Consider the following 72,089-nt stretch of genomic DNA (forward strand, 5'->3'; position numbering starts at 1 on the left):
AATCCCAAGATTCTCTTCTGCACCAACAATCACAGAATCACAGAATAGGTAAGACTGGAAGGGACCATAGTGGGTCACCTGGTCCAACCTCCCTGCTCAGGGTCATCCCAGAACACAGGGCACAGGAATATGTCCACGCATTTCTTGAATATCTCCACTGAGGGAGACTCCACAACATCTCTGGGCAATCTGTTTCAGTGCTCAGTCACCTCTGCAGTAAAGATGTACATGTTCAGGTGTACCTTCCTGTTCAGCAGTCTTTGCCCATTGCCTCTTGTCCTATTGCTTGGCACCACTGAGAAGAGCTCAGAAACATCCTCTTGACACTCTCCCTTCAGATACTGATAGACAGTGATGAGTTTCCCACTCAGTCATCTCTTCTCTAGACTGAACAGTCCCACCTCCTTCAGCCTCTCCTTGTAAGGGAGATGCTCTGGTCCCTTAATCATATTTTTCACCCTCCACTGGGCCTGTTCCAGGAGCTCCATGTTTATCCTGTACTGAGGAGCCCATGAGTGCCACGTTTGAGTATGTGTGGGAATTGGCAATGAGGTGAATCAGAAAACTTCTTGACAAGACTTATCATGATGGGTTTCACCCTAGTCCATGGACCTCCCAGGACATCTCTGGAAAGGCCTTGTGGGGAGCTCAAGTCTCTGATAGGTTTAAAAGGGGATCTTCAGCACAAAAACTCTGAAAGCACAGCAAGGGGAAAAGGATGTAAATATATATCAGCAAGGAATAAAAGAGTGTGTTGTTTTTCTGTTGACTAATGAGATTTGTCCACCATGCACCAGTTAGTTTCACTGGACTGGAACCTGGAATTGGGAATCTGGAAGTCAGACAAAGCCCATTTTATTCGTAATGTTAAATGTCAATATAAATAAATAATGTTGGTAGCTTTTCTCTATTAAAAATGCTTGTGTGATTTCATAACTGCAAACATATTTTTTTGTAATTATTGATTTTCCTGAGAAGAATACAGTTCTCTCCAGAATTGTAGGTAGGTTTAGATTCTATTACATTCTAAATTAGGAATCTGCCTGCTTTCTGTTAAGTCTGCAGAAAAGGAACAGTACAAAAGACAGGTTTGTTCACTTCCTTTTTTAAATTTTTGTATATTTTTGTGCAGCAGTCTATGATTATCCATTATTTTTTAAAATCTAGACTTTGTGGTGATTAATGGAACATATTGCATGAAAAGGCAGCTACTTGTTATCATTATTAAAGGAGATTGGCGTCAGAAAAAACCACCCTGTTAGCATACTTAACTGTAGAGATTTAATCTAAACACTTATCAATGTTTCAAATAAAGTATATAAAAGCCACATTTATTTATAGAAAATGAGACAGAGCTGTGCAGCTGGGCTTGTAAGACCATTTGTTTATAATGCATGACATTTCAGGACAGAAGAAAACCAAAGACTTTCATCAAATAATGAAAACGTATCTGTGTTGTATGTGATGTAAATAGCACTAAGGGAACTGGAAAATGGTGGACTATCCTAAGAGGAAATAAAAAACATGAATACTTTGCCATGCATGTCATATGGAAGCCAGTAATAGAAAACAGCTAGAAGCTTTCTCTTTACTCATTATGTGAGACAGAAGACCAGAAAGTATTGAATATCTAATTAAAATCACTGTTTATAAAGGGCAAGAAGAGGAGAAAGATCAAATCAATCTGTATTGATAGCGTGGAAAATTTTTATGTCAAGGTTTAAAAAGGAGTGGTTTTTATGCCTCCTAAGCTATTCAGTCAGCTGAGGCATTTTCAAGGAGCTTTGGTGTCTGAAAAAAACTAATTTGTCGAAGTATGTGCTTCTGACAAAACAGAGCATCAACAAATTCCTTAATTAAAACCAAAAATGTTTTAAATACATATCAATGTTTTGATTGAACTTTTGACAAATGATGTTCTTTCTGTCATTTGAGCTGGCATTTTCTGAAACCAAGGTAACTCTAGTAACAGATTAAATGAACAAAATAGTAAATAAAATTTTGATTGCCTAAGTTGTTGTTTTGGTTTTTTTTTTTGTGGTGAAGGTTGATTGAGATTTTTATCTTATACAATGCACTGAAATTCTATTGACAGCAAACAAGAATCTACAGTTTTTGACATATTGGACCATAATTTCTCATTTAAAATATGCCTGTTATTTATATTTCAGAATAAATTTCTTAATAGTCAAAGATATGCATTTTCATTTTTATTCTGTTTTCTAGGAAAAAAAAGTTTATATATCTCAAATTACTCCATTCTCATCATCTTGGGGAAAAAAATGGTTTTGTACAGTGGCCCCAGGGGATGTAGAGAATTATATAACCATTTAGGTGGGAAAAACCTTTAAAATCATCGAGTCCGACTGCCAAGTCCATCGCTAAACCCCATCCCTAAGTATTGCAGTGCAGTAGGCCTTCTGCTGAGAGAATGAACCAACAGGCTAAATATTGACACTTATTTTGACCTTTGCAGTTGGAACAATCAGAGGGATGCATGAGAAGAAATATGGTGTCATTAATGTAATCACAGAATGCCTTATGATTGGAAAAGATCTTAAGGATTGTCTAGTTCCAGCCCCTCACCCAGTGCCATGGGCAGGGATGCCACCCACTCCTACAGGTTATAGAGCCAGGTTACAGTAGAGAGGCACATGTCATGTCATCACTTTGGAGATCAAAGGTTTTTAGGTACCAGTGGTAACATAATTCTTTAGCATGCCATCCCAGATAAACTAGTTAACACATGGAGCCAGTAAAGGTAAGGTTGACTGGCTAGTAGTTCTCTGGGCATTCCTTCTTGTCCTTTTGAAGATGAGGGTCTTCAAAAGGACCCTCAGGTTCTTGCCAACCTTCAGGCACCCCTCCTGATCTCCACGACCTTTCAATGATGATTGTGAGTGGCTTCTCTGTGGTGTCCACCAGCTCTCTCAAGACTGGTGGATGCCCATGGGCTCAAGAGGGGCCCATGGACTTGTGGATGCCAAGTTTGCCCCCATATCCTCTAAACTAATTCTTCTTGACTCAGAGGAACTCTTCCTTCCTACACTCCTTTACCTTGGTCTCCTGGGTCAGATATTCCCAAGGGCTGGTCTTGTCGGTGAAGACCAGTGCAAAGAGAGCATTCAATAACTCTGCCTTCTCTGCATCCTCTGTTGCCAGGGTCCCCTCTTCACAAAGTAACAGGCCCACATTATCCTTAGTTTTCTTTTTCCTTTTGATGTATTTGAAAAAGCCTTTCTTGTTGTCCTTGACATCCTTGACCAGTTTTAATTCCAGGTGAGCCTTGGCCTTCCTTGTTTTATTTCTCCTTACTCTGACAATCTCTCTATATTCATTCCAAGTGGCCTGACCCTGGTTCCATCTCTTGTGTATTTCCTGCTTACACTTTAGTAATTACAGGAGTTCTTTATGCACCAACAAAGGTCTCTTTCTCCCTTTTCTTAATTAGTTGCTCCTCTGGATGTATCTTTCTTGAGTCTGGAGGAAGGGGTCTGTGAATATCAACCAGCTCTCTAGGACGTCTCTTCCCTGCAGGGCCTGTTTCCATGGGATTCTTCCAAGGAGACCCCTGAAGAGGCAAAAGTGATCTTTCTGAAGTCCATGGTTGTCATCTTACTTGTTGCCTGCTCCCTCCTCACCCAGTACTGAACTCCACAATCTCACTGTCACTGCAGCCAAGGCTGTGCTCAACATTCACATCTCCAATGAGGCCTTCCCTGTTAGTACAGTAACAGCACACAATTCCTTGTAGGATCCTTTACTGCCCATGCAGGAAGTTGTCTCCAATGTTTTCCAGAAACCTCCCAGACTGATTGTGCTTTGCTGTGTTGAATCACCAGCAGGATGTGAGGTCGTATTTTGGGCTGTTTGGACTTGCTCAAAGTATTTCCTCTTAAGCTCTTTACAGGCAGTTCAGGAGGTACCAAAATACTTGCTAAAACCTGAAGTATTAAACCAGGCTCAGACGATTGCTAAATCAGCAGAAAAGCACACCATTCTGTGCAAAACTAATCTAGTGCCATGACCTGGTTTCACCCAGAAGTGTGGTACTTGATGATGGATATGTCATTGCACAAAACTGTGCTTTTTTCTACTGATATAAAAGATGAATGCCACTGAGCAGTCATTCCAAGTTCCACAGAATTTTTATGCCTAAGTGAAATTGGCACCGAATGCCAAGACTAGCTGAGCTAAGAATATCAAAAAGCTACGAAGTTATACTGCCAACTTTCAGCTTTTTGCTCACCTCTGAGATGTTACTCTTACCTAGAGGTGGAAAAGTAACAAAGAGCTGGAGAGCATTCTATCTCATTACATCAAGATTTGGGACAGGCTTTCCATTCTTGCTTTCTTTCACCCTCAGGCAATATACTATTCAGTTATTCAAGCCTCAATGTAAATTTTCTATATTTTCCTGACACTGCTTGAAGCAATCTCACTTATATTACAGGTGAACCAAAAAGAACTGGTCCATTTAATATTCTGCTCTCATTTGCATTATGTTACTTATAATGTTTTATTTCCCATATTAATGTCACCAAAATTCCACATTTTCCCTCTTCATGTGCTTGGGAAAGGCTATAGGAAATTCTAATTCTTTTGTGTTAATGGACTTGCATTACAGTTCTGCAGGCCAAGTTGGAATGAATCACTGACTCTCGAAAATGCAATTTATTTTCTTTAATATTTTGACCTTTGCAAGTTTCTCTTTGGCTATTCCTTCCAATGTTTAGAAACAGGCAGGGAAGAGAATATCTAAAATGAAAAGCAGTAGCTAGCTTTAAAAAAGCAAAAGAAATATTTTAGCATTTTCAGTTAATGCATTGTTTTTTATAATTGGCTTGTTTAAGAGGAAGAGTAGAAGCATCGAAATAGGAAAAGAAATCAAATCCAGGGTGAAGTCCGCTGCTTGGATGGAGACTGAATGAACAGACCTTGTAAGTAGTCTGTAGAATTTGTAATTTAAAGTTGCAAATTTGCACTGAATTTCATGTGTGAAAAGGAAATTGCTTTATGACTGCTTCATTTTTTTGAGAAGAGACTAAAAAGTGGTCTTGCCTTGCCACTTGGCACATAACAGCATGCAAATTGCAAGACTTTCCTATGCCAGTTATTGCCAACTTTTCTGCTCCTTAGGCCTACTTTGCCCTCATCTTTCCAAGGAAGGGTGGGACAGAGGTGGGGACTATTAGAGACAGTTTATCTTCCCATTGCATTGATTCAAATGAAAACTGATTTTTTTTCAATTCTCCTTTTTTTTTTTTTTTGCTTTTGTTCAGAAAATTCACAAAGACTATCTCATAAAGAACATCCAACAGCATCATTATTTGAAATTATGACCTCTCAGCTTCTGCATGTCCAGTAAATCTAGAAAACTGTTGCCTTTAAGTATTCAGGTGTAAACAATGTAGGGTGTTCTTGGGAAAAAACACAGCTCCTTCACTGTGCCTCCCCCACACTCCAATATGAGAATCCTTTAGTGCTCTGTTGGTAGGTACAGCTTCACTTACATTAGCTTCAACCCTAAAATTTGAATAATTAAGCACATGCTCCTTCATGAACTGATATAGAACCAAACTTAATGAAGCTGGTTCCCTGTCTAAAAATGAATTATCTACCATCAATGGGTAAAATGAGGAAGGAATACAACCCAGTGAAGGCATATCCTGAAACAGTAGGAATTCTGTTAAATTTTTATCCAGAATATTTCATTGAAACAACATTAAGTGACCATCTATGTCAATCTCTTCAAACACTTGCTGAAACTTTGCTAATTCCAAGTATATGATTGTGGTGCTCTTGTGTCTTCAATGGAAAAAAATCAGTCCCTTAACATTGTTTTAATTTTTTCTATCCATTACCTTTCTAGTTATGGGGGAGAAGAAGGAGGGAAAGAAAGTAAGGGAGCTAGAGAAAATTGGAGAAAGAAGGCAAGATACAAAGAAAAGCTTAGATATTTAGTGCTGTACAAAATTTAGTGCTCTGCAAATTAAAACATTTGTGTTTTAAAGTCTTTCTCCTAACAGAAAGTTTATCATTTTTCAAAACAACATTGCAAATAAATCTCAAATTTTTCGCTCTTTAAAATGAACTGTTAATGAATTCAGATGTCTGTGGCTTCTCAGATACTTATGCAATTTGACAATGTTATCCCTCAGCCAGTATTTATGAGCTGCTTCCTGGACTTTAACTCCACACACTGCCACCAGCTGTCTTAAAATGAGGAGTAGTTTGTCCCTGAGTTCCAAGAGGAGGGCATGGAGAATACTCCCAGCTCAACTATAGCACATATCCTTCTCCTCCTTTTTTCCTGTCCTCTGTCAACCTTCACTGACCTTGAAGATTGTGTGGCCTTTGGGCTTTCTGATCCCACAAACAGAATAAATTGCATACATGCTGCATAAACACTACCAAGAATTGTCCCACAGAAGTTAGACTATCTGTCACATTTCTTCAGTGACAGAGAGAGCTTGCAATGCATGATGTGGATTAGAGCCTGCCAGCAAAAGCAAAAGTAGCAAAAGAACAGCTTCAGCCTCACACTACAGCAACTGCAGATTGGTGTGGCAATGGAGGAGTCATATCTTGATTCACATGCATCAAGTTGATATTTCAGTGCTGCCTTGTGAAATGTCTGTTAGGTGGAAGAAGTCAGGAGGAGATAGTAGAATTTGTCTGCATGCGGAGGAGGCATATTTTGTTCTGGCACTAGAAAATTTCCTTATTTATGGTTTTGGCATATGTGAATATGCCAGTCAGGGTGGCATATGGGTGCCAGTCAGGCATGTTTTATGTGATATTCAGACAAAACCCCAGCTTAGGTGTTTGAATATATTTCCATGCAAAAATACCCAGTGACAGTGATGCAGAAAGTTAATCTGAAAATAAGCAGTAAGAATATCCATAAAACTAACACGGAAGTTTATATTTAAAGATTCCTTCACTGAGAAAGTTGAATTATTTTGTGATAAGGCATTAGCACATCTAACAGACCGCAGATGACATTGCTCTTCAAAATGGAAGAAAAAACTTTCCTTATAGCAACTGGCATAGTTAGAACAAAGTGGACAGAAATCTCTGCTGGCATTTTAGAATACTTACTTTTAAAAACAAAGTATCAGCAATTTTGTGATTCTCATTTATTCAAGGGAAACAGAAGAGTTGACTTGGCCTGTATCGTTTGATTTGTTTGCCGTGGGAGAATAACTCATTTATTCCTAAAAGTCTTTTGACCATGCCTTAAAACTTCAAGACAATGGGCCTAAAAAGAAGTTATCAAAGGTTTTTGGGGTCCTTTCCTCTGAAAAATCTTGTTCCAAAGGTGGCACTATGTGGCTGAAAAATGTAACAAAATTCTTCAGTAAGAAAACATAAGTATCATTACAAATGGTACAAATTTACCAGAGAAATTTACTTCTTTCAAATTTTCTCTTCTGAGTCCCTTTTCTGCATCTATTAATATAAATGACTGCTTCTTATACTGTATAGAGATTCCTTCAAGCAACTGAAAATACGAAAATGAAGCATTTTCAAAGCAATTATCTCAAATAAAAGATAATGGACACTCATATATATGGTTAAAATCTCTATGTTTCTGTGCCAACGAAAAACTTTATTAAATTCTTGGAGATATTTGTAAAATGAACTTTTTCTTCCACCAGACATCTTTTAAGAGTGTAAGATTTCCTCAAAGGATGTTTTTTCATTTTTACAGGTTTTTTTTGCATTCCTCAGGAAGCTTTTCCCTACCGAAAAATAAAAAACAAAGGGGAAAGAGAATATTACAGAAGAGAAGCTGAATAATGGCTGAATGCAGAAAGAATATAATTAAGGATTAGTAGGGCAATAGATACTGCTTAGAAAAAAAAGAACCTGGGTTTTAATACTATTACTGCTGTTGCTCCTATCACTGTTTTCGGAGTGCCATTCATTATTTCTGGTAATTTCTGCCATCTGTAAATAGAAGCTGATGGCGACCTATGAAACATTAGTGGAAAATAGAATATGGGGATGATTTTGACACCTTCACGTCTGTACTATGCCTTTATCTACATATTTAACAGAGGTTTAAATCAAATGTTTCAACAGTTAGGGATGGGTGAGCACATAAGCTAAAGTAACAATGGAATATATTTCTTTAAACTTGAATTGGACCTTTGACACTTTGCTTAGCTTACTTGAGGTGATTTTTCATTCGAATGTGCTCTAAACTTCCTGGTTTCAGCGGGCTATAAAAACAGATGTGCTGAAATACAAATACCACGAAAAACTTGCTTTTGTGGTATTTCCATCTTGAAGGGAAGCCAAAGATGTTAGAAATCCCTTGAGAAACCCTATTTCCAGCCTACTTTTGCAGACAGATTTGTCTATAATTTCTTTTATGGCTGTAACCCAAGATGGACAGTAAATAGCAGAATTTGCACACGCTCTATCTGTTACTTTGTCACATTTCTACAGGGTGGTGAGCACTAATGCATGAAGAAAGGTAATTGTTTCCCCTGAAGGGTGTTCCATAATTTTAAGTTTGGTTTCAGTTTATTTTTTTTATGAAAGCAAAAGATATCAATACTCTTGTGAGAAGGAGAGGCTCTTCACCTTGTGCTGTGAGAGTGCATGATGGATCCTTGAAGTGGAGCCTGATGACAGAAAATCAAGAAGAATTAAATGTTTGATCTGATTCTAGTCAGAATTTAATTGAAATCAAATAAACTTTGTGAATCATTGTTTCCTGAACTTAAAAATTCTGCAGGAAGCACAGAATTCTGGAATTTCTTTCATTCTTTTGTGGTTCAGGTACTCTAAGAAGATACAGATTTTGTATTAGTTGGGATTCAAGGATCAGCTGATTTGGATCAGCTTAAAAGAAACTTCTGTATCTGGTTCAGCTACCAAAAACCCAAAGCCTTGCTCTGTTTATGTTGTCCATCTGATGTTGGTAGATAAGATAGAGAAGCCATAACACAACTGAGTCTGTCCAGCCTGCCAGCCAGAACCCATGTGAGATGTGCATATCTGATATGTCCACAATGCCAGATGCAAATCTTTGAGTGATATGCAGCAAACAGATATAAGTCAGTAAACTCAACATCCTGGAAATTTCTAGAGTGCTGGAACATTACTACCATGTAGACACCTACATGTAGAAGATATGGATCTCAGACTCATGTCTTTAAGGTGAATCACAGAAATGAAGCTATCTTTGAATATTCTCTGGTTCAGAGATAGGTTTGGGATTTCATTTATGTCTTGAGATGGAACATAGCTTATATCACCTTAAAAGTAAGGGCACTTAAACAATTATTTAGTTATGCATTTTTACTGCTGTCAATTTGGTTATAAAAAGCTGCACGTTTTTAGATATAAACCTCTGATACAAAATAAAATGGCTTTGGAAGCTTCATATTCCTTTTGGTTTTATTGTGCAGACTAAGCAAATCAGAAAAGTGGAACATGACTTTTGTTATTACATTAAGAACATGTTATTTCCTTTCTGTTTTCTTTCCATCTTGGGTTACCATCATAAAGGAAATGATAGACAAATCTGTCTGCAAAAATAGGCTGCAAATAGTCTTTCTCAAAAAAATGTGGTTTGGCATTGTAACTTGTGGTTTCTATTTTGAATTCCTTTTAAAATAAGTAGAAATACTTATTGTTGTTTTCCTGATAGGTAATAGTGTCTACATGAAGGGTTTTTTTAGCTTATCACACACTAATCAATAAATAAATACAATCCTAAAAGCATGTGTTTTGCTGGTGTTCATGTCTGCTTCTGGCTCATGAACAAAGCATAGAGAAGCCACAGAGGTGTTCTTTGGCTCTGGATTGTAGAGTTACAGATAAGTAAAGCTTAGATTTTCATATTTTCTTCTTAATGTTTATATTAGATACTTTTGAGACATTAGTTGTAGGAAGATTGAATCTAAGATGCCATTTCCAGAATGCCAGAAGGGATCACTTTGATAATTTAACTTGACCTCCAACATGACTTAAGCCATAGGTCTTCTCTACTTTGAACTAGAACAAGGCTCTCAGAGATATGTCATATCTTCTTCACAAAGGTTCTTATAATGGTTAGAAAATTTTTACTCAGATAAATTAGTTTCAAAGGAAAATGTTCAATCAGGCAAGCCTTCAATTCTTCCCTAAGCTGAATTTGTCCATCTTTACCATCCAAGGACTGTTCTGGTGCTGCAGATTTTTGACCAATAACTCTGTATTGAAAATGTTGTTCCATATCAATAATTTATGGCTTTAGCTGGGATGATAACTTTCTCTTGAAATATTTATATTGGTCTCTTCAAAATTTCAATTGTAAAATATTGTTTCCACTCCTCCAGGCAGTCTTCTAGCTTTTCTCTGAATACTTTTACATATCAACATCTTTCCATGAATGTGTGAACTGATTTGGGCTGAGATAATTTTCTGCGTAATAGGTGGTACTGGGCTGTGTTGAAGATATGTGCTGAAAACAATGTTGATAATACAGAGATGTTTTTATTATCGGTGAGCAGGGCTTACATAGACCTGAGGACTTTTCTGCTTCCCACCACATCCCACCAGTTGGTGAGCTGGGGTGAGGAAACAGTTGGGATAGGGGCCACACCAGCTGACCAAGGGGATATTCCATACCATGTGATGTCATGTTCAACAATAAAAGCTCAGGAAGAGGGTTAGGAGGAAAGGGAATATTTGGAGTTTTGGCATTTGTCTTCCCAAGTATCTGTCACAAGTGGTGAGGCCCTGCTCTCCTGGAGATGAACACCTGCCTGCCGATGGGAAGAAGTGAATTAAATCCTTATTTTGCTTTGCCTTCTTGTGCTACTTTTGCTTTATTAAACTGTCTTTATCTCAAACCACAAGTTTTCATGCTTTTATTTACCTTTCTATTCTCTCCTCTACCCCACTGAAGGGGGAGTAAGTGAGCAGCTATGTGTGGTTTAGCTGTCTATAGGGGTTAAACAACAAAAAAGTGTATATCCAACTGCCCATAATATTCCAACTGCACAAATACCTGTGCCAGATTTGGATGCAAGGTAGCCATTCTGCTGAAACACCACTGAGACCTGAAATAACAATTCCAATGTAGCAATTTTGTGAAGTACAAAAGATATTGTGTACCTGTTCTGGTTCTTCAGGTACTTGCCTTTACCTTTCTAATAAACTCTGCTTCCTTCTTATTGAATAAAAGATCTTTTTTAGAAAATATTCTGTTACAGTTCTGTAGGATATGATTGACATTTGTCAATGTGGAAACGTGAAGCATGATGTCGTGTTTTGAGTTTATGGCCTGCCCACCAAAAACCTTGTGATTTATATTAGCCTACAGAAAAGGAGATGTGAAGAAAAATGTTATATCCAGTTGAAACTGAGCCAAGAAAACAGAAATTACTTGTTTGAATCTCTTTCCTTCAGATATTACCAACTCGGCATGATGGCAAATTTCACACTGATAGAGCTTGTGTCACTGTAGAGTCAAAGGGAAAGGAATCATTGTCTGACTTGTCAGCATCGCTTCAAGCTGTATGCATGATATTCCTTTGAGATTTCTGATTCTGTTGCTAGCCAGACTCAACCCTTCTGAATCTATGTGATCTGACAGAAATGTAGTTTGAGTGAAATATCTGTAAGTTATTACCATAAATTTCAGGAATTTTATGTGTTTAGTTTCCACTTATTTCACTATGTTAACTACTCCATACAGTTTCCAGTAAGTCATATGGATGTTTTGCTTCTAAATCTGAAATAAGAACTGTTTCATTAGTCCTCACCAAAGTACATTCAGATCATGGTGCCATTTTCTACCTACCACTGGGGTTTTGAGCTGGATCACCATCAATATTCAGTGTTATGACGCTAATTAATTACTCATTTGTGACAGGATGTTGAATTATTGTCTGAATTCTCATGGAGGTGAAGACTCTTATGACTTCCTTTCCATAAAATTTATAAAATTCATAAAATTCAGCTTGGCTTAGCTGGTTCACTGAGCCATGCAACTAGGATAACTTCACTGCTGCTGATTCACAAAGAATGCCTAGATCTCAAATTCACATGGTTCTACCGTCGGTCATTTCATCAGCTCTGGTATTATCAGTGTGAGGCTTGGATATTTCCTCTATAACCTGAATATTAAAAAACATTCTTTAAAAAGACTGGGGCAGCTTTGCTTTGAAATGAGAACGATGTTGAAAACAGGCAGATGTCTATTTTGTCAAATCGTGTATTGTTCTTTCAGTGAGGACATATTTCAACACCTTAGAAAAGGAATTGGGTTTTCTACTATAGTATTCCAGTTGCTAGTGTTAGACTGCAATTAATGTGTTGTGGCAGAATTACAGAAATAACTTTGTCCTTATTGCTTATTTTTTTTCTCTTAAATGTGTTAAGAAGTATTTTCAAGTTGTCTTTGTTGGTCTACAGCACTGTGCATTATATTTTAATAGTGTTTTTACAAGTTAGGAAGAAAATCCTTGGTAAGAAGTCCAAAATTAATTTTAGAAGGTGATATAAATTCAATGGAAATAATCTGATCCCAAAGTAATAATATGGTTGAATTCATCTTGTCTCGCTTTTGTGAGTTAGTAGAACTATCTAGATAAATAAACATTTAATTGTCATCTTCAAGCACTGGGTAGAAATCAACATCACCAGAGAGTGATTTAGCATATGCAGAATTGGAAAGATAGATAGGAGGAATACGAGTCTCACTTGCAAGTACATGGATATGGGTAAAGCTATTTCAAATAATACTGCACATTAAGCTGTACAAATTATCGTGTAGACAAGACGTCTGGTAGCTTCAAATATAAGTCAAATTTTTAAGAAGAAGTGATTATATATTTAAAATACTGGACAGCTCTGGCTATCAAAATAAAATGGCAGGCATTGAATGAAATAAGAATAAAGATATTTCAGTTAGTATATTAATGATAAAAAGGGAGAAGGTCCTGCTCTGCACCTCTGCAATAGGAAGAGATTTTGCATTCATCATCACTGGAATACACTAACTTGAGAGAACAGGTTAGAGCCTTTTTTCTTCCTTGAATGCTGCATTTGGAGCAGAAGTATGGATGTGATGGAAACAGGCTGGTGAAGATGCAACCAGTGAAATTAAAGCAACCAGAAAGCTTGAGAAAATATAAGAAAAAACCTCAAGCAATTCCAATATGAAGAGTAAATGACAGATCTGGTACATGGAACTTTTTCTTTGAAAATGTTGGTGCCATCCCTTTTCCTCACTAATTGTCTCACTATCTCCTGTGAAACATTTGTCTATATTTTTGGCAACTTGGTGTTGTCATGGTAGTCCACATAACCTCTAAAATTTGAAGGAAAAAGTGAGATATAGAGGCAGGAAGACAGACAGGGATCATGTATACAAATGCTCAGTGACTCTGAATGATTATTTGTGAACCTTTCTTAATAGATACATTATAGGAAAGATGACAAAACTGCAACATATACGATCTTATAATGGACATAAAATCTTTTATATTGAGAGTGTTCACGTGTGATGTTCGGTTGTTTCATATCTATTCATACAATAAAGAATGGATCACTTTCTCTTTGGTTGTTTGCACAACTTTCATGCAACCAGATGAAATAGTTTTAAAACTTCTGTTTTTATCAAGGAGAAAAAATCACAAATGCTGTGATTTGGCATATATGTCTCTCATTCATTACAGCTGGAAAAGATTATCAAGCTTATTTTACCTGGTTTATTATGGTGTTTGATATGATATATGACTGATATCACCAGTCCTGACTGGTGATTAATTACAAGTCAAAAATATGTGCTTAAGTGGCATTCAAACAAAAAAGTCCCAAAAAGAGAAATTTATGACAGATCGCAGTAGGTGACCAGTAGTCAGTTACTCTGCCATTGAATGTAATGATATGTCCTATGAAAATGGTTAAAAAGATCTGTTTGCTGCACTTAATGGACCTCATCTTGTCAAAAGGTCTGCTGAGTATGAAATTCTGCTGTATGAGGGAAAAATATGAAAGAGCAATGTACTGTGAGTAATTTCACTTTAATGTTTTCCATAGAGAAAATTCAACACATCAAATGTCAAACTATTTGAAGGGTAAATAAACAAGTACATTTAGAGCAATGAAACACAGTTTTGATGGTCCAAAGCATACATGAACATTAAAAGCTGTACAACTATGCTATAAACAGAAAAAAAATGCTTTAAATAAAAATTTGTAGCATTTTATACTTGTCTGCTTTCCTTGGTGAGCAAAAGGAAAATGGATATGTCCAATTCAGAAGCTGATTTAAGGCAAAAGATTCTTATAAAATTAAAGCTTATAAAGCTAGGTATAAACATTTGTAAAAGGAAATGGAACCAAATTGTTTTAAGTCCAAAAATTATTTTTAAATTGAGAAAATTGGATTAGAAAAATCAGAAAACATTGTTTTGCACAATGTCTGTCTTCCTCATTGCTTTTCATGCTTCTTGATCAAGGAATGTGAGTCCTTCAGGTTCATCAGATAGGAATATAACAAACAACTACAGTTGTTTGCATTCACTAAATTAATTTTATTTCTAGACTGCAATATCACTATCTGCTAAATAAGTAGTGTTTTGTGATCAGGTTAAGATTTATGTTATAAGCAAAACAATGGTATCCCAGTTTGAAGTGCAACTATGCATGGAAGGAATTAAATCACTGTGTTTTGTAATTAACTTCCCCAGTTTCCATAATCCTCTTTCTTCCATATTAAGCTAGCTCAGTTTATAAGGCCAAAGATCAATATTATGTAATATCACAATTGCTAACTGTATTTACAGCCCCAAAAGTTAACATCTCTTCTCTCTCTTGTACCCTCTCCTAAATGTTATGCTGTTGGGGCATAGCTAGCAAACTGCGTGTTGTAGGAGCAGGTTTTTTCCTACAAACAAGATCATCAGTGATACTGGAAACTTTGCTTGTTACAGAAAGGTGAATGTAGAAAATGAATGGACACATGTGGTCTTGTAGATAGGAAGTAGTACTTTATTATGGGTTAGCCCACAAAGGCGTTGCCTGGAGTTCATCAAGCTGTCGCCTGGAAAATCAGCTTGGTTAAGAGTGTCAGAAATTAAAGACAGCTAAATAACAGAATGAGAATTAGTTCTGGCAGAAGATGTCCTTATCTGCGTGATAATATTATTCGAAAAAGAAACAGGAATACTGAATTAACAAATAGTTTTCTGAAAAGAAACTTAACAGATACAGCCTTCTCGGCAAGAATGCTAATATGCCTTGTTTCAAACAGTGCAACTTGTCTGAATATTTCTTTATTAGTGATTTTAGCATGTATGAAAGATGCCAGACTGGGAGCTTTGGAAACTGAGTTTATTTATCCAAAGGTAGCCTACAGCCCTAGCAACAGCAGTAAGAACCAGTGTTCACTTCCTCACACTGAGAAGCCTGTTCTGAAGAATTACTAATAAAGTCATAAAATGGGTCAGCTTCCATGTACATTAGCCTTTGCCCTCTTTGCAGAGGCTGCCAGCAGGAATGCCGATTAATGACAGCTGTGTTGGACGTTTGTTGACTGGGAACTAAACCGAGCTTGCAGATCCCTTTCACACAGCCTACAAAACACCCAGCAAATGGCAGTCTCTTCTTGACCTTGGACAGCATTAGAAGTATTTTCCAATGAGAAAAACTTCTCAGAAGCAGTAGATTGCTCAGCAGAGAGAGAAATATAGGGGTTTTACTTACTCTATTTCTTATTCTGTAATCTTATTCTAGACATAGCAATTATCTTTGCAAAGTTTAACAAAATCTGGAAAATTTATGGGGGTATGTCAGACAAACCCTTTTTGTGTGACAGCGAAGATAATTTCACGAGATCATTTCATTCATGAAAACATACTAAAAATAAGGCCAGTTTAGAAAGTAGACATATTTTGTGAAACATTTGTTTTTTCTTGGATTTAAATTTTTTCTTTGAAAATATGAAAATTTTGTTATATCAGAATGCACCAGAACCCTTATGGAGACCTTAAAAGATCCTTTGCTGAAATTAAGAACCCTTCAAAAAGTGTAATAGAGTACTATCCAGGGTAAGTTTTAGAAATATTTGCTTTAAGTTTAAAGGTATGTGTGATTAAATAAATCATAAAGATACCCTGCTGCCTTAAGGCAGTGTCTGGCATGATCAGTGGCCATTCACACCCTCAACAAAGCTGTATCTCTGATCCTGTAGGAGTCCTTAAAACTTGAATTCCCCCCGGTGCTCAGCAAAAGAGTGGTTATTCCTGTGATTTTGAATCAAGTTTATTTTATTTTTGGTTAGAGCTTGCATGTGCCATTTTAGATGACACTTCAGTAAAATGTGACCTAACAGTATGATGTTTCCAAAGTCTGAGAAGCAGAAAGATTTGAGTTCACAAATGAGCATGCTCCAAAGAAGGCTTTCTGGGGAGAAAAAGCAAATGGTAAATAAAGAAGCTGATTTTTTGGATGTGCACTTCTGACTACTTGGCATCTTTTCAATACAGCTCCATCTTTAAGAATGTAGGTTGTATTCAGTGACTTGTTGGAGAGCCAAACCCTTATGCCTTAAATCAGGGACACAATAAACACCCTTCCCTGGGGAGAAAGCACAGGCAACGCCAAGAGAAAGGAGGTCCTCACAGGCTTGCATCAGAAGTTTCCTCATTCATTTCCCCTCTGGGCCAATGAACAGTTCTCAGAATATTTCCTGAGACCCTGCAGATTCATGAGGTCTCCCCAGTTTCTGGAGTAGCCACAAGCTCATAAAATCACTTTAGTCAGCACCACCTGACTGAAGAAAGGCACAAGTATCAAGAGACTCCCTTATTCTTAAAAATGCAGGTATTAATTATAGATGCCTTTCTTTTCTAAATCAGTTACTCTGATCTGCTGGGCAACTCGGGCACTAACAAATGGTTGCATGGCAAGGATTCTAGGTTAAAGGGCTATATAAATTGCCATTAATATAGAAGAATTCTTGCATTCAAATGGGGAAGAAGTATTAAGTCCATCATTATTATGCCACTTGCACGCACTCAATAACATCAGTGTATCTCAGGTTTCAAAAAGGTCCTAAGAATTCACAATGTTATACACTGTGTTATAGACCAAAAATATGCAAGTCTAGTACAGGAAAGTTGTTTCTGCCTCCTGGTTAACATGAATTAGCAGAAACCTTTAATTTTTAGCAAATTTACATTTCTGTGAAGATGGGAGAAAAGCAATATGCCTGGAAAATGGAGGAAGTTCTCAGGAAGTTAGCTCCAAGAAGATGAGTCATGCCTCTTGAATCTGCTCACTGGAACATTTGGTAAATTTGTGCAAAAACTTTTTTTGGCTTGCAAATTGATTTTGCATCTACATGACAATGTCCTTTGCTAACATCATGACTTTACAATAATTAGATCTCAGTTTCTTTTCCTGAACTTGTGCTAGATTTGTCTGAATGCTTTTCCCTGTATCAAAAAGTTATTATATATATTGCAACAGTTAATTCTTCATTTGTCTACAGTTTCATCAATAGCGAGAGAGAAAGAAATGTAAGCATATGCTGTGTTATGATAGGAATGAAATAATAACTAGCTGGCAGATACCATAAAGTCTTTTTTGATTACTTTGGTTCGTGTGATGCTTTAAACAGTATCAGATCTTATTTGACAACTGAAAAAAAATTACATGACATGGTATCCTCAGCTAGAAGGAGGAAAGACATTTGTTTGTGCATCACTCTGAAATGTTGTGCTAGATTAAAACTGAGTTCGTGTTACCTTCAAAATGAAAATTTGAAGGCAACAGCTGTTCAATTGGTTTTAAACTGATCAAAAATTCTTTGTTGCCCTACTATCTTAAAAGATACCTCTCTCTTGATATTTAATGCTGGATTTACTGAATTTATTAGATAGATTTACTGTCTAAAAATGAACTTACTGGTTTCTTCTGGATTTTCAAGGAATACGTCTGTCCTCTTTTAAAGTTTATCTCATTAATGACAATTTCAAATTTTAGCAGTATATAAAACATAAATGGGAAAGAAATAATAAAAATATTTAGTGGGTTTCACAAACAACATTGACTGTTATGGCTTAGTTGGCAACTATTCTCATAATGATATTCAAGACTGGAAAAAAATTAATAGTAAAATTATACATGTATTTAGTTACATAAATAACAAACAAAACCAGTTAAATTCAGAAGGCAATGTTTTAAATATTTTTATTGTCTTGAGACAAAGAGAATTTTGATATTGCCATGAAACACTGGATTCAATTTAGAGAGATGGTGAATTTGGAGGATCTGTGTTAAAGTAATGTCTCTGACCACCGTAATGTCTCTGTCCACCTGTATTTCTTACAATCTGCTTCCAGCTTATACTTGGATTCTTTTCAGTACCTTGCCTGATGAAGCACCCTTGGACTTCTGCCTGTTGATCAAGTGAATGAGAGACTTTAAATTTTAAATTCCTGTTATTCATTCCTTCAGATGGTGGTATGTTAAACTGTACTATGTTGAGAGTATCTTTAAGGGTTTATTTAATTTTTAGAGCACGTCTGCACGTATGCTTCCAAAACATTCTTGGAGTTCTCATCAGGAACTAGTTAGCTCTGCACACTTCTTCTCATCCTATGTCTCTTCTTCCTTCTCATACAGAAAATCCCACAAATTCTTTGGGAACTACAACATATTGTTAACTTTTTGTACACATATTGGAAGCTGAAGGTGCTGTAGAACATACAGAGGCTGTGTATTTATATATTTCTTCAGAGTAAAAGGTGCCAGCATAATTTCTGAAACTTCTCGTGACATGTCAAGTTTCCTGAAATTCTTGCAACCCTTTGCTATGTAAAGGCAAATGTGTTTAGCTGACAGTTTGGATAGAGCTAATAGAATCTAATGAGAATTCTGCTAAGAATTCAAATTAACATTTAACACATGCATGTTTCTATATGTTGCATATTTATTGAAAGTTGGATCTTAGACTGAGATTCCAAGGCAATATTTTTTTGCTGAAGAAATTGCTATTATATATCAGATTTCCTAACTCTTTTTTCCTCTCCTCTTATTTAGGATTTTTTCAGCAGTTATCAGATGAAGTAGCAGAAAGATGAGGACAGTTTGAGGGACTTTTGTCGTTTTAGTTCACTTTAAGGCAATCGTTTTCTAGGTCAAAGTCTCCTTTAGTGTATATGACTCTATATCAAGCCAAAAATATTTTATGAGATTTTGGCAGAGAAGTGATGTCAACAATTTGGCATTTGGAGTAATTTTCAGTGGATTCAAGCCGTTGGTGGATATGGGAAACTTATTTGGAAAGAGAAATCATTTTTCCATAGACTTCATCCAACTTTTCAAAATTTCTAGTAGTCAATTCAGCACAGCTCATCAGATGGAATTTGTGACTGAGCTGATCAATCCTTCCTAGTCTGTGCAGAGGAGCCCTCGTCAGCTGTGAGACTCAGCTGAGAGATTTTTTTACATCAATTCGGTACAGAGGATTTCTCAGGTGCCCTTAATCCTTAACTTCAATAATAAAACTTGGCACAAGTATTAAAAAAAGGAATTCTATGCACAATACTGCAGTGGCAACTGAAGCTGTTATCTGTGGCTTCCCTTGGAGCCAACAAAAGTTGAATACTTTTATTTCCAAGTAGTATGTAGCATACAGAAAAAAGCCTTGGAAAGTGTTTTAATATTTTTCCTATTTTTAAAAAATGGTGTAAAAGTAAGTGCATTATAGTACATTCTGGCTCCTAATTGCTGATGTTAAATATGTGGCTCAATCTTTACAAAGTTTGGGCCTGCAGAAGAAAAAATTACGAGACTGCATGTTTAAAGTGTATCTTTCTTTGTAAATGCATGAATTGTTTATAAAGACGGACATTCTAAGGTGCACCTACTTATGTTAATTTCCAGAACAATACCAATATTCATATGCCTTTTAATAATAATCTCTAAAATAAAAAGCATCACACTACATACATGAGGCACAGTCCAGAAAATGCTTAAGAGAGTATGCCCTGTAGCCATAGAATTATTGTAGAACCACAGAGTGGCTTGAGTTGAAAGGGACCTTAAAGATCACTGTCATGGCAGGACACCTTCCACTAGACCAGGTTGCTCAAAGCCCCATCTGAAACCTGACTTTCAACATTTCCAGGAATAGGACATCCATAGCTTCTCTGGATAAGTCATGATGAACCAACTTCCAGCAACTTTTTGATGCAGTTCAGAATGTTGAAATAAGAAATAAAAGTTTTATTCTTAGATATGTATGCTAAGCTTTGAGAGGAAGATGCCAGTAGAAGTGGAAACTGCAGTGCCTCTGGAAATACTTTGTTGCCCAGTGACTGACAGCAAATTTGAATGAAGCCTGTCCTAATTTGTAAGAGAAGAAAAGGTTTAGGATATGCTGATGTATGTAGTACATTTTATTTAAAAAGCTTTCTCTGATTGTGGAAATCTTTTAAATAAGACAAGAAGGCATTAGTTTCAGATAAACTGTTTTTCTTTTTAGTCCCTGGCCAGACATGGAAGGGGTGTAGGACCTGCTGTGTTAGCTTGTGAGAGGGAAGACAGAGTACAAGCCAGGGATTACACTGAAGAGACATGTCTTCTGAGAAATATCTTCTACATTGAAGGAAAATAAAATAGTCAGTAGCACGACCTGTTCTTAACTCCCAGAAAGCCAAAACCTTGAGAAATGAACGGAATAAGAAGAAGTGGCACAGCTGATGGTACTTCATAGTTTAAAAACAGAAGTTTGAATTAGGAGAATAAACTCAATATTTACCTGTTTCTGAGGCTGAATATTTGTGGAAACAGTTCTATATCTTATTACATTTAATTTCCAATTCAAGCTAACTTAGATCTGATTGAAAACAGTCTGAGGAAAAGTATTTGGGGCAGTTGTAAAACCAAACAAAAGCATATTGAGTTGGAATGAGGTGTTTAATGTATTTTTCCTGTACCTGTATATTTTTCTCATTTTGTTTATGTAGAATGGGGAATAAATAACAATTTCTCTGTGCAAATCCCTAATTTCTGCATATGCTTTTGCATCAGTCTTCTATCATTCTGTCATGCAACCTCTTCACTCTAATTTCACATTCACTTTCAGCCTGCTGAAAGTGAATGTGAAATTTATTTCTATCTTATGCTACAGATAGACAACATTATCTTTCTACTCAAGATGTTAATTTTGATTCAGCATATTTTGTCTCACAAGTCTTACTTTCCTTAGACGGTAACAGTTGTCATCATTATGTTAATATATCAGACACTTTAAAATTCTCATCTTTATTAATTTTATCAGTAGTCACCACTGTATTGGATTTAGACTTTTCTATAAGATTGCTTTATTACCAATAAATACCAGATTTTTTTTTCACTCATTTAATGAATGGTTTAAGCAACTCTTCATGTGATGCTGTGATACCTCCATGAAGTTCAGTGAAGTCATGATAAAAATGACCAACCAGATCTGCCCCTCTCATTCAGTGGCTGTTCCTAGGCCATAACTTCTTTGCATTTTCATTTCTTGTAGTTTTCTGTGAGAAAATTTAGAAAGTTTGCTGTCATTTTATTCATTGTTTTCACTAGAAGACTAAAAAAGCCATCTATAAACAATAAAATGCAGAATTACTCAACCAGTTGACTACTCAACATAATTTCTCACCTTTGATGATACAGTACCTCATTATAAGGATTCCTACTTTAATTTTAATCTTATTGGCTTATTCTGGGCAAAATACAATGTGGTCTGCAATTTCTTCTTATCCAGCCTGGCAGATTTGTAGAAGTGCATCACAGGCCCCTTGCAATGAGCCCGTTTCTTTCTAGCAGACTCTGGCATGTACAGGGTGGATGTTCTACGCCCACATTGCTCCCTGACATGCACCCACCCAGGGCACTGCTCAAGTGCTCACCCACGCCTGGCAGTCAGGCAACATTCTCATTTGATGAGTTTAGACTTCTCCAGGAGAATTATGGTCTGGGGACTAAAAGAACAATGAAGTTTCAGTATGGGGAGAAGAGAGAAAGGTCATATTGAAAGCAAGTTTATTATCATTTTGATCAAGGAGATTATTTGCAAGGATCTTAATTTGTACTTTCTCATCAGTTTATTTCTGTCTCCACAACTTTTAACCCATCTTCTTCATCCTCTTGCAGCAGATTTAAATGGTTTTGGTACAAGTGGAGGGAGTGCATCATCTGAGCAAGCAGAAAGGAAAAAAAACAAACACTGAGGAGTTTATTTCCCGTCTGAATTGCAGGTAAAATGTGTGAATCAGCATCTGCAGGAAAACAAGTTTTCTTCTCCATTTTTTGCAGGTCTTGTTCTCATTGTTTGATAAGAATAGTCAATATTCAGACTTGTATATTTAGAGGGAAATAACTGTGAACAAACAAGGATGGCAGCTGGAAGATCTGCTACTTGGTGCCCCTTGCTGATACTCATTGATCTTAGGTGGTATGCCTTATAGACCGTCTCAAAACAAGCAATATGGCCCCATATCATGTAATCTTTCTATGGAAGGATACATTTTAAGTAGTAGAAATCTTTTGAAGCAGTGTTTTCATGGCTGTGGTATTAGAAAACCTTTTTAAGAATAAACATAAGAAATATGAGGCATAAGAAACAAACCAGCTAAGCAACATGTAAACCCTTGCTGTGCCTGTACAAAAGGAACATTTTATTTTGTGGTTAATAGGCTTGATTGAAAGTTCACTTTCAAGTCAAGGGGAATCATTCCGTTGATTTTTCATTCTTATCTGGAATCTTGGCCCAGTCCAACATTCTTTAGACTTGAGCTGCAATTGTAGTCAGTAAATTGGTAACAGTGTGCAGGCAGCTTCACCCAGCCATTGATCTTCTGATTTGTTGCAGTCTCTTCCTAAGGTATTTGATGAAAGCTGCAGATGCCAATGGAGAATTAACACAATGGCCAGTGACACATGGTGAAAAATACATTTGTATGTCCAAAGCATGTGAGTGTCAGCCTGACCTTGTGTGGGATCATGTGCAAGGTAACAAGAAGGAACATGGCTATGGTGTAATTGAATGCTTGATAGAAGATTTCACTGAATCAAAATAATGGATGCAGCTTTATTTCTAAGTTCCTAGGTGTGGCCAAGAATTTTAACTGCATGAAGGTTGATAGCCAAATGGCCAGCAGTGCAATGCTTCTTGCACAGGGCTTTGGCTGATGGAGTCTTTTCTTGTCTTAAATCCATGAGGTGAAAATATTCCCATCTTGCAAGTATCATCTTCAAAGAGGTGGTCAAATGTTTCTCCTATGTACACTGACTCAGCAGAACAATATGTTGGGTAATCACTGGTGATGTACTAAGAGATATTTATGGTATGAAATCCAGAGTTCTGATACACATCCCAAGTGTTTATTGAAGTGTGGGAATGCAGTGACAGGAAACACTAAATTTGATCCATCAAGGTGCAATATTGAAATCAGACTGGGAGGTTAAGAAGAACTGTGAGTTGAGTAGGTCAGGCCAGCAGCATCACCCTGAGAAAAGCTCTTTTCATTTTATTGGAAACTTTCCAAGCTTTAGCTTGAGCCTTTGTAAGATCTGCCAAATATGGTACACTTACCTAAAACAGAGCAAAACCAGAGCAGCTGCCCTTAAATCCAGGCATAAGTAAAGGGTCATTTTAGTTGATACAAAGTCCATTCTGCTCTTCATTTTCCATCCAGAGGACTCATACTCTTCTGCAAAAGAACCAAGGAAGGAGCAAGCCCATTACAATGCACGTTTATCATAGGCATCTCTGTGTCTCCATATGGGCTGAGCAAGTTTTACTGCCTCTTAATATACTTCCTCCTTTATTTATGAGCCATGCAGGAGATTCTAAGAAACTTCATCAAAGTGACATGAATGGCTGTGACATTTTTATATCTCTAAAAATCTTGATCCATCACAATCAAAATTATTGTAGTGCAATAATGTTAACTTCAATCAGTTAAACTTGCTCAGAGAATTTTTTATCGGTGAAAAAAAGTCAGATATTGAGAAGAGAAAGGATGAGATACAAATTTTGGATCTGAGCTAGTGGTGGATTTTGCTCTGAATCAAATTCTTTGATTGTGGTAAGTCCAGTGCTCATTGGCCATGCAGAAACATGTGGATTAGAAGATAGTGGGGGTAGCCTGGAGTGCTTTTACATATCTGTCATCTTCTCTAAGACAAAAGACACTTTCAGAGCGAGGAAAGTGTGTCTAGGAAACATCCATATTTTTTCAAAAGCTTATGATCACAATAATTTCCAATAAATATGCTTCTCCATGCAATTTTATATTTGCAGTGTGAACAAAGATATCCTTTGCTTTCTAAGTGACATCAGTAGAGTGAGAAATGATAAAATTATTCTGATTTAAGGAAAATAACTCAAAAGCTGTCTGCAGTGTATGTTGTGAAGAGAAAGTGTTCAAATGTACCTGAAGGGTGAGGGTGCCGATTTCCATTAAAATTCATAGGAACTTGGCATCCTGATGCTCTAGGTGGCTTCTGAATATCCCACACTTCCCTTCCTCTATGATTGTGAAGTAGGAAGAATTTTCTAGTGTGAAACATTGTTTGAAAAATATCATACATTAAATAAAACAGCAGTTTGAATTTCTGACTCATATAAAAATAGCTGCTTCCCACAGAATACAGCTCAGTCGAGTATAATGATCTGACTGGGTTGTGGTTTTAAATACAAGTTTACTTAAACATAAGATAAACAAGGAAAAATATGTTTAAGCTTTCAAACTGCCTTTAACATTGTCAAAACAGAGATTTCTGAAGAAAGTCGGTGGGAAGATCCCCTTCCCTGAAAAAAGAAGTGCCACAAAGATGAAGATAGAAACAGATGACTTGTGGAAACTGTAGAGCTTAGCTCAGAATTTGGTAGTCACTTTGGTTGTTGGGCTTCACAACACAAACAGATGTTATAGTCCTTCCTTTAAATCCAGCAGGAATCTGTGCAATCTTCTGCACATGGAATAAAATACAAACATCTCACGTTTGAAATACAAAATTAGAATTGATACCCAGTGTCCCTCCAGTCAAAAAAAGTATTTGATTACTGAAGAATCCCGGAGGTATGAAAACAGGAATTAAAGCTTTAAAGTGACTAGTCCCAGTTCTAGTCCTGGGATCCACAGACATTCCTAGTAAGGGAAGATACACAGCTTTCAAAATCAGTAGTCCTTTTGCAAACTGGGATAATATTAGTCCAACTTTCACAAAGATTACAGGCAAGGATATAAATATTAAATCCTAGTGATTTTTTGCAAATAATCAGGCTTTGATGCCTTATAAACTGCTGAGTTGGAGTTTCGTTGCCTGGAATGGCATTTCAAGAACAGCAAGAGGCTTTCTTTATTGGATCTGAAACAAGATTTTTGGGAATACCATATGCTGTGAAGCATTTGTAGCAGATGGTTATCAAACGACTGTGTGGAAGAAAAATAGGGCTGACCTGAGCACAAGCCTCTCTATGAAACTCTGTGTAAAATAGCTTTTTAAAAAATGTATTATGAATTCTTCATGAAAAAGAGGGAAATACATAGAGATTATTTATAATATTTTATTCCCTGATGACATATCCGTCTACACTGGGTTTGGCCAACTGTTTTCTTTAGTACTGCACTGTTTTTCTTTTTTTGTCTTTGGTCTGTGCCCTGGTGCTTTGCCAGTTGTGTTTTGCAAGAACTCCATAAAGCTCTATTGACTGGGACAGTATCACCCTGTTGCAAGACTTTGTTCTTACTTTATGTTCCCTTCTGCTAGCTGATTACTGCCTGTCATGGCTTCCAGAAAACACCCCTTTGAACTTAAATTCTCTCCCTGAAACACCTCTTTGTGATAACGTCTCTAACAAAGTTATAACCTCATCCCAGTGGATCAGGATCTGAGCCATGACAGGTGTGGGCTGCATTTTCTCTGAAACAAGCGGATCAGGTTAAAATAAATATCCATTGCACTGTTATGTCCCAGCTCAGGGTAATGGGTGGTGCTGAGTGTATCAGAAGGAAACACAGGAAACCTGAAGTAGACAATTAAAAGAAAGACACTACCAAATATAATTTTTCTTATTTCAGGAAGATGCATTAGTCCAATTGCTGAGCTAAAGTGCTTCCTTATGGGTACTTGGTTCTCCCAGTACAACAATGGTTGACGTCACAACCTTGAACAGGACTCATCCTAAAGGCCTTGAGAAGGGTCAAATACATATCCTCAAAACTCAACAAAAGGAATTGAGGATAGTCAGCTTTAGGAGCTAATGAGCATTATCTGTCCAGTTATGCTTCTGCTAACTGGATTACTGTTATGGAGAGGCGGCTTCATGAAGTACAAGTTTGAGTTGTATGAAAAGAAGGTAGGTGAAAGTCAGTGAGAAGTCAAGGTAAATTACCAAAGATTTATTTTTTTCCTACAATCACCAATTAGCACTTTTACAATGTAACATGACTGCCAATGGGAAAAATTGCTATGTTTCATACTCATGGGAAATTAAAAAAAGGAAAATGAAGATGTGTGAGCTAAGGAGACTATAATAAAAAATCTCATCATGATTATTGAACTACAAACTGTTGGTTAATCCAGAGTTCTTTCTTTTTGCAGATTTATTTGTAGAATTTCATAAATTTTTCTCTTTGTAAAATCATAAATATTGAAAAAAAATTATTAGTTTTTCATGTCTACGAGGAAATTCAATTATTTTCTAAACATATTGGATTAATTAATGTCACTATTGAAACAGTCTATGTCACATAGCAATAAGCAGGTATATTGCTGTAAACTGAACAAAGACTGAGGTAGGGATTTAGCTCCATGAGTCTATGGGGTTTACAGAAAACATGTGTCTTTGGCTAATACAGCATATCAATCTGACTGAAGTTTCAGAGCTGATGAATCCTGCAAAGGATGATCAGGCCTGATTTGTTTAAAGGGGGAATCGCAGTAAAAACTAAATTCTTAGTTTATGAGAAATTACTTCACCGTGTGTGTTTATTTCCTACTTAAATCCATGCTAACATTATTATTTAAGTACATAATTCAATATGCCTCTTTTGGGCTAGTGTTTGGTTCCTTTCTTTTAGTGTTTTAATTTTTTAATAGAACCACTGAATGATTTGGGTTGGAAGGGGTCTTTAAAGTACATCTAAAGGAACCTTAAATTCAATGTTATCTCAGAAGTGGCAGGGATGAATAAAGAACACTTATTCACAATGGCTATTTTTAAATACAAATCTAATTTAAACTCAATTTTTGAGTCATTCTCCAAAGGACAATTGGCTGTCTGTCTTTTCGTCTCATCTTTAGTCTCTTTTTGCCTAAAGAAGCTGGGAAAGACATTAGCCCTCATGAATATTCTATCTGATACTAATTCATGTTTTTCCTGACAAACTGAATACTCGTATCTGAAACAGAGGGGAAAGATGCCCTAGTAAAAAAGATTTCAAATAAATTGAAAAAGAGTGGTGACCTTTGAAGACGATTCACAAGATAGGATACAGTTGGGACATAATTTCTTTAAGTAGGACAGAGAATTACAGTGTCTGTATTGTTCTGTTAAAAATGTGTCAAACTTCTTGTCCTTTAATTTCTCTTCCACTTCCAATTTAATTTTATTAAGTTTGAAAAATCATTTAGATGTGGCAGTTTTTTCAAGGATGCCTACAATCTTTGACATGAATGTGTAATTGTTTATGTATTTTGTGAAGGTTTTCTCCATTTTTGTCCAAGGCTCTACTAAAACTATGAGCAAAATATATATAAAAGCTGTCAAGAGAGCAGTCTCCAAAACGTGTCCACGCTGTTTCCAAACTAGGAGATAATTCTTCCAAATATGTTATGGAATTGGAGTGATACTGTAGTGGTCGACAAGGACTAAATATGATTAGAAACTTTAATACAGAGGAACTCTTAGCTGTATAAACAAAAATCAAAAAATTTCTGAATTGAATTGGAGACTTCTAAGGATTTATTGGAAAACACACAGATCCCACAGCATTTTAAAAAAAGTCTCCGTTATAAAACATCAAAATCTGGGACATAAGTCCTGAGCCAGTTGTATACATGTTTACATGTAAACAACAGCCCTGAGCCTGTTTACATGAAGAACACGTAAGCCTTCCATAAAGAGTACAGAGTTCAAATGTTATACCTTATGCTGTATTTGTGTAAAATGTAACTTGAATATGGATTTTAATGCAACTATTTAATAATACATGAATAAGACATCTGAATATTAAATTACAGAGTTAAATAACAGAATATAAGCAAAGTATAAAAATAAATGTCAAAGTTTTCCTTCTGAGAGATTTATTCCGTGTTTTCATTAACAAAATATCATAAGCTCGCTAGTCTCTATTAACTAAATTATGATGAATATTCTAGTAAATGTCATCTAAACAATTTGAAAAATTAGTATTCTTTTCCACATACATACCACAGCAACAGAATAATAAATAAGAATTATACAAATTGACAGCTCACCCAAATCTAATAAAAGGCCCAAACTAAATTGGGATCAAAATATTTGAGCTGTGATTCAGTAATGCCCTTTAAATAAACACATGGGAAAACTATTAGAAACAGAGAGGACTCAGTTTGATAATACATGGTATTCCGCTTATGGAAAAAAATTCTTTGTTTTATTGGCTAACACAGGAAGCTTTCTGCTACTGGTTATTACCAAAGCATATTCAAAAAACTAAAATGTCAAAACATTGTTTCCCCTATTTGAACTATTTAAATACACAGATTCAAGAGACCTCATGAGTAACAGAAGTGATTTATATGAGAAATATGCCATTTTCAGCTACCATACTTGGAATCAGAGATGAAGAAATGATTGTAGCAGTAACGCGGGACTACAGAGTGCTAACAGAATATAATTACATATAATGAATTCTACTTAAATGATTCTAAACACCTTTACACTTATTATACACATAATGATAGAAACAGTTTCAAACTAGAGGAGAGTAGGTTGAGATTAGATATTAGGAAGAAATTCGTTACTGTGAGGGTGATGAGGCACTGGAATGGGTTGCCCAGAGAAATTGTGGATGCCCCATCCCTGAAAGTATTTAAGGCCAGGTTGGATGGGGCCTGGAGCAACTTCATCTAGTGGAAGGTGTCCCTGCCCATGGCAGGGGTTTTGGGACCAGATGATCTTTAAGATCCCTTCCAAAGTAAGACATTCTGTGATTCTATTTAAATTATCTAAGGACTGCAATGGATGTAGAAAAGATAAGTAATGTCATACTTACAATAAAAATAAGCATCCTGAAATGTATTGGCCACAGAAAATTGAATAAAGGCATTCTAAGCCCCAGACTGTTCCCCTCACTTGGGAGTACTCCCTGCCTTGGACAAAGCCTCTGGGTAGGAGTCACATTACCTACCATCCATGTGAAAGAAGAGTTGTTTATTTACTGTCGTCCCTAACTGAGATTTAATAGTTTTTCAAGTTTCTACAATTAAATTTAATTAATATTATTTGAATTTTACTGTATGAAATGAGTACAGCAATGCAAAGGGCCCACAGTCCATAAAGATCCCTACAAGTTTTGTGTGTGCTTTTATTTATTATGCAAATCAGCAATAGAAAGGCAGACACACTCTTATCTGGTACCAATTATTACTAAATATGGGTGATAATGGTGACATTGAAAAAAGGTGGCAAAGGCTGTGGTGAGAAGCTGGCAGGGAGGAATCTCCTCTTCCCATCCTCAAGGTTGTGAACTTCTCAAACAGCACTGCCTTCTCAGCTGAGAATGCCTGTCTTGTCCAACAAGAGAGGAAATAACAGCAGCAGGAATCAGAGCAGATAGGAAGCAGGATTTTAGCAGGTGATACAGGAATTCGTTGTCATTTTAACAGCTTGTTCGACTTACCAGGACCAAACCTTCCCTAGTGATACCCTAGAGAGAATAATAAAGTTCACAGCAAGCAAGACTGAAAGCAACCATGATAATGCTTTAAGGAGTAAAGAAACTGTTGTGCAATGTTGAGCTAGAGACTGTGTAGAAATTACAATGGGTTCATTAACATCCTGGAAATGTAGTAACAGTATATAATGTAGTAACATTTATATATTATAATTATAATTATAATTATAATTATAATTATAATTATAATTATTATTATAACTATGAATTTGTGATATTTCTGAATCATCATTGATCAAAAAAATCTTGAATTTTTCTGGGAACTAGTGTAAACTTAAATTTTATAACCGTGGCATCAACATTTCTGTAATTTTAAAGAGTATTAGGAAAGTACAGTTTTATTTCGCAATGTGGGAAGAGAGGAAAAGCTACTGAGAAAAGAACAGACTCGAATTCTGACACAGAATTTCAACATAATCAGAAAAATTACATATTCATGATCCTTGATTCGTTTTTCAATACAAAACACTCCAAATTTTGCAATGAAATCACATATTCAGTAGTCAGAAGCTGTTGAGCTAATAGAGAGCAGTGATATCTGGAGCAGACTAATGTGTACATGTTTCTGCCCCTTAACATCAGGAGGTTTACTGGCTGCAAATCATTATAAATAATGATTTATAAACAGAAATAAGATGGACTTAATTCCTTGCGTCTGGGACTTGGTTAGAAACAATTTTGTTTTGTTCAGCAAATAAAGAATGAAGCACTGTTCATAGGTATTTTTAGAGAGCATCTTTCTTTAATTAAAATCGTTGCAATGACCACAGTGTTTTTGGGCAAATTGCGTATGATTCTGCCGGAATGAGAACAATTTCCTTGTGAACTACTTATTCTTCTCCTATTTCAAAATGCTGTTGGGAAGAACTGGAGGGAAGCAATACTCTCTCCTTTTTTGGTAAATGAGATTATAGAGAAAGATAGACAGTAGTGAGCACAGCTGTATGCCAGAATGGAAGGCATTGATTTCAAAGAGGTTTAAGGTACTGCACAATTAAATAAGACACAAGAAAAGCTACTTATGGCTCTGCAAAAGGAACTGAATTTCCCTGTAGGTACATGGGCTTCATGGAATTTGGCAATATAAAATTAAATGCTTAGCAAAGCTACGGCCTTACAGATGTCATGGTCCTTCAATCAGTAAGTCTAGGTGTTTTCTGGTGTAGGATATGAATATCTGTGATAATGGATAACTTCTTTCTCATGTGAAAAATAATAAAAAAATTAAATACTAATTTTGACCCTTACAAAGAGAAAGAGTTTCACAGAACGTAAAAAATCCCCTCATCCTTCCTTTTCATAAGAACTTAGAATCTCTAGGTTACCCATCCTTCAAAATCCTTCTGTTATTTAGGAGGAGTGTCATACAGCAGAGAGCTTCAGATAAGGGCATGCAGCTACCTAAATCAACTCAAATCTAAGGCACCCCCACCCTATAACATCCTGGAAGCATAAATGTACAGATAAACATCTTACAAATAAAATGAGATATGCTAAGGTGTTTCTTGCAAATAATTTTGAAAAAGAAAAGAAAAAAGAGAACATGACTCTCTCAAACATCCATTTACTTCAGTCTGAGAAGAAGAGACACATCAGTCAAACTATTCTCAACGTGTAGATTATCAGACTTGCTATATGACAGGCAACACCCAAGTCACAATCAGGGCAGTCAGAATTTTCTAAATAAATTAACAAGAATACTTCCTGCCTGATGTACCAAGCATTTTAAGACTGTAGTATTTAAAGTGTATAAAGTGTATTTAAAGTGTATAAGTGCTAACCTGAGATTATTGCAATGAACCTTATAATTAATGTCTTTAATCAAGAAGATATGCAAAATATGTAAGTTTGTAATACTTGTGAAATGCTACAACTAAAACAAACCCTCTTGTGTAGAGTTTGGTTGTAACCTACTTAGTGTCTCAGTGTTTCAAATTCTCACTGAATCCACATAGACCTGACAAAACATATTTGGGGCCTAGCATACATTCTGCTCCTACACCTTTATCTCTCCTTAGTGTCTCTATAAGTCCTACTGCAACCTTTCTCCTTTGCCAGCCCAGGATCCCAGATAAAGACTAGAGGAGAAATACCAACTTGAAAAGATACAGCACTAGTGGAAAAAACCAGAGGCTCTGCTTGTGGTTGGTTGGGGAGCTTTGGGCCACCTTGTTAAAGTTACTGAATTTTTTTTTGTGTGTGATAATCAATTAAAAATTCCTTTTCACATAACCAATTAAAAATTCCTCTTCACTTTCAAGTTGCCTATATCCTGCTTACAGAGTCTCTGAACCAAATTGAAAATGACCAAACTGACTCAAAATAAGTGGGCTAACATCATCTTCCTTCCATCTGCTGCTGTTTCCCCTCTGCTCCCCCACCTTGGAGCTTTTACCTTTTTTCCCAGACAGCAGTAGCAATTGAAATCTGGAGGTATCTGATCCCTTTTCCTTACCACTTTTGCAGTCCCATGGCAGTATCACTACAGATATATCAGTCAGAAATTGTTTTTCCACCCTCTCTTCTGTGGGTTTCTGCTAGGAAATGGCTGGTTTAATATATCAGACACTCAAACTCATTTCAACCAATGTGTGGGAATGTCATCCATAATAATGTAGCTGTTTTCTTGAAGTTGAAACCAAGCCTCCTTCTGTATAGTAGTATAAACATAAAATCTAATCCCAGTGTTCAGATTGCCTTTGTATTGCTACAGATGACATATAGGTTTCAGATCAAGGATGCCAGAGAAGCCAAAGTGGCATTGAAATTGGGCCTTCATTATGCTGCTAATAGCCCTGGAGTAAATGGGAAACAAACAGTGAGGATGATTTAGTGAGATTAACTGCTTTAGCAGCTAAACTTAGATTGATTCCCTGAATCGATTTCTGACAATGTGAAGATTATTTCCTTTAACACAGCATTTTTATTTTAAGGCTACTTGTAATTTCTGGGTAGCTTTGTGTCATCAAAGAAAGATATGGATCTGTTGCAGAGGTGGATCTGGTATCTTGCAGGATTTCCAGAACTTCCTGCCTCATTGTTGTGAGATGCTGAAAGAGTTGTCAGTAAGGAATATAAATCTCACTTGGGATGAATTGTAATTGATTGCGGATCAGGACAACCATTTCTGAGGAGTGTAATTATGGTTCTTCATTGAGTAGTGCCAGGAAATTGATTTGTGGTTATTACAGCAGAGAAGAAAGTAGTTCCCTTCACCCGAACTTTCTGCCCTTTCACACAAGATAATAAAAATTTATTGCTGTTTCATTTGTTCTCTGCTGCTTTAAAGTTCTCCACTGGAATTCAAACCTGCTTTAATGTGGCTTCAAGTGGCCCATATTTCTTAAGAATTGTGGTGATCTGTGGCAGAAGTTCTGGTGGAAACGGCATTTTGTTGCCAATGTACCAAGCACACTGGAGTTATTCAAGTCCTCAGTACCCTTCGCAAGGTTTTCTGGTTTCATGAGCCATTTTCCTGGCATCTTAGAATGGCTAAATTCTGGTTTTATAAGGGGAAAGTACTGGGGCTTTTTTTCCATCTTTTAATGTACTCTATCCCAGAGAAGCTTTTGCTCATGTAGCTTTATTCCTCAGGGGAAACACAGTCTGAGCAGATGTTCCTGTACAATGATGATGATTTATTTAATTTTTGTCTATGGCTGCCTTTTATTAGGTTGTGCTATCACTGTAGAAGGATCAATTTTGGCTTACAGTTTCAGGAAATTATTGAATAAAATATCTTACTCCTTTTAAACAAAGATTTTTTTTGTTTGTTTGGTTGGGGTTTTTGGGGGTTTTTTTGTTTTGTTTTGTGGGGGGTTTGTTTTGTTTTGGTTTTGTTTTTGTTTTTTTGTTAGACGTCAAAATTCAGAGTCCTTCTTTCTGCTTTTGTAGTAGCCTAACAACACAGGTTTCTGAATTACCTAGGCTTTTCTTGGGCTAACATTTCAGTTGGAGTAGCAATTCTCTAGCCATCAGTTAACTGTTATCTAAGGTTGTTGTGGTTCAGATTCAGTTTATACTAACTACAAGCAGTTATTCTGTATGAAACAAACTGTATCTGACTAGCATAAAAGAACTGCAGAAGAGCACAGGCTCAAGATGGTAGCAGATCTCTCAGACTAGCAGCACAAATCAGACTTCTCCATCTACAGGCAGGAGTTCAAACTTGAGAGTTGGAAAAGAAAAGAGGTACAGATGGTAGAAATAATGAGAAGACAAGCACTATCTCATTGGGATCCAATAAAAAGATAGAACATGTGAGCAGGCTGTCTTAAAAACAAGAAAATAAACAGAAGTGAACCCCAAGAGAACGGAGGAAAAATGGGTTGCTATGGATATCATGCACCTCCTGAGGAGAAAGAAACCCTCATAGTAAGCATCATGCTCCTTCTGGTGAAGACTGTGATGCTGATAACTTTTGCACCAGATTTTTTTACCTTCCCCCCCCCTCCCCCCCCAAGAATTCATCAAGAAATTGTCAGGCTTAGCACTCAAAGGCATACTGGCAGGTTGGATATAGTACCATAAGAAAAGGGTAGACTCTGGGATGATTTTGGGCAGCAATTTAACTACTTTGTTAAAAGACTTTTCATATTAATTAAGCATTTTGATTAACTGGCTGTAGAATTAGTTATACTTGTAGTCAATTCATAGCTTCTCATATAGACTGTTTCATTTTGCCCATAACAACAGTAAGAATATTATCATTGAGGGAAACAGTAGATATTCAGCCTAATGTGCCTGCTTAAACATGTGACAGTGAGAAAAAAGAGTCACAGAAATCTTCAGATTGGAATGGACCTTTAAAGATTGTCTGATTCCAAACCCCTCGACCACCAGCAAGGAAATCTCCCACTAGACCAGGTTGCTCAGGTCCCCACCCAACCTGGCCTTAAACACTTCCAGAAATGGGGCACCCACAGCTTCTCTGGCCAAACTGTTCCAGTGCCTCATCACTGTCACAATAAAGAATTTCTTCTTAATATCTAATCTAAAACTACCCACTTTTAGTTTGAAGTCATCACTTCTTGTCATGCCATTATATGCCCTTGAAAACGTTCCTCTCCAGCCCTTTTCTTGGCCCCCCCTTACCTGCTGGAAGGCTGCAGTGAGGTCACACTGGAACCTTCTCATCTCAATAAACCCAAGCCTCTCAGTCTGTCTTCATAGGAGAGGCACTCCAGCCTCATACGCATCTTTGTGGACCTCCACTGAAGGACTTGCTCCAAGAAGTCCAGATCCTTCTTACGATGGGGTACCAGAGCAGGATGCAGCACTCCAGGTGCTCATGAGAGTGAAGCAGAAGGGGAGCATCACTTCCTGTGCCCTGTTGGCCACTCTGTATTTAACAGCCCAGGATGTGTTTGGCTTTCTGTGCACATTGTCGGGTCATACTGAGCTTCTCACACAGCAAATGCCTCAAGTCCTTCCCCTCAGGGCTGCCCTGAGTCTATTCTCTGCCCAGATTTTGTGTGTGTTTGGGAATGTCCTGTCCTACATTCAGGACCTTGGCTTTGGCCTCGATGATCTTTGTGGGGTTTCCACAGGTCCACTGCTCTAACCAAACAAGATGCCAAGGATGATAAAGAAAATGTAACAAATTAAGGAATAATTCATTCTTTCTGGTGAAGAGAGAGGAAAAACAATTCTATTTTAATATGGACAGAGATGGATATATTTGTTTTGAGTAAATGCTTCTAATATTTCAATCATGTGGACTACATAAAGTTATTGAGAGTTAAAGAAAGGAAAAACACAGAAACTCATGATTATTTTTTGACAAAACTGGAAAATAAATTAAGTGTTTCTAACTAAAGGCAAACAGAAAAAAGCTCAGTGGTGGACACAAGCATGTCAAATGGAAGTTAGGTCATAATAGTTATTACAGAGGCCTGGTTCCTCCCAAAGGAAGAGGTTGCATTATAGAATTACAGGATGTTCCAAAATAAAATGTTCATCAGAGAAAAGCAGAAGAGGAAAGGTATATCTTCGAGCTGTAGAAAGTTATAAACAATCTTGAATGAAAAATAAAATCAATTTGCCAAAATTAATGTAGAGAAAATGTCTAAACCCCCTAACTATTAAGTGGTAATGTAAAGATTCTTGTTGCCAAAAATGTACAGAGCAGAGGACAGAATAATATTGCAGCTGCTCTAAATTAGTACAATTTTGTTGGTTTCATTGGAGCTACAGTGATTTGTATCATCAAAGATAAGTGAAAGAAAAGTCTAAATAAAAAGAGAAGATGAAAGATGACAGCTGTATTCCTAAGCAGAAAATCATGGAGGAATTTAAATGAGGACTATCATAGATGACTCCTGTTAGAGCTGGGGTTTATTAACTGTATCTGATCTCAGATTCAGATATGCTTTGGAGCTTTTAAAGCTAGATTTAAATTAAGAGTTCTTTGATTTGTTTTTCCCATAAGAAAACTTGTAAAAAGAGTAGTATGAAAGAAATAGAGGAGGAAAAATCCAGTAAAAAGGGGGATGACAACTGGGGAGGAAAGAACAGGGCATTAAGAACTTTTCATGATAGTTCAGAAAAGCTATTCCTTGCTGTTCTGAGCCAGAGTGACATTCCAGCCATGAGCTCTATGTGACTTTGATCTGTTTTGTGGTCACTTTCAACCAGACGGGGTATAATTCTTTAGGAAATATGGCTGTGTGAAAAAGAACACTACAAAATTTGTATATCACCTCCTATACTAAGCAAGAAAAATGTACATCCTGTGTTTCGTTATCTGCATTTAATGGTGTTTGCAGGTTTGGGCTAAGATGCAACACTGTGTTTCTTCACAGTTTGATTAGAGGATATGTTGTTAATTCCTATGTAACACTTATTTAGTTCAGATGAAAAAGTCAAAATAAAGCAAAGAAAGCATTCAAGAATAATAGATAACTTGGGGGGTGTGATATAAGTACAGAATATCATAGAAACTCAGAGATCAAATTCCCTATGTGTGTTGGAATTTACATTTGGAAATCTAATGAATTTCAGATGCTGGTTGAAGTTGCACCTTTGTCCTATTCAACACAGTCCCTGCTGACAAGATAGGTTTCACTGACCTCTGGTGTCTACACATTTTTTCTCTGCTATGTAACCCATTTTAGTTCCAGATAAAAATTGCCTTGCAATGTTTCAGCCATTTTCTTTTTCCTTTCTTTAGCTCAGGGAAAGACAAATCTAGCAGAAACACCATATTCATAAACTAAGACCTCCAGATTTAGTAAGTTGTAGAAATAACCTTGAATTCATATTTAGTGCTTGTAGTTTTAGTTTTTCCAAGGATAATAAATAAATTTTCTCTCACGAGAAACTGTGGAGAAAAAGTATTTGTAGCAATTGCTTTATTCCCTCACATTTTACTCAGAAAAAGCAGTTGTTTACATAACAGAACAGTTTTGCAATCCACTGGGTCGCATTTTGTCATCTTTATCACTTTTATTGCTTGTTGCTTTTAAATGCTCCTTTATTTTAGGAAGTCCTTGTGGAATTCATTGAGATATTAAACCAAAGCTTAAACAGGTCAGAATACGGGTCAGGAAGAATAATTAGGGGCAGAAGGATCTGTGGGATCAAGCTGCAATACCATTGTTTAACCTTTTGAAATGAGGGATATAATCTTTAGAAAATGTGACCTCCTTTCTTCTACTTTAGTGATATAAAGTCCAAATTCCATGATCAGTCTGGGCAGCAAGGTTCCATTAGCACAATTCATCAAGATGGTTTATGATTCTTTTAACAAAAATGGGGCACGTGAGGATATCTACATCCTTTCCAACAAGTGATATAACTTTCAGATCATACTTTTAACTGATTAAAGATTTTTATTTCAGACCTGTGTTGAAGTATTATTACAGGTAACTGTATGATAATTTCATTGCTCTGTAATGAAATCTAGAGCTACATTTCTAAATGCAAAGCTCAAATAGGGCCTTGACGTGAGCAATCAGGCCTTGTGGTACAGTCACTATCCACTACCTATGGCAATAGATCTTGTTGGGCCTTCTTAGCAATAACTTTTTCCTCCCCCAACTGGAAATCATTCTTTACTTGCTTCAACCATCAGAACTGCTCTTCATCAGCCTACTTAACATGCAGTTGTGTTTTTAAATATTTGTTTTCTGTAATTTCTCTAGGGAACACTATAAAATTTCAAAGAGAGGTGGGAATAATATGAATCAGAAAACATCTGGAGACACTATCATATCTGGTTTTCAAATATTCAAATTTTTAGAGAAAAAGCCAAATATGGGACTTTTGATTCTTTTGAAGAAACAAAGGGAACCAGGTGGTTTATTTATGTCTGATGTAAACATTTTTTGTAAGGTCTTATGGCCATCACATGGCAGATATTCTGTTCAGGGCAACAGGACTGCTCTTTGCTGCAGTCCAACAGAAGTGAGGAAGAAACTGCTAGATTCCCAAAGGTATCTGTCTCCATTGTCTATGGAGAAAGAATGGTGCCTGAAGAGGACAAATCGGAGCAGCAAAGCTGGGCTGTAACTGACTCTAGCAGTCATCTTTGAAGAGGTATATTTCATTATGTTGACCACAGATGGAGTCTCATCTCCTTACCTGGGCTTCTCTCTTCTAGATGCCTAAAGAAAAATGTAAATAACTTCCTCAAACAACTGTTCTATTATTAATGAACCCTGTGTAGTTTAGAGGTAGGTGTTTTCTTCCTATTTTACTTAAAAAAAAAAAATATATATATATACATATACCTGGCAATTAGCATATGTAGTTATTTCCAGGCCACCAAATACCTTCCAAACTGATTTCCAGTACCTTCTCCAAAAGTTTTGTCTGGCAAGCAATAGAAATTTCCAACCTTTTAATGAATAAAAGCATATTAAATTGGCCATATAGAAAGAGGAATTCTCAAAAGGTCTTGTACTGAATGGAAAGACCTGCATTAATAGCTTTCTTTCACAAGCCTTGAAACATATAGGAAGTACATATACTGTTTACAGGAATTTCATCTCCAGTTTATTAACACTCCCAGCAGCTGATCCAACTTTGACATGTGCTTGGACTTAAAATCAGAATTTTATATTTTGTTCTCTGGTTTTGTTCCCCCTTCTGTGTGATTATGAACAATTCCCATTTATCAAGCACCTAGTAGAATGTTTTGTGTACATGAACAAGAGGTTATACTGAAATAGATGTGAAAAGGAGAGTTATGCTGAAAAACCAGACACATATGGAATAGCCTCTAACATCCGTACCATGGTGTACAATATCTGTTCAAAAGTTAGAGGTTTGTAACCCCTTATAGGTGAAGATAAACAAACCAAATGAAATTTCATCTTGGCTCTTCACGAGGCACAGGCAGCATCAGCTGTACTTGTAGTTTTCCCTTTGATATGGTTCTACTTTTAAAAACTTATTCTAGTGATGGAGACAACATCATGTGGACATGTTGAAAACCTCCTTAGAACACTCCTAAGTTCTTTGCCAACATATTTTCTGCAGTTCAGCATTTAGCAGTTGATATTTTGCCTCACACCAGAGAAAAAGAGGGAAAAATGGGAAGTCTCTTCCACCGACCCTTTCCCTAAAATTGAGATTTTGTTTCTGCTATTTCTTCTTTAGGATCTCAGTTAAGTTTTGGTCAAATGAGCAGAACACATTTGTTCGGCAGATTGGTCTTTCATACAAAAATAAAGATCACATTATGAATTTCACAAAACATTTTCTGGGAAAGGCAAATATGCACCTTTTGGAAAGAGAATCTACTGTTCTCTTGCTCATTATTTGGTGAAAAGAATGCTCTGACCAACTGCAGATGAGAACCCTTTATTGATTTCTTTCATTCTGGAGAACATGAGACATTGGATTCTGTTAGGAAAACAGGAAGTGAGGTTTTGTGTGCGGTTCAGTCTAGCTAGGACAGGGCTGTTGCTGCTGTCGCCACTGTGCCCCATTTGTGATGAAGTACACATGAACACAAAGCATACAGACCAAATTGAGTTGGAGTTTCCCTGTGGCCATATGGTTTTGTAGTTCCTTTTACTGGTCCTTGTAACAATCTAGAAGCAAGATTGTCTGTGACTGATTTGTCTTTGTCGTAGTATGCACAAGAATCTTAAGTATTTGACAGCAAAGGGAATATCAGCTAAGTTAGGTTAATTCTTGGTTAACTTGGAGGGCTATGTAGGCATATTTATTTTGTGAACAAATAATAAATGATAAAATCAGAACAAAGAAATACAAGGTTGATCAACATAGGTTCAGATTAAAACATTGAGCTCTATCACAATTCTAGGAGCAAGTAGTTACTGCAGTTTTTCTCATTTCACCACACTCATTTCACCAATGTCTAGACTTTAAATAGAGAAGATTATAAACTAGGAAAAAAATAATGGAACAGGGACCCACATCCTAACTCACAGGCCGTAGAACATTACATACTGAAAAATGCTTCATTTTGTAGCTCACATAAATAATGTGAGAATGTGAGTATGATAGAAATAAACCACTGAAAGTGGTGTTATGTATGACACTCCATATTATTCTGGAAGAAGTTACTAATCTGGAAGTAAATAAATATAGTTTTTCAAGACATTTTTACATCTTTCTGTAGTTAAATAAAATCAAAAAGAAGGCTACTAGCATGCTATTCTAGTTCATTTAAAGATATTCCTTCTGGCTTTGTGAATATATCTTTATAAAATATAACTGTAATACTTCTAATCTAGGCAGCACACAAATATGCATTTTTATAAGAAGTTCAACATTATTCTTCCAAGATTGTAAAATGGAAAAAAATTTATTAAAAATAACTAGAACATTTAAACATTAAAAGGGCTAGGAAAAAACAAATACTTTTTTCCCACAGCAATTAACTGGAAGGATTATATTTCCTTCTGCAGCCAAAACATGGCATAGGTACACAATGGGCTTAATGTACAATTAAAGACCCTGAGTTAAAATAAGGCACAATTAAATATTTTTGTTACAATTCATTAATATGTATTTTGTGTGTGTGCTTCAAAAAAAAGGCTGGGGGAAATATTTATTTTCTTATGCACTTTTTGGTAAAGTCTCACATCATTTCCTGAGATTCAGCAAGAAATCATAGATACTATGCTCATGGAAGAGGACCATTTGAGAAGCCAACTTTTTGAAATGGATCTTGTTATCTTTGAAATTTAGTGTTTTTAATGTTTCCATGCCTAATACTTCCCTCAATTTTCTTTTTCCGGATGCAATAAAATAAGAGCAGCTTCACAACTGAAGTCATAAGAACTTGTTCACAAGGCTAAGGTGTTCCTTGAACATCCTAACATTTCTTCTACACGGTCTTGGTCATGTTGGGACTCAGCCAGCTTACAGTCCTCTTTCCATCCTTTTCTGAGGAAGCTGCTTGAACTAAATAGCTCAAATGTGTTGGACATGCTCAGATATGTGGGGGAAATGAACTGCAACTCCTCATCATAATGATGCTATAAAAACCATTATACTAGCAAGATATGTGGTGCTGTCATCCGAAATTGGACCTGGCCCTGATGATTTCCATGCTTATTCCAGCTCTGGTGCATTAGCTGTCCTCATTCCACTATAAGCCTTGCATCTCAATGATTACTCAAGTATAAGGGCAAACAAGGAGAAAACAGTGCTTGTAAGCTGAGAACTTGACCTCTCATCTGATCTCCAGCACAGAGTTTGCTGGTGAAAAATTGTTCTGGTCTCTTCTGGCCGCTGTGGGAATTGACAGTTACTTATTTTCAAGATAGCTCCTAAAGGTGAACACTCCCCTACCACAAAAGAGGGAGCATCCAGACTGGTATAAATGTTTAGTCCAAAGAACCCAATGGGAGGAAGTGAATTTAAATTGGAGTCTCTAGAAGAAGGTCGTCTGAAAACAGGCTTCTCTTTTACAAGACACTGTTTTATCTGGGGTTTTCCCATAATAGGAAAATTGGGTAATCATGGAAAAATTGGGAATGAACTAGTGAAGTATCAAAACTTTTTATTAAAATTATGCAAAGAAGGGTGCTTCCTCACTTTTTTTTTTAGCTAAACACTGAAATGTATCTGAAATTAAATATTTTTGGGGAGAAGACCAGTTTTTGTCTTGCTATTAATTTCTAATGATTTTCCCCATCTATCACAATTCTCTCAGTTAAAAGCCAAAAAAACCAGTTAGTGGAAGTCAGAGGTCCTTATGCCAAGGCCCCAAGATGAGAGATTCTACTTAACAAAAGTTTGGCCTAGATTAATTTTATAAACAGAACTTAAGTGTAACCATTCAGAGAGGTCACAGCAGTATTTTATTATACCGTAATCAGCTGCAAGGGTTAGAAGGGCAATATTTAACCCTGAGAGTACTGCACTTTACTGTAGGCAAAAAAGCATGAATTTAGGCAAGTTATTATGCAGTCAATTTTGGATAAGCTAAAATCTAATTAATGTCTGAAACTCTAAGACTTAGTAATAAATATTTCAATCCTTGAGGTCTTCTCATCCAGTTATAGAAGTGACGCTTTCATTAATAACTCAGAGTCATTCTTGCTTTAGTCTCAAGTGTGCCCTTAAAAAGGAAAGGCAAAATGAGGAGTCTAAAATAACAGAATGAGATTTATTAGGGATGGATTTCTCTATGAAAAGTGCATGGCAATAACTTAGGCAAAAAAATACTAATATGACAGGGGAACAATTATTTAAGTAGCTGTTCTTCAGGAAACTTGACAGCTGGAATAGATCTCAATCTGAACATGAATGAACTATGCCAGAGAAGAATGCTCTAGGATATTTTTTAACATCGTTTTCAAGAGCCATGAAATAAACTTCTGCTTTATCACCATTAGCAAGGCCTCAGCTATATCTAATTTTAAGCAAGTCTTTTTCAGTGTGCATCAGCATAGACCTACTCAAAATGGTGTAGATAAAAAAAGGGGAAAAATACCCAGAAAACTTGACCTGCAAGGGGGGGAAGATGAAGGAGAGGAGGAAGAATTTAATAACAATTTAATAAATACAAATTTTCTGAAAAGTCTATTTGCATATACAAATTTGCCCAGTGGATAAGACAGACTGCAATAAAAAAGATCAGTTTAAGTACCAGGGTATTTTCTTACTATGAGGAGTAGAAATATACTTTGGAGAGCTTGGGAAAGTGGGGAATGCATGCAGTTGTGGTACTCCTGAAGAGTAATTGAAATAAAGTTTTCAGGAGTGATGAAGGTATAAATGCTTCTGGCTGCAGTAGAGATATGGATTAGAAGACCCAATACAACCAATTTTCTAGATTCTGTAAGGGTGTTTATTTATATTTTTATTTATTCTGGGTAATGTTTACTCCTGCCTATGACCTTTCCATGTCAGTATCCAAAGAAAGCAGAGCACATAGAATTACCTAAATATTCTCATTTCACTGAATGCTTAGCAGACTTTAGGAAACTGGTTTGAATATGTTTGCCATATGTACATTGGGGAAAGTGAAACAAATGAAAGAAAGAAAATTGCCAGGAAAAGGAGTACTTATTCACAGAATGAAGGAGAGTATTAAATACCTTACTAGCTGAGAATGTTGAAATGAAACTGTAAATAATAGTGTAATAAATACGAGAAATTAAATTTAAGCCTAAAACAAACATTTGGTTGAAATGTATTTAACTTTGGTAGGTTTTGCACATTCATAGTTTTGAATAAAGTAAAGAAGCAGAAATCTTTCTCAGGTCAAGGTCTTTCTCAAGTTTGTTACATTGTGCTAAGACTGATCTTTTAGCTTATTATGATGACTAACTGGTGGTAAGCAAGAATATCACTGAAGACATCAAAATGTATATCATGGTGACCTTTGCTAAATTGACACTTCTGTGCTTCCAGGAACATGACTTGCCTCAGAGAGGAAAAAAGAATGCTGGCAGTACTGTGCTTTCTTTGAGCCAGAATATACTGTTTCTTTCAAATGTACTTAAAAATGCATATGTTCTTTGTGGAAAATACTTTGGCGTCCAACACTGCTGTTTGTATCCAGTGATAGAAAAGTCAAGCAGCAAAGGAAAAGCTGACCTTCAGTCTGGTTGAAGTACCGCCGCTTTATTTTTCAGTCTTTTTAGAGCATCATTTTGCAAAAAGAGATCTATTTTATCTTTGATGTTGTTTCTTAGCCAAAGACCATTTATTAAATAAATTTACTCCAGTAGGCTCAAGATGGCTGCAAATATTCTGGAAAGGAAAAGCTTGTGTGGCTTTTGTAGGGGAGTGGTGGTCGCTACTTCCATCCCTTAGGAAAGCAGGACAGTTGGACATGAAAAACAGTGCCAGGCAAAAAGAAAAGAATTACACAAAAAAGTTTCCAGTAGGAACAAAAATGTTTCCAGAAAGAAGAACCGGAGCAGGGGAAAGCTTTGTCTTGGTCATCATGGCTAAACTATGGTGAACTTTTATTTTTTGTGACATGGACAAGTCATAGTTCAGATTTCATTTGCACACTGTCTATCAAAAAACTTTCTAATTTACTTCAGCTGTTTGGGAGTATCTTCCAGGTGTTCTGATTCTGTCCAGATGTGCAATTTCATACTTAAAGTATTCCTCTGAAGTAAGACCAGTTAATGCAACTTTCAAACAATGATAGGCCTGTCAAAGGCAGAGAGCTTACGTAGATTCCAGCATCAGTGTTCCTGAAAGATGATGCAGTTTATCCTAAATGGACCTTACGTATGATATAGTGTAGGAATCTTGATGAAATCAGAAACATTTTTCTGTGAAAAAAATTTATAATCTTCTACCAGAGAGTTTGAAAGGCAAAAGATTTTGTACATGATCACAAAACTTAGTGAATCTCATTTTACAGAACTCACATGCCATTAATCTCTCTAAGACAGATGCACTGTTGCAAACATAATAATTCTGTCAGAATCACAAGCATTCCTTTTATTCTTAAAACTGGAAATGCTTGCAATAGGAAAGTGTATTCTTTTTGCCAGAGCACAAGACAAACCATGCTGACTTTTTCTGAAGTAGACTATCTTCACAAATGCCAGGAATGGAACATTTGTTAGCTTTAAGTATTTCTGGGAGTAGAAATGGAAACCACAATGAACTGCTGCGCCTTGAGGAATAAATTCTTCATTGTATCTTTTTATTGTAGTTATCTCCTTTAATATGTGAACAGTGAGTGCTACAGTTGTAAAAACACCCCAGCAACATTCTTGCTTTAACAACTATTCATAAATTGTAGGGCATATTTAAATCCGATTTCTGCATAATAAATAATATGACGCATACCTTATTAAAAAGTAATCCTTTTATACAGTGGTATTTGACTGCTTACAGGTGTTGAGAGCACCAACTTCCTAGGACATACCATGAGACACTTGCAGATGACCACATATTTATACCAGGCACGAAGGAGAAGGAGTGTGCGACTGTCTTTATTCTAGTACTCCCATTTCTACATTGGCAAAAGGATGGCTCTGGCAATTGCCAGTTAATGGCATGCAATAGGGATAGAAGTCCCATTTCCTCTCAAAATCGAGCACATTCTGGGGTAGAACATGATGTGTCATTTCCAAGGAACATTTGGCTATGCTGCCACTTCCAGTTCTTTCTGCGTAGAGAGTGAAGAGCTTATGGACTGTGTAAGTCCATGAGACAAAAAACATCTGATTTCTTAAAGCTTCTATGCAGTTCAAGCTTTAATGAACCATATAAGGAAAAGAAAGATTTTGGGTATTGGTATACAAATGTTTTTATCCACATTTCAAAGCTCATCATAAGATTTCAATATTCAGACCAAGAACGAGGGAAAAAATAACTTCAAAAAGATTGCAGCACACCTACCTAAGAACAACCTGGAAGTACTATAGCTAAATTGGTCATAAAAATCACTGAAACTTAAAACTATTCACAGGAGGAAAAAATAAAATGGCTGATTTTCTTTCATTTGTAGAAAAAATCTGTAGCAGGAGGATACAGATCAAATATTTGGTATCAACCCACCATTTCTGTTACAAGATTTCAATGTTTTTTTCAAAGGTAGAATCTTTGATTCTTCAGAGATACAGCTCAAAAAAGACAAGACATTATTCAAAAAAGAGAAAGCTGTTGGTAATTGAGGTAAATATTTTAAGTATATTCCTTAATTAGGGAAATAATATTACATTTTGTAATAATGTAAAAGGTGTTTATAGAACCACAAAGATATTTCAGACTGAACATATTTTATCGCTGCTTAATCTGCTGTGCCACATATTTTTCCATTTCTACATTTTTCAGGAGTCAACATTTTGCATTTCCTTGTTTTCGTGCTGAGTAAGAGCCAATTGGAAACCAACCTAAAAGTAGGAATCCCACTGACGTCAGTGGGAACCAGACTTATCACTGTGTGCATTCATGGTGTGAGTCATCCTAACATAACTGTCAGATGATCACATTTCCTTTATCTTACTCTTTGTAATTTACTTAATTACTAGGATGAAGAATGGTAGGATAATTCCGACAGGAAAGGTCCCTGGGAGGTTTCTACTTCAATCTACATTTTCTTACACTCAGATGCTGAACATAGTAATGGATCTTCATTACAGAAATTTTCTCATGGACAGTTATACAGCTGTCAGTTCATCCAAGATAAGACTGTTACATCCTTCTTGACCCTCCTATCTTTCTTAACTCATCTCAAGGAGCTGGGCTTTCATCATGAAACAAAGGCCAATTTATTTCGTTTTTCTCATGTTCTACTTGGTTAGAATTATTTTTTCTAATAATTTTGTATTCCAGCAACTTTTACTCTTTGTCTGTGGAAAAAAAATAGATTCCAGATAATAGGAGAACGCAGTTAGTATGGACTGAGTATGATGAATATAATAAAAATGCTGAAGTATTTTTATGTTTGTTGCATGTTGGTTGCATTGAGGTGGTAAACATGAAAATCCATTTTTGTAAGAAATGGCAAACTATGCTCATCCAACTAATTAATCAAATAACTTCGAAATGAACTGTGCTAGTCACTGTAGCAAGCTGCATTTGCATCTCAGAATCAAGGTATTTTACTCAGAGCAGAATCTTCTGTAAATTTTGAGAGGTTTCAGACAGCTTCCTTGCAGTCATAAACCTAATTCAAAGTCAATGGCCACAAAAGGACTGAAACCAATTTCTCATGGCTGAGAAAATATGCTATAGGAAAAAGAAATGGGTGGGAAGGCTAAAACATGGCACTGTCATTAGGATATAATAATCTGTCAATTTTTCTCATGCATGGCAGAGGAAAGCTAGTACCTGAAAGATTTAGAGAACAGCCTTAGCTTTTTCCCTCACTTCCCTATATGTGAAACTGGAACATTAACTGTACTTTCTGTAAATCTCAGGAGAGAGTGGGCTATTGAGGCTGTAGCCTCAAATGGAAATAGATATGTCAGCATGGCTGTGCTCACTGTCTAGAGGTCTGGAAAACAATTCAAATCTAGAAGTTGATATCTAGGTCCAAGGAAAATTAGTCTATGCCTTTTCTGTGCTGTGGCTCCTGGGTTTCTGTTTATGCCCCTGCATGCATGCATCACTCTGAGCAGATTGGAAAGAAATTATCATGCATTTCAGCACATTCTGGATTTGAATAGCCAAGAGGTGGAGTCTGTAGTACCACAACAATTTAAACACTTCTGAATAGAATTCAAATGTGTAAGTTAATACAAAACAAACGCAAATACAGAGGAATTAACTGACTTGCATCCTACACCCTGGAGACTGAGCCTCCCCCATCACCCAAGCATACCATCCAAGCCAAACCTTTCTTCCCAGTGGCTCCCTTTGTCTCAGCATTGACACACAGGAGCTTTGTGGTTGACTAGAAAAATCTCACCCTTCCTGGTGGAAATTATCTGCACCAGAAAATCACATTTTATGTTGCCCAGACCAGATTAGAATCACAGGTGCTAAAGTAAAAAGATACAAAGCTACCAAACGTATATGGTGAAAGTATTTTACAACTAATGTGAAAATGTCCAAGAAACTGTGAAGAAGGTAAATGCTCCAGGGAGGAGTTTCAAAAAATACAAGTTGCTTGTTCTTCTTAGCAAGGGTCCTTGATCAGAGTTCAGATGCTGATACTGTAAACTTCATCATTCCTTAAGAAGCAAGTCGAAAAACTACACCATTGAGTGAGTCAAGTCTTGTACTGTTGGCCCAGCTAAGCCATTCCAGTTCCTCATGTTGTTGGAGAGGATGGTAGGACCTAGGAAGTATTCATATCTACATCAAAGACTCCAGATGAGCTCATACAAGAGGCACACCATGGACACAGAGACCATTTTGTAGAAAACACCTTGTTTTGGTGCTTGAGGAGTTGATCAAAGTGCTTTTTTTGTTATTATTATTTTCTTAATTACATCTTTATATCACGCACCTAAACTATAGTAATCTTCCAGTTGAAAGTGTGCAATATGAGAATACACCTATTCAATATTCCCTTCCACATTCCCTTCCCATGAGAAAGATGCATATTCTGAAATCTTTGCAAATCCTTTTTTTTTGTTTTTAATACTGTGTTTTAAAACACCAGAGATTTTTACAGTCCATCCAGCAAATTTATTATTTAAAATTATATTAAATCAATCATAATTTTCTGAACTGATGCAACTTCTTTGACAAGTTAACTCTAACACAGATTTATTGCTCATAAAATAAGATAACAACAAATATAAGGATAGTAGAATAATAAAAATGATATTTTTAGATCATAAAATATTCATTGAATTGTTATATAAAACTTTCCTCCAATTTTCTCTACTTTTGGGATTTTTTCATAAACATTCATTATTTGGATAAGACTGTTGGTTTATGTCTCCATACTCAGGATTTAATTGCTGAGTTTAAGGTTTTCCTGAAGAGCAAAGGAAAACTAAAAAACTAACAATTTTTAATTGCAAGCATTATGCATTTTTCCAAATTTGAGGCCTATTTTCTCTAAAACAAAATAAGAACTTTAGGATGAAAACAAAATACCTGGGGAAACCAGGTAAAGGTAAAAAAAAAAAATGAAATTGCTTCTGTTTAGAATAGATGAAGGAAACCAAGTTCTTCCACAGAGGCCGTCAGAACCAGCAAAGGCACTGACAACTCAAATGTGAAAACACAGAAATATGCAAGATGTGAGCATGAAGGTAGTGTTAAGATCTTTTTACATCAGCCCCTTTGGGCATAGTGGAAAGACCCACCTCAGACCTGAAGTTCATTGTCTAAATTAAGGGGTTTTCCATAGATTTCTTTTTGTCAAAGGAGAGACACAGGTACCTTGAGTGGATGTCTCTGGTCTCTGTGAGGATAAGATAAATCACTCTTTGGCAGTGTCTGCTTACTAGTTCTTTACTAGATTTTGTTTACCAATATCATTTTGAATAGAAAAATACGAGAGAATATTTATCCAATGTACTATGCACATATATTTTTTCAGTATTTTAAAACTTTCAGGCTTGACTATATTCAAAAAGCAATAAATTTTGTGATCTTCAGGGTAATTGTTTGTGTATAGAATGCAGTGTTTATCTGTTGTCTTTGAATTCTGTTATCTCTCTTGGGGGTGAAATCTAGGCTTGGGCAAACGAAGTCGCATTGGCAGCAGGGTTTTTGAGGACAGACTGTCCCTTGGACTATTGCTGAAACATTTGTCTGTTTTCCAGCTGTCATAGCAGCAACAGTTTGGAAAACTCTCCAGAGAGTTTTTGAACCCAAGATCACAATTTGCGTTCCTGGCTGAACTATATGCCACTATAAAACTCAGGGTAGTACATCCAAAGAAACAAGTAGTCTAGAACAACTCTGAATTTCCCTGCTTTAAGGTCCTGACTGGCAAAGAGCAAAGCTGGAAAAAATCCTGGCTAAAACTGTCTCCATTGCTTTTCTTTGTCTTGAATTCCATCTAAATATCCAGTTAGGAAGCCCTTCTTTTGATTGCAATTTATTTTACTTTGCAACTAATCACGGATGTGAACACACCATCTCTGGATTTTCTTAACAATTGTCAGTTCAGGAAATTCCAGAGCTGCAAGACAAGGTCTGCAAATGAAGATGCCTTTTGGCTTACCTTTCTTCTCCTTATTAATTTATCTTACTCCATGAACATGTGCAATTGCCAATAAAAAGCTTCACAATCTGTCTTCTGATTTATATGAAATTCTGACAAAATTTCTCTTGGAAAGATGCCTGTCATTTGACGTCAGAGCTCTTAATACATTTGCTTTTCATCTGGCAGTTGGGTTAAGCGAGCTGCCATCCGCTGATGCCTCTACGTCCCCCCATCACATTTCTTGAGTGTTTGATTCCGATGATATGGGCTGGAGGGCTCCATTCTCAAAGGAATGGCATTCACAGCAGGAAGTGGGAAATCTATTGCATGGGTACAAATATGTTCTTTCTAAATCAGCCATTTTAATGGAATGGTGGTTGTTTCTGTGAGCTTCTGTGAAACCACCTTTTGAATTGTTCTGTTGGTTCAGTTTAGCCTCCAAATCCCTTCCAGTATAAGCTTTTTTCATACTACACATTTGTATTCTTTTTGCAAGGGGTGTTCATGCTCTCAATTGTAATTATGGTAGTTATGAATTTAGCCAAAGACTCACAAAATAACAAAGAGTTGCTTACTGCTTTCTATTGATTCTACAGGGAGTTAGATGCCTATATTCTGCTCTTAGAACTGCAAGGTCATTTCAAACCTTCCCTTGATTATCAAGTTACAAGTGTCTCAGATGATCCAGCTTCCTTGTACTGAAAAGACTTAACAGGACTTTGTGCTCTTTAAACAGGTGTTGTAAATGTAACAGATTTATTTTCATTATATATGTAAAAGGCCAAAATCGAAGTAGCTCGTGGTAGATGCTGGAGTACATCTTGACATCCTTTCAGAGGGCACTGGGAGATCCCCAGCTGCAATCAGCTATATCTACAAAACTAAATTATATTTGTTTGATTCAATGCTACCCTCGTGTTAGTAATGTTTAAAGTATATTGTTATATTTTTAAGAAAAAATCAAAAACAATTTCAACATAGCATTGCATTTCACTGTGCTATATTACCTTGTAGAGGCTCACACCCCTATCTTTGTGGGTCAGCTTTTCTTGTGTAAACTTCATCTTAAAGCAATAGGGAGGCAATGTCACCCCAGTTACATCAGAAAAGGCAAATTTTTCATGTGAAAAGAATGAGAAGTGAAAAATCTGAGTTATAGATCCTCTCTGGCCAAATCACAAGAGAAATTAAGAAAGTTCAGTGTTTATCATTTCCAGTCTCATTCTCTGGGGTGGTGTCAAACACGGCCAGTTTACTCCTGGTGTTTCACTCAGGAAAGTGTCTGCTGAAGGAAACTTCACTTTATGGTCTGATCCACTTACTTGGCTGCCCACTTGGTCTGCAGATAAAAAATGTCCAGACTAACATGACTATCTATACTCTACAAAAGACAGCCTTTTTTGCCATAGCAATGCTGTCAGCAGCACCATACAAAAGGAAATTTACCTTTCCTGTCTAACATGAGGTTAATAAATGTAATTTGAGACCCACCTACACACACACAGAGGCACATATATTTGGGTTCAACACATCAAAAACATGATTTATCTCAAAATAGGGAAAATGTAAGACTACCATATATAAGATAAAGAAATTAATACTTTGCTACCTTCAGGGTTGTTATGACATTGGTTGAAAAAAATTTTCCAGTTTTAAAGAGTAAGACTTCAGAAGAGATGCAGATATGTGAAAGGAGTTCTGAGAAGACAAAAAAAAATACAGCTTCCTTTACAAATATTGGAAATTTATGTATAAGCTTAAACATAAAAGTGGGGACCAGCCACTGAAAATTAGCTCCCTCTGAATGACTGTAAGACTCATAAGATTTCTAAGACCTTCTAGAAATATTTGAGAAGTACTTTTCCCTACTTTCTCCAAAAATTTTGCTGTGTCCACACTTTATGCTGTGGAAAATCATTTGTGTGAATTTGTTCATAGGCAAAAATGCCCCCTCATTTGCTCCTAGCAGCCTATCATTCTGCCTATCATTCTTCTAACAAACTCTTTAATATTTTAGAGCTGAGGTGCTGTTATCAGGAATCTATAGCTTTCAGAAAGTGAAATAATCCTAAAAAGATCGAAAAGCTCTTAAAAGGCAAGTAAATTTTAACTCTACAAGACAGCTCTCATTAGTGCCTTTTTTATTTAATGTTATTTATGGATACTGTGTTATCACTTTTTCCCAATTTTTTTGAAAGATATTAATATTTTAGTTCTAATAATCTAAACAAGTAACAATGAGAGCAACTGAGATCAGATTTCCTTCTTTGAATTAGTCACTGGAAAATTAGAGAGATGCAGCCCTGCAGAGTAAACATTTCATTGAAAAGCTGCAGTTGAGCACAGCCATTAGAAAGAAAAAGTGGTTCTTTATGACATTTTGTCACTATTTCATGCATATAGGAAAAAACAGCACAGGCTGCTGCAAAAATGTCAGCTCTAATTTGTGGTGCTGTCAATATGAAGAATATGGACATAGAAATTCAGCAAATTATGAAGCACCTTTGCAGGTTAAAAATATGCTTTTTTTGGCTACATGTTTGTTTTGCTACATGTGACGTTCTTGATGTGCTGGGTCTTTTGCGACTCTCTCATTGACTAGATAATTCATGAGTCTGAGTATCAGCTTACTATTTCTAGAAATATGTAGTTGTTTCTGGACAATCATGAGTTAATATTATTCATGTTGACTAAAAAGTCTGCAGGGATTTATTTGTTTCCTTTCTGTCAGGTCACATTCATCTGTGAATTAAGACTTAATAGTTGTTGAAGTAAACCACCAGACATCAAAGTGTCACCTTTTGTAAGGCTGCATGGTGAGTGAGGTCTGTTAAATCCACATAAAATCTTTAGGAGGGATAAAACAATAAAACCTAAGACATGTGTTTGTGCCACTGGCAGAAATTTAAAGTGTCCTTTTAGTTCAGTGTAAGTATAGGGTCTTCAGATTTTTAAATTTATTTTGTCTATCATTTAATGACAAATGATATCTGTCTTTAAATCCCAGGAAAAGGTCAGTTAGTTTGGTAAAAGGTATATTACTTTAAGAATTTATAATTCATTTCAAATCTCTTTATGAAAGGTTTTGAAGGCAATATGGAAAGCCAGTACCTCCTTTGCTGCTGCCTGTTTCTCATAATCTCACAAATCCTCACAGACTTATAATTTTGAGTTTCTGGATGTGTCTCTGTATAATGGTAAATTGGCACATGGTCAGCCTAATTTCTCAATATGCCTATTTTCAAAGTCCAAATCTGGCACAGGAAAATATATTTTAGGATTCATGTGATTGCACTGCCCAGGCTACTCTCAAATGACAGCTTCAGTGTTGAAACTGAGAACACGATTTGTGCTTGACCTGAGAAACAGAGACGTCACTGGAGACAGAGAGGTCACTGCCTGACTTTAAAGATCAGGGAAGTACAGATTCATCTTCCTCCTTAAAATCCATATTTTTGATAAGCTTTTCTGAAGGTCAGCCCCTTCTTTGGCATGCTTTCTGGGAGCTCTTGAGGGTGTGTGAGGAGCAGCCACCATAAGGAGATGATGCAGGTCTGGAAATCCCATTAGGCCAGCCAGTAAGCTGGCTCCAAGTGAGCTGGGAGCCAGCAAACATGATGATCACAAATAGAAGATTAACATGGCAGCACTTCCACTCTGCCACTGCTTGATGTGGAAAATATCACCACTGATTTTCTGAAGGAAATAAAAATAAATCAAAAGAGAAAAGACGGTTGAAATGCTTCTAAATGTCCAGAAATAGGAGCTGACTAATGATGAAATTTTAAATCTTGTCTAATGACGATTGTCTCTGTTTTCATGTTCATGTAATTGCCATGAACATATTATATGTACAGAAAAAAACTGCATTCGAAGTGGAGAGATAGCATCACACTGGCTACACTTTCTGTGTAATTTGATGACTTATGGGGTTCTCAGAAATGCTTTTGATGGGCAGACAATGTATATAAGCATGCCTCATAGCGTTTAGGTTCTGTTTATTTTCTGAGAAGAAAAGAAGTACAGTAATGGAGGATTTTCTTTTTCTGGTCCTTCAGGTTTATAGTTTGTACGGTAAAGAGAAAGGCAGAGCTGGCACTAATGTCAGCCAGGAGGTTAAGGGGATGACATGGTCCTGTTCAGGCCAGGGACCCATTATGATGCACTTTTCCAGGAATAATGTCAAACCAGAGTGCCTCTTCCCATGAGGCATCACCTGCCTCTGCTCTCAGAAGAAGCACCAAAAAGAGAGGTGCAGTTACTCATTGTTAATTGGTCAGTTCACTTCAAAACTGAGGCAATGGTGGTCTAGTGGCAGGCAGCAGGCACTCCTGAATCTGCAGTGCCAGGTGACATAGATAAGACATCAGCCATCAGCCACTTTGACAGAATGTTCTTCCAGATTTGCAGGAGTTTCTGGAGTAGGTACGCTATCCCTCTCTACCTTCTCAGGAACCTAACAAATGCCTGACAGGGACAAAACAGTGACCCATGAAGGAGACACTCTGTTTCTGGCAGCAGGGGAGCACATAAAGTTGGCTGTTCTTTATGGTGTATGCCCTGGAAGCCAGACCATCCACTGTCACTTCTAACGAAGTTTCTGAACAGTTAAAAATACCTTCGCTGGCCAGAAGGCAGATCCTGAGAACAAATTCTGCTGGACTATATCTTATACAGTTCCTCTCCTCACCAATCAGACAACTCTCAGGAAATAAACTGGAATAAGGGGAAGAGGTTGTCATCTTCAGCAAGGACCTTCAGGCACTGCTACCCTTGTAGATTTCCCACTCAGCACACCAGCCCTGGTGCCCTTTTCTTTTTCCTGTCTTTCTTCACCTCCAACACCTTCCACCATATTCCAGCTAACAAAGCACTCTGGAGGTTATTCCACTGAAACTTGTTTTGCAATGTAAAGCACAAAATTGAGAATAAATTAGTTAATGCATTGAAATTGGGTGTTTGAAACTGATCTGCTCACATGTTCTGTTGATCAGCCATATCTTTATATTATCATGGATTTTAGCATTTCATCTTTTTAGAGAACTAGCTTTCAGGGAAAAAGCTCTTATCTTCATTTGTCTGGTACCTGTCTAGGTCCTTTTCCTGCATGGACCCTAATAACTTACATACTGAACATGAAACACAAATACAAAGAAAGAGGAAAAATGCTGCAGGCAAATTGAAGTAAGGTCCTGCTCAAAGAAAAAAATATGTACCATTATTCAAACTGGATATGGGAATGTCATCTGTTTGTTCAGAGGTGTGCAAACACATGTCTGTAATTCAAACATGTATGAATAACACATGTTCTCTTTTGACCTGGTCAAGATCTAAAAATTTTGATGTTTGAACTTGATTTATGTATTACAATATTTATCTCTTCGTTATGGCAATTTTTTTGTCAGACTGCAATGATTCAAATGTTAATCATATTTAGTATCATCTGCACTATATATTATACTGCCTAATGATTTCCAAAAGCTACTCTTGTAAAATGTAAAGTAACAAACATTTTAAGGAATGGGTTCAGACACTGATACATGGATGGAGTCAAATGTGCTCACTTCCCCCAGCCCCACTTCCATGAGCAGAGAACACAGAGAACACATGTTTTCTTCAGGGAATGCAACACAACTGTAATATTAATTTACTTTCATGATTTTTTCAGGTTGTCTTGTGTTTCTATGAGTCAGTGCTGGATGAATGTGCTATGAAGTCATCACGTTTTTTTAAAAAATAAGAGAAAGCAGTTTCGTGACACTTGTACCACCTCAGGATGCTCACTGCCCATTTCTTCGGAAAATCTGAAGACAGCACTCTCTTAGGTCAGTGTTCCTAGATTACACAGTCATTACTACATTCCCTGTGACCAGACTGAAAAGCTTAGTCAAGACTGGATGGATCTTCAGCGCAGACACACAGCTGGCTGGGAAGCTTAACTTAATTTCTGCAAAAGATTTTATATTTTGAAAAGTGTTGGGAAGGGGATGAAAAGTCATACTCTCTGTTTCCACTACAGGAACATGTCCACGATTTCCATTTCCATTTTGTGAAATCCATTGCACTCTCCAGGCTCCCTCGCTCTCTGAAAGCCTGCTGGGGAGCACTGGAGCCTGGGAGCTGGGAAGCGCCCTGGGCCATGGCTGCCTGCATCTGCCTGAGGATATCATCTGACCAGGGAACTACAAGGATCTGCACTATAAGGTTCTGTCACATGAGCAGCCAAGAAGCTAGGAGGCCAGGTGCTCTTAAATCCCCATTTTTCTGTGGGAAAACTATCTGTTACAAAATTTCCTCAAGTATACCTTCCTAGAAGAAAACATTTTCTTTATTTTTTTTTTTTTATGCTGAGGCAAGAAAGTGATACAGCTGTTTTTTCCTGCCCAGAGTCCATCTTCAGTGACAGAGTAAAGGAAAAACAGCTGCAGCACTATGTTACAGGGTCACAATCCCAAAATTACATGCAGAAATTTCTATTACCATTAGCAAAAAGATAATACAATTGATATGTGAGTATTTTAGAAACAAAGTGATATGTTCTGTTCAGTATGATTACTGGGCCTTCCATTTTCATTACTTGGATGGATAGTGATTATTCTATTCCAGTATTTTCTGAAGACTTTCATTATGAAAGAATCTTCCTTTTCAAACTTAAAGTCATTAGTCTGCTTTCAAAACACTGCCTTCCTCCATGAGGAGGATTCGAAGTACTTTGGAGATAGAGGAGAGTAAATTACTTTGGAGATAGAGGGAGTAGAATTACTAGTAATGACTTTAATCATTATTTTCTCACTATGAATATTTTTTAAAAAAAAGAGAATGTCACTACAAGGCATTAAACAGACTTAAATTTAACCACAGAATCACTGTGATAGGATCCAGAGAGGACTTCTGAAGTAGGTCCAGATTTGAAGCTGGATCCACCTAATTGGACCAGGTTGCCCAGTGTCCTCCAATCACACTGCAATAACCTTTAAGGACAAAGGTTCTACAACCTCTGTGGGTGATCCATTTCAGCTCTTGACTGTATTGTAAAATATTATTTACCAACAGCTAACTGGAATTTGCAATTTGTGGCCATCGTCCCACATTATTTTGCTACGTACTTTCAAGAAGAGTCTGGCTTTACTTTCTCTATGAATCTCTTAGACATATGAGGTCAGTGCTAAGATTTCTCCTTTAACCTTGTGTTTTCCAAAGAAGCACAAACCCAGCTGTTTCAATCCATCTGTGTGTGTCACACCTCCTAATCTGCACTGTTGCCTTGCCCTGGACCCTTCAGTCTGTCAATGTCTTTATTGCACTGAGTCCAAACCCAGACACAAGTGGCTCACATGGGTTGACTAGAGGGAAATAAGGAAATTATTTTCCCACCTGCTAGCTACACTCTTGCTAACATAGCCCAGGGTTAATTAAACTTGTTGTTGCAAACTTTGAGTGCTGATTAGTGCTTGACTTGCTGACCACTGGGAACTCAGGACATCTTCTAAAAAGCTGCCTTTTTTCCCCAGGCAGATCCCAGCCTGCACTGCTGGGATTATTCTATCCCAGATGTAGGACTTTGTATTAATTTCTTTTTAACTACATGAGATTCTTCTCTGCCCATTTCTTTAGCCTGTCCAGATCTGTCTGTCTTCATCTCCTCCATGCTGGCTGCTCCTCACGAAATAGCACTGCCCACAAACCTGCAGAGGGTGTATTCCATCCTTGTATGTATTGAACACTATCAACCTCTGGGGAACACCATTTGGAACTAGCTTCTGGTTAGGCTTCATATTGCAAAACCCTCTATGCTTGTGATGTGTTCACACACCTGACAGCAGGAAGTATTATGTTTGGGGTTATCTGTCCACTGCTGCTCCTTAACAGAAACTGATTAAAATGTTAGGGGTTTGGATGTTGGGTAGGATGGTTTTGGTTTGGTTTGTTTTTTTGGTTTTTTTTCCCCTCACCGATTTCTGTTCCTGAAATCAGGAACCATCCAGTTTAACCCACTTTGTTGACAAATGCATTTGAACACACTTCTCATCTGACCCTCTGCTTTCTTATTTTACTGGCTGAAACAGAACCAAAACCTAAGGACCATTGAAAGTGGAGTTATCTGCTGCCACAAGATAGCAAGGGGTACATAGTAGGAAAGAAGAGAAGCAAAACCTTCTGTCTGCTTGCAAACTCACAGTCTCTTAGAGGTTTGCATTTGTCCTGCCAATTTAAGCATGAATGACTAACAGCAACAGAAAGCATCATATTATACTGTATCCTCAAATGCTAAATACATATATGGATTTCATTAAGTTTTCATTAGTTCAGTGAAAAGCCCATCTGTGAACTCCAGTGAACACAACACTGTAAGATGGAATCCAAACAGAACATCTGGTAAACTCTAAAGAAAGTTCAAATAGAAACTAGTCTGTGACTGACTCTGGAAAAAGTTAATTTTAAAGCAAAAAAGCACTCTTCCAATTCATGACTCAATAAAAACCACACAGTTCATTAACAGGCACTCAGCATAATAGAACTTGTACAATACTAAGAGAATTTATTTACATTTATTATGAACAATGAAAATAGGTTGCTTCATTTCACTGAGAAATCCTCCATCTATTCATATGACAGTTCAATTCATTTCCAGTTTTCCAGCACTACAGACACTAATTTTACTGTGCTACAGGCATACTTGCATCAAAATGCCCATAAGCATCTAAAAAGCACTTTGAGGCTCTGTGAAGCATAAATTTGGATAAGAAATTGTTGTCAATGATGGCAGGAGCTGCTGAGAACTGAAGTGACAAATGTAGCCCTTAAATAAGTTTTTTTTTATTCACATCTCTGTTCCATGAAGTGACCAAAGATCATGTAGCTGCCCTGGCCACTTGCCCCCACCCAACACCATTTCTACTAGCATGAGATATCTTTTACTTAGCTACCTGCTGACAGCCTGAAACAGAAACTGATAACATTTATTAAGAAAACACTGGCCTTTATCAATTCTATCAATTTAACAGAATTTTCAAGTAACATGCTCTATTTAATAGTTGAAGGGAGATGACAGTGCCAATGCATTTGGATTGTGGATTTTTTCTTTCCCAGTATGAGGATTGATTGACTGCTGGGAAGGCATCTCTTGCTGAAAAACAAAGGGCTTTATAAATACCAGGTTCATATGAGCTAGGAAAGCCAAAATACATCTTTAACTTCTTTTCCACTGATTACTCCATGCATAAAAGTTTTAAGGCCCAGCTAATACGGGAAACCTCCAGAACTGAAATTGTTGTATAGTCAGTTTCAGAACAATGTAACCACAATAATCCTAACTGTGATGACATCCATAAATCTTCATATGGGAAAGAATGAAGTGCTAAATAAGGTATATTTATATTGTAATTTGTTCATGAAATCTCAAGTTGGCAACTGAAGGAAACAATTAAATATGTACTTATTTTTCTTAAAATTACCAGAACAGATATTATCATAAAGTCTGAATGTGTGATTTTGCTTTTATTTTTGAGTATATTGAAGGCCTAGAAAAGGTCAAGAAAGTGTATTTTTGTGGAAAAATCTATTCTGTGGACATGAAAAAGTTGAATGAGATTTCCAGAACATTGGATCATCTTATCAGCTGGTGTAAATTAGTGTGATTTGAACATACTTCAAGAATGTATGCTAGCATTATCTGATAGCTCTGTGAAATAAAATAAACCAAGACAAACTTATAAGAATGTTTTAACTGTTTCTTTTTAGATTAAAATTAAAATGTGTAAAAGTTATCTGAGATTTTCCTTTCTGTGTCTCAAGAAATCTTAATTGATGTGCTTGAAAACATTTCTTACTTTTATTTCTTGAACAAAGAAAGCTGTATTAATGTCAAAACCTTTTCAAAACTTTATTATATATTTTATATTTTAGTGAAAATACAAAAAAAAATGTTAGAAAGTGGATATTTAAATACAGTAACTGCTCTTTGGCAAATTATAAACTTGCGTAGAGGTTGAGTGCTGAGATACTGAACTATTCTTGTAGCATCACTGTGTAAGAAAAGATCTGTTTCTTACAGATTTAAGGAGGATAGAAAGGTTTAGCATATATTCCATTCTAGTTATTCTCAATTACAGTTGAATCAGTGGGGTTTTTTTTATTCTGTTACAGTATTTTCTTAAGCTTTTTTTTGTGAAAGAGGCCCCCAATGCTGTTTTAGTTTGCTATTTTTTGTTTACTCTGCTTTATTTTGTAAAATCTGCACCTAGTAAATGAATGGTTGTTTTCTATATGAGCTTTGTCCTTTAGGGCTGTGCTCAGAAAGAGCAGGGTGACCAGTGTCCCAAATCATATTATGAAAAGTAATAAGGAGTATTCCCTGCCCCACATGCATTGTTTCAGAGTCAATAACAAAAGAAGCTGTGAGAAAGGAATGTCTTCTAGTCATTATTATTAAACAGGAAAAGTGCATTACATAACATGAGACCACATGAAAGGCAGAAGAAGCAATGGTGTGAAAAACTCCAGATGCAAGAAATACTAGAAAGACTCAGGGAACTAGACAGTGACTTCTTCTTCCTTGTCTGACTTCACACTATGACAGCAGCTTTCCCTCCTGCCCCCTGAAGGGATGTCTGAGGCCAACCTAAACATAAAGAAGGAAACATTATCTTTGTAGCTATGTGGGGTTCCTGCTACTGACTGGTTTTGCAGCACAGACTGCCAGTCTGTGGTTACAAGTTGCTGGTGATATGAGAAAGGTCTGTGTGATCATGAATGGTATTGAGGGCAAACTGACTGGAATTCCAGTAAAAGAGCTGAGGGCTCGTCATCAGGATCAAAAGAAGGCAGAGGTGGCTGTGGAACATGAACAGAGACATTAAGGAGAGAGAAAGGCCACTGGTGGGGAAAGGCGCCTCAGCAAAACAGACCTTTAATCTGAATTCATATAGTTTGTCTCATGTTTCTATTCAGCTGCTAGTCATTCATTCATGTCTTGTTTTCACATTCTTACAGTTCTACATTCCCACGACTCCTTCCAAAATGGTTTCAAAGTCTTCATCAATGAGGAATACATGATCATGGTAATTTTCCACATTTTCCCTGTTATTGGGAAGATGTAGCTATGAGATCAATTGCCCAAAACAGAAAGTAGCAACGTATTGTGGTTTATGTCCCATCTGTGTTATCTGAACTTTATTTTAAGTTTAAATCTTTTTTTTTCTTTTTTTTCTTTTTTTTTTTTTTCTTTTTTTTTAACGAATGATCATGTGTCAGGCCAAACCTTCAAAACAGAGCATTGCTTTATCTAGCTATGTCACTGCTCCTCATATTTTTTGACACTGACATCACTGGTCATTAAGCTAGCTAAACAATGTCTTTGGGTTTTTATTTGTCTGTTCTCACAGATTTTTTTCTTTTGTTTTTGCAAGGTGCCTTGAATGTGAGATATAAATCTTGTAGAATTTCTACAATTAAGGCTTAGAAGAAGATGATGAGGAAAAGGTCATTTAAAACAAGTAAGGGAGGGGGGGAATTGCTGAAAAGAAGAAAAGAGAAAAGAGAGAAGCTGAGATGAAAAAGGAAAGGAATGTGCATGGGATAAGGGCTGCTTTGGTAGTTGTCAGACTGGTAGCTGTCTGAAATAACTACTGCACAATAACCATTACTTAATGTCTCCTGTGAGAACATGAAATGAGGAGTTCAAGGTCCTTAGGGCAATAAGGAATGTGCACATCACATTCACCTCTCTGGACTTGAAGAGAACAGACTTTGGCCTCCTCAAGAATCTGCTTGGGAAGTTACCATGGGATAAAGACCTTGGGAGAAGAGAGGCCCAAGAAATCTGGTTAATGGCCAAGGATCACCTCCTCTAGGCTCAGGAACAATGAATCCCAATGAAGAGCAAGGCAAGCAAAAATGCTGAGGGCTGACATATGGATAAACAAGAATTTTGTGACAAACTCAGCACACAGAGGAAGCTTACAAAGGGTGGAAGCAGAGACAGGTAGACAAAAATTGCTCAAAGCAGCCAGGGATTGGGTTAAGAAAGCTAAAGCCCTGAGAGAATTAGATGTCACCAGGGATTTCAATGACAATAAGAAAAGTCTCTATAGGTGTGTCAGTGATAAAGAGAAGACTAAAGAAAATGTGGTCTTCCTCTGGAAGGAAACAGGAGGCCTGGTTACCCAGGTGGAGAAGGCTGAGTGACTTTTCTCCCTTAGTCTTCACAGACAAATGCACCAGCCATACCACCCAAGTCGCAGAAGGCAGGGCAGGGACTGTGAGAATGAAGCACCACCCAGTGCAGGAGAAGATCAGTTCTAGGACCATCTAAGGAACCTGAAGGTGCACAAGTCCTTGGGACCTGATGAGATGGAACTGTGTGTCCCAAGGGAAATGGCAGATGAAATGACTAAGCCACTGTCCATCCTAATTGAGAAGTCTTGGCAGTTTGGTGAAGTTCTCACAAACTGGAAAAGTGGTAACATAACTTTCATTTTCAAAAAAGGGAAAAATTATCTAAAGGCCAGTCAGTCTGATTTTGGTGCTTGGCAAGGTCATCAAGCAGCTCTTCCTGGAAACTATTCTAAGACACATGGAAAATAAGGAGATGATTCGTGGCAGTCTGTATGATTTCACTGAGGGTGAATTGTGCCTAACAAATTTGGTGGCCTTCCATGACATGGTTACATAATTGGTGGATAGGAGAGGAGCAACTGACATCATCTACCTGAACTTGTGCAAAGCATTTGACACGGTACTGCATGTCTTCCTTGTCTCTAAACTGGAAAGACGTGGATATCTTGTCTTTCCAAGACCAGAGGGCTTAGTGATTAAGGAATGGGCTGGGTGGTCACGCTCTGAGACTTGTGGTTAATGGCTCGTTGTCCAAAGAGAAAGTTGTGATGAGTGGCAACCATCAGGGGCTGCTATTGAGAATGGCACTATTTAACATCCTTGCTGGTGACACGAACAGTAGGATTGAGAGCACTCTCAGCAAGTTTGTCCACAGAATCACAGAATGGTTGGGGCTGGAAAGGCATTTGCAGTTCATCTATGCCAACCCCCTGTAAGGCAGGTTCACCAAGAGCATGTTGCACAGGATTTCATCCAGGCAGGTTTTGATTATCTCTGGGGAAGGAGATTCCACAACCTCTCTGCAAAACCTGTTGCAGTGGTCTGTCACCCACAAATGACAGCACCAAGCTGCACGGTGCAGTCAACAGACTGGAAGAAAGGGATGCCATCCAGAGACAGGCTGTGAATCTCGTGAAGTCCAAGTGCAAAGTCCTGCATGTGGGCTGGGGAGATCCCAAGTGCAAATATAGGCTGGAAAATGAGTGGATTGAGAGTAGTCCTGAAGAAAAGGAGTTTGGGCTGTTGGTGGAGAAGCTCAACATGACCCAGCAACATGTCCTTGCAGCCCAAACATATCCTGGCTACATCAAAAGCAATGTGGCTACCAGGTCAAGGGAGATGATTCTTCCCCTCTACTCTGCTCTCATGAGACCCACTTGCAAAATGTCCATCTCTTGGGCCCTCAAAACAAGAAAGATATGGACCAGTTGGAGCAGGTCCAGAGGAGGGTCAGGAAGATGGTCAGAGAGTGGGAGCACCTCTCCTGTGAAAACTGATAGAGTTGGGGTTGTTCAATCTGGGGAAGAGTGGGCTCCAAGGAGACCTTATAGAAGCCTTTCAATACCTAAAGGGGGCCTACAACAAAGTCAGAGAGGGACTTATATGAGGGCATGTAGTGGTGAGACAAGGGGTAATGGCTTTAAACTGAAAGAAGGGAGATTACATACTCGATATTAAAAAGAAATTCTTACCTGTGAGGGTGGTGGATCCCTCATTCCTGGAAGTGTCCGAGGCCAGGTTGGATGGGGCTTTGAGCAACCTGATCTAGTGGAACGTGTCCTTGCCCACAGCAAGGAGGTTGTAACTGGATGACTTTTAAGGTCCCTTTGTTCACAAACTAGTTTGTGACACCATTTGGGAAATACTTCAACCCCAAAGAATTGATTCAAAAATAAAATTAAAATCAGCTTAGCTGATTTAGCTTTACCCTGAAATAAAGCTGTTGGGTTTGGATTTGGGGGATTTTTTTGGTTGTTGTTTGTTTGTTTGTTTTGTTTTGTTTTGTTTTGTTTTTATGGTTTTTTCTTCTTTGTTTTTTTTGGGTTTTTTGGCAGGGGGAAATAATATTTTCACACGGGAACTTGTGTGGAAGAGCTAAATTCTGTTGGAATACCTTCTTGGTACAAGGTTTGCTGCTCATTTCCTTCTGAATAGATGAGGTTTCAGCATGTTTCTTCTACATGGGGCTGCTATCAAGGCCTGATTCTGATTTCATTTATACAGCACCATTTCATACCAGCATACCCCAATAACCTTATTGGAGAGATTCTTGATTCAGTCTGGTATGAGATCTGTATCAGGACTTTAAGATTGTTTGAATAGATACTTTCTCTGTTTAATAGCCAAGATGAAAAAAAATTGGATCAAACTACAAATATTTTTTGCTTCTCATCCTTGCTGAAATGAAAATGTAGTAAAAATAGTTTAATGCAATACAACACATTGGCCTGAGATGAAAGATTTCATATATTCTAAGTAAAACAAAAAAGGGAGGATTCACAAAATAAAAATTCCTTAAGTTGCTGCTGTTCTCTTCCTCTCCCTTTTAGTCACTAGTTCAAGGTTAGACTTTTCCCTCATACTTGGAAATATAGGTCCGGATACTTCATTTTTTCAAGTAATATCAAGACAATACCTTAACAATCAAGCTATGTGCCATTCTAAGAGAAAAACTGATTTCCTTTTCTGTGATGTTTTTACACCCACTTTAAATAGCATTCATTGCAGCACACAAGTCAAATTCATCTGATCAGATTCAGATGTCTACATCCAGATATCCCCAATTTCCTTTAAATAATAGCAAGAAATAAGTACTTTGAGGTTTTATTACCTTAAGAGCTAAAATAAGTATGACATTTTTCTTTGACCTTCAAGCTGTAAATGTGCATTCTTGCCTTATGCCACCAAGCTCTTTTACTGTATGCCAGACAAATTTTAATGTCAGAGAGAACATTTCTGCCTACGCTGTCCTCTACAATGTCAGCTTTCATGGTGTGCACAGAGCATAGACACTGTTACTGTGTAAAACCAATGGATGCTGAGCTGGGCAAGTATGGATATGTTTTCAAGTGTCCAGGACATCAATTTTATCTATTTCTCACACTTTTGTCTGAGGAATGCTTTGCTGCTTTCCAGTCAGACTTAAGCCAGGGCAATTAAAATGCAAATGCAGTCAGTAATTTATAATGTCTAACAGAGAAAACTGCAGGTGTTTTTGAGTCAAAAGTGAGAAAATTAAGCACAAATATCATTTATTCTACTTACTTGTATGATCTAAACATCTAAACAGAACTTGTGTCTGACTCTCAGCTAGGACCAGATAATGGCCTGTACACTCTATTCCACTTTGGAATAACAGCAGGGTTGAAGCCTCAGTCTTCCTCTAGGTGTGTTGTAACAACTGTCCAGGTGATTTAAACCTGGAATTCTACTTCTTTTTTCTGAATATCAAATGGGTACTTACAAAAGGCACAAGTGTGACATGGAAATGTAAAGTAGTTCATGCATAGCAGGGCAGCTAAAACAGGAGTATCCTAACATATCACCTCACAGAATTTCCAGCTTGATGGCACTCAAGAGAGAAGGGGAAGACACTGAGTTAAATGTTTAGAGTGGACCAGGCCTTGAAGACCCTGCCTCTCAGATGGCTTATGTAGCCATGTGGATATATAAACAATACAGGTGAAACCTCTAAAGCCATCATGTCAGACTTATTCTACTCCATTTTCCCACAGTCCTTAGAAAAAAAAACCCAAACTGCTGAAGCAAGCCTTTTTCTCAAATGTCAAAATGCAAACTCAGACATATCAAAGACAAATTTGAAATCTATTCATTGAAAAAGAAAATCTGTATGCACTAGTAGTACCCAATCTAACACTTTGCCTCCCACACATTTATGTGGTTGTAGGCACATTAAAAAAATATTCACAACTAATCAGTAAATTCAGATTAAATTCAGAAATTTTACAAGTATGGAAGTACATTTAGATTTAAAGACATTCAACACTTGAAAAAATAGCTTTAAGCACAGTCTGAGATGCACTCAGAAGCTCTCAAAAATTATGCACCAAGCTGCTGTCCTCCCTCTGCATTGCATCACCCTTGAATCCCTCAGCAGCCTCAGGATTTACCGGTAGACTAGATAGCTCTACATTATATCACGATCACATCCATGACCTCAGTAAGAATAGAAATGTCCCCCTGCTTCTGTTACCTGGCAACAGGCAAAGGTTTGCTGTGTAACATAGTGCTAATTTCTTAAGCTGTACACACATTTTAAAGGCATTATCTAATTCTATATATTGTAGTATTGCTTTATCCCATCCCAGCTTGTATAAATCAGTACTTGAATTAGAATTTCAGATCACTCAAATGAAAATTCAGGGAGTGAATGATGTCTCCCTTTCTTTTTCTCTAAGTAGATTCCAATCTCAGTAGAGAAAAGGGTACACTGCTGATGCCAGGAAAGAGAAGGAGGACAAGAATTCTGCCACAGAGGATTTGTGAGGTGTGGAGCTATTTTAATAATGCTGGATGAAAAATCTGTTACTAAAATAGGAGTTGGGAATTAATCGACTTCCACCAGAGTGGAGGAATGTTGGCTTCAATAGTTTTAAATGCTCCAATAAAAATGCTACATTTTTATAATTCTATGTTCACTTTCAACTTGGTCTCCATAAATTGCTGACACTTGATGAAAGCTTTGGCCTAGGCATTTCATTTTCTTTAGTTTTATCTATATCTCATTATTTTGTGCTCTATATGGAGAAAAAGACATTAAAACCTGAACAAAACCAAGTTACACACATGAAGCATATGTGGTGTATATCACAGAATGACACAGTTTTAAGACATAGCAAGAGTGTAAACATGATAAAATAGAAATTAAATGTTAAGGCATAAACCTGATCTGAAATGCCAAAATAATGTGCAATTATTTCAGAATTTTTGCTTAAGAACTGTATATTTCATTACTTAATTTCACATTCATCTGAAAAAGCAAATAAGATAGTATTGCCAGGAAGAATTTCTTTATTTTATTTAAATCTTTTAAAAAATCTTGACTGAATTAATATTGTGGAAAGAAGTGTTTGCTCAATTTATAAAACACATCTCTCTTCCATATTTTTTAATATCTAAATAGGAGAAGCAGGGATACTCCAGTGAAACATTTTTTTATCAGAAATTTTTTCTCAATTCTATTGTAATTTCTTGTCCAGAGAACCATAAAGTCACTTAGGTTGGAAGGGATCTATGAAGACCATCTTATCTAATAACATGCTCAGGGCAGGCTCAGCCTTCTGAGGGTCATGTCCATTTGGGCTTTGAATATCTTCAAGGAACAAAATTGTCTCTGGGCAGCCTGGTCCAGAATCTGAAAATTCTCATGGAGTTTTTTTTCCTCCTTATATTCAATGCAAAATTTCCATCTTTTGATTTTTCCTCTCATCCTGTCTGTGCACCCGTAAGAAGAGTCTGGGTCCATCCTCTTTGCATCATCTTTCCAGGTAGTTTCCAGGACATCAATAAGATTTCCTCCAAAGCCTCCACTATGGAGTGAACAAAATCAGCTTCCTCAAGCTCACCTTTCATTTCATACACTCTAATACTGTGACTATTTTGGCATCTCTTCATCTCTGCTAGAGACACTCCAATATGTCGATTTTTTTTTTTATTTTTTCAAAATCATAAATAAAAAGCAGTGTAATGGTTAGGGACTTCAAATGTGAGGAACAGGCTAACATCCCTGTTGTGTATATTTTGGAGTAGGGATCTGAAGTTCTATTTCTCTTCCAAATTTGTGTTTAGTTATTGAATTATAGTTCTTTGTCACCTTTTCTGCATCTTAGAAATAGTTCAACTTTACATAAATAGTAAAATGTTCATTTTGAGGTAAAGAAAGCAAGAGACTTCAACTTCAAAGGAATAAGTTCTTGTCTGTAGGCAAGTGAAACAGGGCAAGGTGCTAAAACTAAATCAGACAACCTATGAAAACATCCTTTGAGAATCCGGTTGTTTATAAAGATGAGATTCTCTGATGAAATGCAGGAAAAGGTCCTGGCAGAAGTACAGAATGAAAAAATTCCTCTGAAATGTTGCCCTATTTAACAAAAATACCAATATTTTTCATTTCGAAAAACTAATAATTGATAATGCTTGCAAGTTGAAATCTGTTCTTTAAACTTCTTTTTAAAGAATGAATTTGAGCTGGATTAAAACATATGTTAATTCCTGAGAGCAATTGTCAGACTTTTAAAGCAATTGAATCTGATATTTAATAACCTAGTAAATTTCTTGGTAGCAAATCCACCAGATATACATGCATGAATTCCAAGAGTAAAATTCTACTTGCTTCACGTATGCTGGAGGTCTCCAATTTTTCTTGGAAGGGATTACCTTCATCAACATGCTAACCAAGACCAGGTTTTACAAAGCCTTGAGAATAACAGGTCAACCCTAATGAACAGTTCCACTGACATCATCCGATTCTTTTCTAATTAAAAGATGGAGAATTTGAGGAAATGCACAGTTCTTAAGATTTTAGGACGTGGTTTCCATATTGGATAGCAACAACCCCATAAATCACAAAGATTAAAATATTAAATGCTGCCAATATTTTAATTTAACATAAGGGTAAGCAAAGAAGGAACTGAGCTAATTATTCACGAAAATATTTTTAATATATCATTACTAGTTAAATTAACTCTCTACTCAGGGTGTGGCTCATGCATATGCTTTTAATTTAACTTGAATAACACCAGCTTCCTTTCTGAATATTCTATGGCTTCATTTTCCAAACAGCATAGTTGAAAAATAATATGAAAACAACTAGAGAAAACCATGCTTAAATAGGTAGCTAAGGTTTTGGGTTGCTCGTCAGAAGATGACTGAAGACTCCATTCTGCTTTTTCTACTTTTCCAGTTCTCATTTTTGCTCTCTATATGTAGCAACTATAGAGAAACAATCTTTTGTATAATCTTTCTCTAAAGATGGTTTTACATTTACCACATGAAACAAGCCTAAAGAGAGGGGGAAGCATGTATACATTGAATTACTAAAGAATCATGGAATCATTAAGGTTTCATTAAGACTCCAAGATCTTCGAGTCCAACTTTTGACTGAACAGCACCATGTCAGTTAAACTGCAGTACTAAGTGCCTCATGAAACCTCCTGTCATTTCTTAAACACTCCCAAGGATGGCCCCTCCACCACTTCCCTGGGCCGTTCCTTCCAGTTCTTAACCATCCATTCAGTGAAGAAATTTATCCTAATGTCCAATCTGAACATCCTCTGGTGGAACTTGAGGCCATTTCCCCTTGTCCTGTCACTGCCTGCCAATGAGGAGAGACTGATCCCCACCCTGCTGCAGCCTCCCTTCTGGGAGTTATAGAGAGCAAAAGGTCTCCCCTGAGTCTCCTTTTCTCCACCATAAACACCCCCAGCTCCCTCAGCTGCTCGCCACAGGATTTGTGCTCCAGACCCTTTACCAGTTCCATGACCCTACTCCAGACATGGTCCAGTACCTCAATGTCTTTCTTGCAGTGTGAGGGGCCCAGAACTGGACACAGTACGCAAGGCCTCACCAGTGCCAAGCACAAAGGGACAATCACTGCCTGGTCCTACTGGCCACACTATTGCTGATATAGGCCAAGACGCCACTGGCCTTCTTGGCCACCAGGGCACACACTGCCTCATGTCCAGCTCCTGTCAACCAGCACTCCCAGCTCCTTTTCCCCAGGCAGCTTTCCAACCATTCTGCCCCCAGCCTATAGCACTGCAGGGCTTTCTTGTGATCCAGGGGCAGGACCTAGCACTTGGCCTTGTTGAACCTCTCACCATTGGCCTTCACCCATCAATGCAGCCTGTCCAGTTCCTCCTGCAGAGCTTTTCAACCCTCCAGCAGATCAACACTCCCACTCAACTTAATGTCATCTGTGAACTTACTGAGAGTGCCCTTGATCCCCTTATCCAGATCATCAATAAAGTCATTAAACAAGACTGACTCAATACTGAGTATCACCATGCCCAAGACAGCCTCCAAACACCACATCCTACCAGCCCTTCTCTGTTTGTAAACAGCAGGTCTAGGAGACCACTGCTCCTGGGAGGCTGACTTGCTGGCTCTGTCAGGAATTTATCTTCCACACTCAGTTGAATTTGCAGTTGACATCTCGCAAGTTGAAGTCTCCCCCAAGGGCAATGGCTACTGATTGTGTTCTGTCAGCTAGACACTTATAAAATACAGTGTATTTTATACTCTAGACTCAGGCCAGATCTTCTCTGCCATCACCTGAGCCATCATCACTACTCAGTGGCTAGTCCAAGAGGAGAGAAACAATTATGAATCATGGCTTTATGATTCCTGCATATGGCACAGAAGGCAAGAGGGCTCCAGCTCACTTAGACAAACCTTGATACTCAGATGAAGTCGGATTAATGTGGTATTACCACAAATACCTCTATTTTCTTCATTTCAGAGAATTTGCTTATGGAAACTGCTTTATCTTCTTACCAGTACTCACTTGCGTTGAAACCCACTTGTGCAACATGTCTTGAGACTAATGAGACATTTTCCAACATCATACAGCATGGCTCAGATATAAGCAACTTCCCCTTCCTACTGTTGTGTCTGTCAAGTCTATTCAAAGCATAATCTGCTCAGGGCAAGGTTCTTTTGTTACTCAGTACTGTACAAAGCAGAGCACAGGAGTATTAATCTTTCATATACTTCTTTGCCCTTCCAGCCCAATTAGGAAAATAAAGAAAAAAAATAGTTTCCAAAGTCATTGTAGATTGAAATTTTGTGCCACTTCAGAAACACCTTTACTACTTTTAAAGGTATTGAGAAGGAGAACATTATATGTGTTCTCTTAGATACCCATGCAGATGAGTCACAGAGTTTGCTGTCAGCATGCTCGTTAAAATGAAATTGAACCTCTTTTTCATTGAACAATTTGCAAAAAACCTAAACATAAAAACTATGCTTTTATGCATGTTCTAGTAATTCTAATTATACATTGGTCATGTTTTCCTTTAAAAATATACATTTGCTTTGAAAAATGTACAAGTTTTTACTGACTTCTAATTTTAGAGTGTAATGGAAAAAAAGTAATACATACATATCCAGTGAGATGAGCCTTGTAATTGTTATATATTTAGTGCCACATTCATCATTTCAGAGATCGAAAGTCTGCCCTGGCATGCTACATTTCCTGGTGGAAGAAAAGGATAATGGAAAAGTGCTGTCAATGCTCTGCCATAAGGATCTCTCTAGTCAAAAGTAATTTGCCTATACAGAAATTAGACCAATTTTTAAGGAACTGTTGCCATTTTCTAGGCACTGTAGGCTGACTGCAAGGAATCACACCTCAAAAGGTAAAGAAAAATGTCTATGATTTTCATTTTCTGTAGGGGTGAAAGAATGATTAGCCATCATCTACTGCAAATGTCAAGAAGTTGGAGAAAACAATATTATCTTTGCTTAAAGAAATCAGTATAAAAAGGAAACAGTATATTTCCTTGAAAACCGAACTTTGCAGTTACAGCAGTAAGTAAAGCTTATCCAGTGAGGTAGCCTGTATTTGCCAGCACTGTATGAATCCCATTATAAGGGGGAAGGGTGAGAAAAGAGTATAGGCAATGATTGGTATCTGCAGTCCGATGTGCTCTTTTGTCTGCATTTGGGCTGATAGTTGATTCTGCTTTCTTGCTGAACACAATTTTCCCATTACAGATACCACACCAAATCTTTCAGGGCAATAGCATAGGCAATCAGTCAGTCCCTGATTTAGTTCTGAGAGAAAAGTGGATATTAGATTAAATAATATGAAAATAGAGTGTTTTCTTTCCGGTGTTTTAAACTAGTTTCATCCTACCCCTAGGAAAATGATGTTGTATCCAATCCATTTTTCGTTATAGTCAGGTTCACCATCTTCCCCTCTTCACAGGAAGCAGAGAATAAAGGGAGTTTTCTTCATGATTTAAGTGCTAATT

This window comes from Chamaea fasciata, unplaced genomic scaffold (genome assembly GCF_029207755.1).
Source record: "Chamaea fasciata isolate MVZ Bird 193981 ecotype frontalis unplaced genomic scaffold, bChaFas1.0.hap1 SCAF_3, whole genome shotgun sequence".
Lineage (NCBI taxonomy): Eukaryota > Metazoa > Chordata > Aves > Passeriformes > Sylviidae > Chamaea > Chamaea fasciata.